We start from the raw sequence: 68,496 nt of genomic DNA, 5'->3' as shown, positions 1-68,496 counted from the left end.
GTACTAGGGCTCCCACAGCCTCACAGGTGAGGTCAGGCACAGCACACACATGTAGGAGAGCTGTTTGCAAGCCAGCAAGCTGTCAGCATCACAGCACTGAGTGCAGGGAGTGAGGAGCTGGCTGGAGGTGGGGCGGGCATCACCTCACCTGGCCCTTGAACTGCACCCAGGCACCGTGGGACATGTTGGACTGAGCCCCCCACCCTCCCCTCTGCATCCAGAGGGACAAATTGTGTTCCTCCTGCTCCATGCTCTCCATTCACACCTTGCTCTAAAGGATGCACCAGTCACTCTGTGCTCCCACACGCTGCTGTGGGGTGGCCACAGCCAAGGAAGGGTCCTTCCCCACCCCTCAGTTGCTTATTTCAGGGTCCATGAGGCAGCAGGCTGGCTGCACCCACAGCACAGAAGCAGCATGGGCTCCCTGCACCCCAAGCACCTCGCTGGATGCAGCAGCCAGCAGCTCACTGCAGGCAGCCTCTCCCACTCCACAGTTCCCTTCTGCACAGAAAAGGACCTGGTACAGACTCCACTGCAGTCTTTGAGGGTCTTTCTGCTGCCCTCAGTGCACACCAGAGGTCACAGCTGCCTGGGTTACGATCCAGCATCCAGCCACACAAGTCCCTGCACACAGAGCAGCCTGGTCCTGGCACTGCAGGTCCCTCCACAGCAACAAGCTCTTGATGGGCTTCAGCCCTTCTGCTCCCACCACGTCACTCACACACCAGCAGCTTTCTGCACCCCAGGGAAGAGGTCAGCCCTGCCACCCAAGCCCTTTTCACCACCAACAGTCCACAACCCTGGGCAGCACAGGCAGGCCTGGGCAGCCTGCCTGGAGCATCACCCAGCACCAGCCAGCTAGCTCAGCTCCAGCATCACAGCCCTCCCCACCAGTTGGGCTGGAGTGGTTATTCCTGCTTTTCCAGTCAGCGAGGTTCCCCTGCTGCACTCCAGCAGCCCCTCTCCAGCACACTTGCCTGCCAGAGGGATTTCATCCCTCCTCCACTGAGGCTCAGAGGGGCTGGGAGGTAAGGACCACCAGGACAACACGATTTGAGGCAGCCAGGTGCCAGCCCCCAGCTTGCCAGCCCTTCTGAGGCAGATGCCCCGCTGACACCCCCATCACCATCCCAGCGCAGGGTCACCCACCCAGCTATGGGTCTCACCGTGCACCCCAGCCACCCCACAGCAGGCAGGAGCTGCCAGGGGCTGGATGCTTCCCTGTCATCTCCCTCCAGGTCTGCACAAAGCTGTCTAGAGGTAGCTGCTGGCCAGGGGCCAGGCGAGCGGCGGTGCCTTTGATGTGGGTGTCTGCTGGGCACACGCCAGGGCCAGGCCAGGGTGTTTGGCTGGAGGCAACCGGGTGCCAGACTGAATTATGCCGGGGGAGGAAGAAATCTCCAGGTCACGGCTGTGCCATGAGAGAGCCACCTCACTGCCCACGGGGTCACTGCTCCGCGGCTCGTTATCCCCAGGGCTCACCAGCAGGGCTGTCTCCCCCTGCGAGGGAAACAGCCCTGGCCCCCGAATTGGTGCTGATTTGGTGCTGATTCGGTGCTGATTCGGCGCCGATTTGTTTTCCACGGCACGGCTTTTCAGCAGCTCCCGAGCACAGGATGCCGGGGTTGGGGGGTGGGGGGAAGGATGCTCCCCTGGAAGGGATGCTCAAACCAGAGCTGGTCCAGCACGGAGCACGCAGCCCTGCGGCGAGACAGGCCCATGGCCGCCGTGCCGCCCGGCTGCCGGTGCCCAGGCACCGAAGGGGTTACTGGGAGCGGGAGATGGCGTTAATAACCCAGGCCACGCCAGGGATTTTTATCTTTAAAAAGCCCACAGCCCAGGTTGCGCGGCTCGGCTAGGGAGCCGGCTCGGGCACAGCCACTGCTCCTTTAAGGTATTTAACAACAACGTGGGTGAACACGCTGGCTCCTCCCCGAGACTGCACATTCCCTCCGGGTCCCCCCGCCCCAGCCACGAGTGGCAGCGGGGACCCCCCCTTCCCTCCCTCCCCTCCTTTCCCCTCCCCTCCCTTCCCCACGCCGTGCCCGGACTACGAGTCCCGACATCCCCCCTGGGCACCCCCGGGGCTTTGCTCCCTTGCCGGGGATTGTAGTCCTCCTGCCCTCCGTCTGTCCGGCCGGGCACGGGGCACGGCTGGAAGGGCTCTGCCGGGGAAGGCTGCAGTTCCCCGCAGGCAGCTCGCATTAACCCTTTCATTGCCCCCTGGCAGCATTGACTGTGCCCCCCTCGGGTCACTTGTAGGGCAGAAGGGGACCCCCACCGCGCCCGGGAGCCCAGGAGGGTCCCAGTGATGGGCACTCCCCACCGGAGCCACAGCTCCAGCTTTGATGTATTTTTTGCCCTCACAGAATCACCAGGTTGGAAAAGACCTTTATGATCATCAAGTCCATCCTAAGCCAAACCAGATCCCTGAGTACCTCAGCTACCCCTTTTTTAAACACCCCAGGGATGGGGACTCAGCCCCTCCCTGGGCAGCCTGTGCCACAGCCCCACAACTCTGCCAGGGAAGAGCTTTTCCCTCACATCTGATCTGCCCCTGCCCTGGTGCAGCTTGAGCCCATTCCCCCTCGTCCCATCTCCTGTCCCCTGGCTGAAGAGACCATCGCCCACCTCTCTGCACCCTCCTGGCAGGGCAGGGGAGGTGGGGAGAAGGGCTCCCCTCAGCCTCCTCCTCTCCAGGCTGAACACCCCCAGCTCCCTCAGCTGCTCCTCAGAGGATTTGCCCTCCAGCCCCTTCCCCAGCCTGGTTGCCCTTCTCTGGACTCGATCCAGGACCTCAATGTCCTTGTGGTGAGGAGCCATAACATTGAGGTCCTCCCTCCTAACTTGGCACACACAAGGAACAGGGAAGGATCTGCCCCTTTGGATGCTCTCAACACCAAGTACCACTGCCTGGCACAGGAAGCCCTGGGAAGGGGGTCTCACTGGGCTGGAGGCTGGAATTCTGTTCACAGGAGTCACCCAAGGGTGTCCTGTGTGTCCCCCCCTCATCGTGCCAGGCACTGCCTGTGTGGTAAGACACTGCCCTGCACAGATTAGGATCTGGAAACCACAGGCCAGGGTGGGTGGGAGGGGAAACAGAGGCACGCCATTAGCCCTAGATCACAGGTGCCTGGTCTCCAGGTCCTCCCATCACCCAATTGCAGCTCTGAGAGCTCACTGGTCCCACTGCTGGCAGGGAGCATGGCTACAAATCTTGCTCCATCCCCAGGGGATGCCCTGCTCCACCTGGGACAAGGGGAAAGAGACCTGCAGGGAGCATCCCTTGTTCATGCTGGTGCTGGAGACTCTTTCCAGTTAGGGCAAGGGCTGTGCTCCATCCAGCACAGCCACATTTACAGCTCTTAACATGGGGTGAGACCAAGCCCAGGGATCAGGGTACACAGTGCTAGAGAGACTCTGTGGTATTTGACATGGCATTTAAATAGGGTCACTGTCAGATACCACAGCCCAGGAGACAGCCCTGGCTGCCCAGGGTGTCTCATCCCTCCCAGAAGTGATGCTTTGGGGTGGTGGCAGCAGTAAGACCCCAAAGCAGCTCCAGAGAGCCAGTCACCACCAGCTGCTGGGGAGCCCTCAGCACAGACCTGCTTTCTGCAGGGAGGTGGTGGGCACGTCCACAGCCTCCAACAAAACTCACACTGGGGACCTGGCACCAAATGCAGCAAACAGCTCTGGGGCCCTGCTCTTGGTTTCTCCCCAGGACAACCCACTGACATGCCAGACACCCAACAGAGAGGCAGCCTGACTGCTCAGCACACAGCCAGATCGTGGGGCAAACATTTCCCAGGCAGGGATGGAGCTCAGAGCTGTCCTTTAGCCTGGCATTCACCTCTCCAGGGGCTCTAAGTGATGCTCGTTCCCATCCCCAACCCAAGAGCCACCACAGATCAAAGCATCCTCCCAGGAGTCACCCCACAAGCCATGGTCACAAGACCTACCCCAGCACCCTGCAGCCCCAGCTCTGCCTAGATGACAGCGAGCGCTGAGCACAGCCAGGTTTCATGGACAGGAGACCCCCAGATTTTCTACCCCTTTAGCACAGCTCCTGCCTGTCGGCCAGGAGAGCACCCAGCTGAGCTCAGCCTGGAGCCTCACAGCCCTGCAGCCAAGCTGAGCCGTGGTGCCACCACCACTGCAAGCTGCTGGGCTCAGATCTCCTCAAGACACCAGGAGCAAGGCAGAGGTGGTGTGCTGGTTGTTCCCTGCAGCAGCTCTGAAACACTCAGGGGATCCCACTGATGCAAGGTCCCACTGCAAGCCCCCAAGGAACCACCACAGGGCTGTGCCTGCCCCGTGCAGGCAGCAGAGTAAGTTCCAGGATCCCTCTTGTTCCATGGCAAGTGACATGTCCATCCCTTGGAGCCCAGGGAGCACCCAGACCAAGGCAGGAAAACATTGGCTTGCTGGAGAGAGCAGACACCAGCATCACCCCCTGTTCTCAAGAGAGCTCCTAAGCTTGTTGCACCCAGCTTGTCTTGTAGCTTTATCACTCTGCAATGGTTTCTGTGGGAAATCCAGGTCCTCTGAGTGCCAGAAACAAGGAGACAAAGCTGCAGCAGAGACCAGCACAGTAGGACAGGTTGCCAGAGACCTGGGGAAGCACTTGTAGCCAGGAGCTTTACAATGCTGCCCATGCAGAGCATCACCCCAGCAGCTCTGGGTACCAGGCACGCCAAGCAAATCACACCAACACCAACTGGGACGCTGCAGCCTCCCCGTGCACACCCACAGCCCTGCTCACAGCGTCAGCAGCTCACTCCCCCCAGCTCTAGCAAGGAACAGATCTGCTACTGCAGCTCGAACTGTGGGCACAGCCAGCAGCAGAAGTATGCAGGGGCTACGAAGCATCAGTGCAGGCAGAGACCCCCCCCCTTCTCCTCTGGGTCACGTCACCAGCTGGCCAACGCAGCAGGATCAGCTGAGCCCCCCTTAGAAGCCATCAGCAGTGGGATCCTGGTAGCAATCACCTCCCCAACTCCACCCTCACAGAATTAGTCAAAGCAAGTCATGCAATTCCCAGCCAAAGGGACCTCCCAGTGCTGTGGTAGGAGCTCAGGAAGCACCAGGAACGTTTGGAAGCACCACCTCGGGCTCAGGGATGTCAGGATGTGTTTGGCCACGTGGCAGAGAGGGGCCACGAAGTGACAGCAAGGGAAGCTCACAGGTTGCACCCCAACCCCTGCACAGCAGCGCTCAGGGTACAAGAAATGCAGGAGAGGAGTTGGTGCAGTCAGGGAGGGACAGACCAGACCAAGGAACCGAGCACTGTGTCCATGCTCCATCCCACAGCAGTGGTTGGGAGGGGCTGTACAGCTCCCCAGCTAAAAGCAAGGGGGAACAGCAATTAAATGGAGGCTTTCTTGATATGGCATTGTCCCTGCTTTCACCAGGGGCTTATACAAAGCATTTGACTGTGGTAGCAGAGCTGTGGGAAAGCAGCCAACGGCTACAAGAGTGGGGTGAAGCTTTACCCATCACACAGTGGTCAGTACAGATGGATATGCTGCTCCAAGGGCTAGTGGCTTCTGGAACATGGACATGCCCTGTCCCCCACTCTCTGCAGCAGACCCCATGGGTCAATGTGACATGTTCCCCCCCCTCCAAATCCAGGAGCAGCTTGGGAGGGGGACAGACAACATTGTGCCTGCCTGGCACAAGGGAGGGGGTTGCAGAGCCAGCCCTGCTCCCAGAGCTCAGCCTGAAAACCTTGTCCTGGCTTGTTTTCCCACTAGCTTTGGGTGCCTGACTTGTAAGAAGCGAGCCTGAAAAGCAGGCTCCTTTCCAGACACGCCAGGCACCCACAGCCCCAGCTCACAGACGTGTCTCCAGGGAGGCAAGTTCCAGGTGCACCCAAAAAAAAAAAACCCCCAAAACCCCCCCTTCTGTTTCAACCAATCCCAAAATGCCTCTGCTTCCTAGCCTGGGAAGAGCTGGGCAATGCCCAGGCCCAGGCTGCAGCCAGTCTAACTGTGCTGAAATGATGAGCTCCAGCAGCAGACTCACATCTGTGGTCCCTGCACCGGGTGGCAAAGCTGCACCCACCAGCCTGAGCTCCCAGCCCTGCAGCTTCACCAGCCATTGGGAAGGGAAGGAGGGGGTTAAGGAAGGAGAAGCATTGCCAGTTGGTGCTACCTAAAAAGGGTTTCTCCTACTAGCTGAAGCAAAATGGTTTCTCTTGCCAGCTTGTTTACTCTGCAGCTGAGAGCAGCCCACAGCCAGGTTTTGCTGCTGGAGCCTGCTGCAGGGTTGAGGGCTGTGAGACCAGCTCTGGCACCGGGACATCAGCAGGGATGGAGTGACTGTGGTGCAGCTGCACCGTCCCCAGCCCAGGGCCAGCCCCACAGCACCCACACCACAGCCTGAGCCCCAAGACCCACGGCGTTTGCGCAGGGAAACGGGCGGCTCCAACCCTCCAGACAGCAAATCCCAGGCCCATCCTCTGTTCCTTTGGGGAAGGAGTGGTCCTCACCGTTTAATGGCCAGTTACAAGCTGCAATTACCTTTAACCCAGGTGGTTTCACACCAAACGTCCCCTCCAGCAGTAGGGTCCTCAGGGCCCTTTCCCACGAGAAGGGCGCGCAAACCCCAGCGGAGACCAGGGAATAGGGATGCTGGACAAGGCATGAAGATTTTCCTGGGAAAGGCAAGCACCAAACAAACCCATCCTGCCCCAGCTTGCTGCTGCAGAGCCAGAAAATGGACAGGACTTGTTATCCTCTCTTAGAAAAGCTCAGCTTAGAGTCACGTGCTAAGACAGGTATCAGCCAGACTCCCCTCGCTGGGAGATTTCAGGGGCCAAAACCTGAAGCAGGGCAGCTTTCACAGCCCAGCCCAGCTCCAGGATTAAAGCCTCTGTATCTGCAAACAGAACACTCACACCAGCCAGGAGAGCTGGTTGGGGAGGAGAGGCAGCTGCCCCCCGCCCCACGGTGCCCAGCGACCAGCGAGAGGATCGGGCCCATGGTTTATAGCCTTTATATTAATTACCCAGGGTCTCAATAAGATTAAAGTTTTAATTCCATCTTCATCTCCTAGAGGCTCCCGCTGTGCTCCTGGGGTTTTCCCGGTGCCACGAAGCTTCTCAGGAAGTTACAGCAGAGGGCACCTCCCTGACAGCATCTCCCTTATCAGGGGCCGATGTCCCCAGGATGCCCCAACGGCCCCAGGGGGTGCAACACCCTCTGCAAGGCCATCTGCACCCCCATAAACCCAGCACTGCTGCAGGCAGGGCCCTGTGAAAGTCCACCTGACCCTTCAGTTAAAGCCACGATCCGAGCCCACACCAGAGTTCAAAAGCAGAGGTCCAGTCCTGCAGCCACACTGCAAGTCCAAGCCAAGGTGGGATGATGAGCAGGAGCTCGAGGCAGAGGGTGTCTGCCAGGGGGATGCTCTGCAGCTGGCACCATCTTTGCTGCCCAAGCCACCGAGGCTGGAGTTGCACAGCTGGAGATGGGCCAGAGAGCAGCAAATGCCAAGGGAGCAAGAGGGGCAATCAATGCCTGCACTGGCTGGGTGGAAGATGTGGCACAGGGCTGGCAGCAGCCCTGGTTCCCCTGGGCCATGGAGACCACAGAAAACACTGAAGAGCTGCAGCTGGGGCTCAGTCCACGAGCACCAACACCCCAGAAGGGCCATGCCTTTGATCCCACTGAGCAGGAGCAGGGCCTGGCTCCAGCCACCAAAGCACTCAAAGCTCAGCACTGGTCTGTGCCACGCGCCCCAAGCCCCAGCTGCACCCCATGCTGTTTGTGCAGGCCAGCTCTGGGCATCACCTCCTGCATCTCCAGCTGCACAAGTCTTGGGAAAGCCAACCTGGAGCCAAGAAGACTGCAGGAGAGACCGGTGGAGGAGAGTATGGGCACAGAACAACCCCCCATCTCTGTGGTTATTTTTCCACCTTACAAACAAGGAAAGCGGGTCAAGAGCATCCTGCAAAGAGCTTGGGAACACACAGCAGGTCACTCACCCCAGCCTGTGCAGCTGAGGGCAGGTTGTGAAGAAGCTTGCTCCACGAGCAAGGCTGCACAAGGAAGGATAACTCAGCCAGCTGCCACTCAGGGGGCAAGGACCTGCCCCAGCCCAGCTGCTGTTTTGAGGTCTCTTCCACAGGGAGAAAGCCCTCTGTGGCACCAGGCCTGTCCCCATTCCCTTGGGTGGGGGGGGAACAGGTGAGATAAACCACCAGAGTCCAGCCAGGCCAGGAAGCAAGCAAAGCCCCCAGCCCTCCACACGTTGCCCCCATATCCCCCAGGCCTTGCACGCTGTCCCCAAAGCTGATGAGCCCAGTGACAACCTTGCACAACTGCCCCTGTGGTTTGGGGTTTGGGCCACACCAGCAGGACCAGGGGCTTTGGAGGTTTCCTATCCAGTGGGTGATCCACACACCCTGCGGATACAAGGCTGCCCATGGTCACCAGTAAAGCACACACACCAGCACAGCACCCAGAGCGGGCGCCCAGCATGGGGAACCCCCACAGTCAGTGGGGAACCCCCCTCACCTGCAGGAAGCAGAAGGCAGGGGAGGGGAGATGCTGTTTCAGAAGCGGCTCTGAGCCCCCCGGTTGCCCCAGCACTGTGGTCACTTCCCAGGCTCCACAGCCCACAAACCCTTCTCCCACCACAGCATCACAGCCCCCTGCCCCAAGACCCCTCCCCAGCCGTGCCTCAGGCTCTTACCTGCAGGTCAGGGGCTGCTCCTCTGGGACGCTGCTAACTTCTCCCAGCACCGCTGCTCCCCGGGCAGCCAGCTGCATCCTCGGGCGGCCACAGCCATAAAGCAACAAGCACAGGGATAGCCCTGAACCCCCTGCACCCCCAGCCACCCCGTGATGGCCCGCCAGGAGCTGCCTCCATCACCCACACCCCGTGATAAGCCCCCACCCACCCTCACTGCCCTGTGGATTCACAGCACCTGTGTGGGTGCAACGAGGTGGGAGGGGAACCCGTGATGAGCAACGACCTGGGCATGGTCCTGCTCCTGCTCGGGGAGGGGGGTGGAGGGGACACAGGTGCGATGAGGCACCCTCTGAGCAGCATCGGGACCCTGTTCCCGCAGGGGAGGGGAGGGGATGCCCGGCCCCGCGAAGCGCGGGGTGCAGGGGGAGGGGGGGGGGCTTGGGGGGAGCTTGCGGGGTGCCGCTCGCTGCCGGGGCCGCCGGCCCTTCGTGTCCTTCAGCGCCGCGGGGCTGAGGCAGCCCAAAGCCGAGCGGGGCCGCGCACTGGGGGCTGAGCACAGCCGGGAGGAGGCAGCGCCCGGGGGAGAGCCCCCGGAGGATGCTGTGTGGGGGGTGCCGGTACCCCTGGGGATGCCGGGGTGGGTGTTGTTGTTGCCAGACACACACATATATACACCTGCCCGGTGCGGGAGGCAGGGAGCGGAGCGGGGCAGCCCGCGGGGCGTCCCACGCCGCATCCCCGGGGGGCATCCCCGCCTTCACGGCTGCTCGGGGCCGCCCCCCGGGCCGGGAGCCGCCCCCCGCTCACCTGGGCGAGGGGAGGCGGCGCGGGGGAGGCTCCGCCGCCGGGCTCGGCCCCGCCGGGTACCCCCTTCCCTCCCTGCCCCGCACACCCAGCCGGCCCCAAGCCCCGGCCGAGCCCCCGCCGCCCTCCCGGCCCCCGCCGCGCCCGTCGGCGTTTGAACAGCGCGAGGAGCCCGCCTCGCTCCCATTGGCCGCCGCGCCCGCCCGTCAAGGAGCCCGGCGCCGCCCCGTTGGCCGCGCGCGCGGAGGGGGGCGGGGCGGAGGAGGCGGGGGCGTGGCTCAGCCGGCGCCGCGCTATAAAAGGCGGGGGCTGGGCGGGCGCGCACTCAGTGCCGCTGCGCGACAGGTACCGGCCGGCGGGGCGGGGCGGGGAGGGGGTGGGTTGGGCTGGGGCAAGGGGCGGGGCTGGGAAGGAGAGAGTGGGCGGGGCAGGCGCGCGCGCCCGCGCAGGGAGGGGAAAGGGGTGGGAGGGGAGGTTGGGGGGGGGGGGGGGCGGTGCCGCGCGGGGAGGGCGGGGGCGCGCGCGGCGCTGGTGGCGCTGCCTGCACGCGCCGTGCGAGCACCGAGCGCGGCGGCGGCAGCAGCAGCAGCGGCAGCCGGAGCCACCGGCGCGCACGGCGATGCCCGCTCAGCTCCCGCCGCTGGCCGCCCCCTGAAGACACCCCTCTCTGATCCCCCCTCTCCCCCCCCACCCCGTACCCCCATCCTCCAGCCACCTCAGGCTCGTTTCCCCCCTTCTCCCTTTCCCCTTCCCCCTCCCCCCCACCCCCTATTTCTGGTTCCCTCCCCCCCCCTTCCCCTCTCCTTCTTTATCCTCCTTTTTTTTTGTTGTTGTTGTTTTGTTTTGTTTCGTGTTTGGATTTGCTTTTCGCGACCCTCCCGCACCCTCCCGGCCGCCGTGTGGATGCGGGCCGGGGTGCCTGGCTGCGCGGGCGGCGAGAGCAGATGCTGAGGGGCCGGAGGAGGATGGAGTGCACCCTCGATGCGCAGAGTTTGATCAGTATTTCCCTGCGGAAGATCCACAGCTCCCGCACGCAGCGAGGCGGCATCAAGCTCCACAAGAACCTGCTCGTCTCCTATGTGCTCCGCAACGCCCGGCAGCTCTACCTGAGCGAGCGCTACGCCGAGCTCTACCGCCGCCAGCAGCACTACCCCGACGGCGGCGGCCCGCTCCTCGCCATGCCCGCCTGCCCGCCGCCCCCCGCCGCCGCCGCCGCCGCCCCGCCGGAGCTGGCGGCTCTCCCGCTGCCCGCCGATGCGCAGGACCGCGAAGCGCGGAGCTGCGCGGTAGCGCGGGGTGGCGCGGAGCTACTGGAGGTGCCGGGCTGCGCGGCACCCCCGGAGCTGCAGCGAGCGCCTTGCAGAGACTCATCCCCGGGCTTTTACCGGGCCGCCGGTAGCGCCGGTCCCGGTGGCGGCGGTGGAGCGCCCCCGGGGCTGCTCTACGCCGCCGGCTGTGACTTCGGGAGCGGCGGGGCGCCGCACTGTAGCAGCCGCACCACCGTGCTGGATTTGGACACTCACGTCGTGACCACGGTGGAGAACGGGTACTTGCACCAGGACTGCTGCTCGCAGTGCCCCTGCTGCTGCCAGCCGGCACCGGGGCTCGCCTCCCCGCCGCCCACGCCGGGCACCAAGCGCAAGTATTACCCGGGGCAGGAGGAGGAAGAAGAGGAGGGGGTGGAGGAAGGGGAGCCGGGGGGAGGCGGGGTGGCGGGCGGCCCCCCCTTCGCCCCGTGCACCAAACGCGCCCGTTTCGAGGAGTACAGCGCCGAGCACCCCCAGGACTCTTCCAACATCTCCAACTTGATCTCCATCTTCGGCTCCGGTTTCACGGGGCTGGTGAGCCGGCAGCAGGCGGACTCGGAGCAGCCCCTCAACGGGCAGCTGTGCAGCAAGCAGGCGCTGGCGAGCCTGGGAGCCTGGACTCGGGCCATCGTCGCGTTTTAGAGAGGAGCGGGGGAGCAAAGCGAGGAAGAGGAGGGGGGCGGGGAGGGGAGGGGGGGGTTGGTGGTTGTTTGCAAAACGGGGGTGCGATCCGAGGGACAGCGGCTCCGGAGGGGGGGACCCTGAAACAAAGGAGGGGATGAGGGGGGTGGGTGGGGGGTGGGGGGGGATGAAGAGGTTGGGGCGAGGGAAGGGGAGGGTTGGGGGGTGCCGAGGGGTGCGCAGGGGAGGTGGGAGGGCAGAGCCACGCTAGTGTTTTATAAATTGTACAATAAAGAGAAAAAAATCTAAGATCTCGGGACTTTATTTTTGCAGAGATGAGAGAGAAAGGGGGAGAGAGAGAGAGAGAAAGAAAAAGCCCAACAACAACAAAAAATAAACCCCCAACAAACCCAAAAAGCGATCAAACCCGAAAACAAAAACAAACACCCCCCACAACCACCAGCACCAAAACAACCGGCAAGGAAGCACCTATTTAAATAATCCTCTTTGTGTCCGCTCGGGTTCTCTCCGCGGCGGGTTTCCCGGGGCCGGTGCTGGCGGTGGGCAGCGCCACGTGAGAGCCGGGCCCCACCGCACCGGCCCCGGGACCCCACGGCGGGGGAGCACCCCCACCCCCTCGGGTCCCCTTCTTCCCCCCGGGCTGCCCCAGCGGGGTCCCTCTGCCCTGGGCTCCTTGAGAGGGGTGGTTTTTTTTGGGGGGGAGGTGTGGGGAGGGGAGAAGCGGGCGCTGCCCGGTGGCTTTTGTGCGTTTCTTTATGTATTTAAAAAGGAGAAAAAAACCCAAGAAACAAACACAAAAAGAGAGGCAGAAATGGGAACATCGCAACTTTCCTCCCCAAAGCAACGCGCGCTGGGACTTCTCCTGCCCACCGCTCCTGCCGGGGCAACGCCGGAGGGTTGAGAGAGCTGGGGTTATTTTTTAGGGGGGGGTGGTTGGGTTTGGGGATGGGTGGGAGGGGGTTAAAGCAAGAACCGGGGGAGGGGGGGTCCCTCCGGGTTGCCCCCTGCCACCTCGGGGAGGGGGACGAGCCGCCCCCGGCAGCCCGGAGCCTCCGGCTCGGTGTGTGTTTGTGATGCCGCAGGTAACCGTGTGACACTCCTCACGTCGCCGGTGTTCTCTGTCCGGTCTCGTACTCTTTTTCCCATTCCTTATTATTGTTTTTTTTTTTTTTCTTTTCCCCTTTTTCTCCTCCTTTCCTTAAGTTCAACCGTTCTGCTCTCAGCCTTCCAAACCATAAACCAGCATTGTTCGCTCTTGTGAAGAGATCTGTCTCCTGTAAAGTGTCCTGATTTTTATATATATATATATATATTTTTTTTTTCTTTAAAAGAAAAACCTTTTGTTGTAAAAAGGTGGGTTTTCTGGTCTTGTCCCCCCTCCTTGTTTGGGATTTTTGTTGTTGTTGTTTTGCTGGGGGGGGGGGGGTTATGCAGCCTGCCCACTCCCAACTTCACGGTACCAGCACTCTGTGGAACTGAGGATGCTTTTGCCAAACAGGCTGGTGGGGAGGGGGGTGTCTCTTTCTCCCCCCCCCCCCCCTTGTTTTTTGGTTCTTTTTTTTGGTTCCTCCTTTCCCCTTTGTTTGTAAGCCTGTATTCTTGTGCGTATGGAATTGTATATCGCCGGGTGAAACTGTTCAGACTTGTTTAAATTTATAATCTTAATAAAAAGTCGATTCTAAAGTTGCTGTGCCCTGGCTTTCCTGCCCACCGCAGCCCGCGGAAGCCCCGAAGCCCCTCTCCGGAGCCGCCGCTTCCCCTCTGCACCGGGCAGCCTTTGCGGAGGCTCCGGCATCCCCCCCACGCCCCCCCCCCCCCTTCCCCACACACTCCCCCTCCCCGGCAAACCCCCTTTGTCCCCTCCCCAGCACCCTCCAGCTTCACCCTCTCCCCGCAGCACCCCCCCGCCCCCCGGCTGGCGGAAGGCAACAAAAGCCCCCCCCACCCCGCCGCCCCCCTCCCCAACTCCGTGGGGCTGGAGGTGCCACGCACGGCGGGTCCCAGGTGGGGAAGGGGACGGGGTTTGTATCCCTACGGCTGAGGAGGGTGGGGGGGGGGGGGGAGGCGGCAGAACCCCCCGGGTCCTGCCCCTACCTGGTGCCGCCCCCCGCACCTGGGCGGCAGCGCCGCCGCCTGCGCGCTCCTTGCGCGCTCCTTGCGCGTCCCCCCGATGCGCTCGGGAAGTTTTTTAAGTTGGAGTTTGTTATCACCGCGCGGGGCCGCTCGGCCGTGCGTCAGGGGCTGCTTTTTCTTCCTTTTCCCTTCCCTTTTCCTGTATCCCCCCCCCCCCCCCCAAATGAATGAAGCCGGGGCCGCTCCTCCCCCCCCCCCCCCCCCCCCCCGGCCCATCTCAAGAGAGATTTTAATTTTATAGATATATATATATATTTTAAATCCCGTGCCGACCTCTCCGTCTCCAGCACCCAGCTCAAACCCCTCCCCTGGAGCCGCTCCCCTGCCCCCCACCCCCGCACCCCGCCACCCCTCCCGCCCAGAGCACCGCACGGGCAGAACCCCTTCCCCAGCCCCGCGCATCACCGCGGGAGCGCAGCCTTCCCCCCTCCCGGATAGAGACCCCCCCCCCCAAAAACCAGGGATTGCGCAGCCGGGGAGGGGGGGGCTGGGGGCTCCGCAAGCGCGTTACAGCCGCAGACGAGCCGAAGCGCGGAGCGCTCCCCCCACCCCCCCCCCCCCGAGCTCCGCACCCGCGGCCCGCTCCGCGCCCGCAGCGCCCCCTGGCGCCGGCAGAGGGACCCGCAGCCCCCGCCGGGGCTGGGAGGGGGAGGTGGGGGGGTCGGTCCCGACCCCGCTGCGGGGCAGGGGGCGGCCGCGCTGCGCACACCCCCCGCACACCCCCGCCCCGCCCCCGGGGCAGACACATCCCGCTCCGGATGCCGGACCCGGCAGCGGGGGCTGAGCCCCGCTCCCCCTCCCCCCCACCTCCTTCTGCCCCTCCAAACAGCCCCAGGGCACAAACCCCACGCGTGAAGCCCGCAGCTCACCCCCCCCTCAGGTGCGGGACCACCCTCCGGAGCGCTGCTGCTCCCGCAAGCCCCGGCGCTGGGTGCTGTGGCCGGGGAGGTTCCCCCCGGGGAGAAGCCCCATCCCCACTCAGGGCACCCCCCGGGGCATCCCCAGCCCGGCTCCCCCCGGCACCGTGCGGCGGGGAAGCGGCGGCTGCAGGCAGGGGTTGGGCGAAGTTTGGCAAAGCCGGTGCCCCGGCGGGTGCCTGCGGGTCGGTACCACCGGGCACCGAAGCCCCATCACCCCACCCCGCCCCGCAGCCCCCGCTGCGGGCAGCCTGGCTGGATGGGGCCGGGGGTCGCTTGAGCCGAGCAGCCGCACACACACGCACTCAGCAGCCCCCCCCCAACCGCTCCCCATCCCCTCCTCCGAGAGATCGGGCTTTCCAGAGGAAAGGAGACCACACCAGAGGGACCCCCCCCCCATCCCTGCAAGACTCCATCCCCCCTCCCAGACACGTTCATCTGCCCAAACCTCCCCTATCCCGGGGGGGGGTGTGGGGTGGGGGGGTGCCCAGCGCTCCCCCCTGCTCACACTGGAAGTTTCTGGGGCTTCAGCCAAGGGGTTCCAAGGGCTGGAACTGGCAAAGCCGCCTCTGCATCACAGGTAACCACACAGGGTGGGGGATACGGCTTCATGTGCCGTGGGGAGACTCATAAACCCCCCAGCCGCGATGCTGAGGGACCCCCCGCGCCCCCGCGGAGCCGCTGAGCCCCAGAGCGCTCCGGGCTGCGCGGTTATTTCTTTCTTTCAAGCCCCCGGTACATGACATTTCCCTGCCCAGGAAGGCGGCGGCGGCAGAAAGCCCATCACACAGCCTCCCTCCTGAAAGCGGAGCCTGGAAACCGGAGCCTCATCTGCATATTCATAAGTACCTGATAAATTAATCATGATGGCAGAAGCATTCAGGCTGGAAGGGAGGTGACAGGGGAAGGTTGCACCCCCCTCCCCATCCCCAGCACAAGCCCGTCCTCACTCGCACACGCTCCTCATGTTCCCGGCACAAAGTGTTTTGATTCCTTTGCAACTCGGGCGAACCCCCCCCCTTACCCCCCACCCCGGGTCCTCGTAGGGAAAGGAGGGGGGGTCCTGCACACCCTGAGAGGCACCTGCCGCCTCGGCTCCCCCCCCCTTCCCCGCTGCTCCGGTCCTTATCTCCAGGGAGAGATGCTGAACAGATGGGCTGGGGCAGGGTGGGGGGTCCCACAGTCCGGGGGAGTTTAGCTGACACCGCCAGACCCCCCCCTTCCAGCCCCACCACGAGCTCTGCTCTCACGCCAGCACCTCCCCAGCCCAGACCTGCCCCCCAGCGCGGTTCAACACGCCCAGCACCACCCACCCCAGACGCTGATGCCAAAGAGTTTGCCCGAAAATATCTCCCCACGTCCTGTGGGTGCCCCTTGGCCAGGGCTGAAGGGGCATCACCAGGATTTCGTGCCCAGCAGCTTGGGAACGAAGCACAGGGGGGGTCCTGTGGGTGGGATAAGGGGGGGGTTTGGCTGACACAGAGCTGTGGGAGGTGGGGGGAGAGCGATGGGAGCCGGGGGGTCCCGCATCACGCCATGGCAGGGGGAGCTGCCTCCCTGCGCACACGGCTTCCTGCGCCAGCTGCGAGCCAGCTGCGCCTTCCCCTCAGCATGCAAACACCCCCTGCAAGCAGAGCCAGCCCGGGGGGGTCCTTACACCGCCCTGCTGAACCCCCAGGTTTGGGAAGAGTCCCCCAGCCCCAGGGACAGATGCCACCTCCAGTAACACCACCACACTCATCCTGACACCGGAGCAGCGCCCCAGCCCTCCCTGCTCTGCCCAGCAGCCGCCTTTGAGGCTGCCTGGGGAGCCCAGGAGGGTCGGGCACGGATGGGAGGTGGGGATGGAGGTGGCTGCTGGGCTGCCCCACAGCAGAGGGTCAGCACCATCCCCAGCACCCATCAGTCACAGGGCTCTGCCCAGCACCAGCAGCACCCCACAGGGGTTTGGAGGGCTGGGATCCAGCACTGGGCTCTCTCAGGCTAGGAGGGGGGGCATTGCTGCACACACAACAGGTCCCCCCGCACCAGGGGAGACACAGCAATGGGCAACCAACACCTCCCAGCTCCCAGGCTGCCAGCCCAGCTCTGCCCCCAGCAACCCAGCTCCCTGGGAGGGGTTTGACACCCACCCTTGCACCACAAACCAGGCACCATTTCCCACCTGCTGACCCACACATGGAGCTTCTCCACATCCTCCTATGCCACGAGGACCAGGGACAAGCCTGTCCCCAGCCCCAGCAGCGCATCCCTCAGAGAGCAACCCCACACCCTGCTGACCCCAGCCCAGGATCCATCCCTCCTTCAGCCTGTGGGCTGCAAGGGGGATCCCTCCCAGCTCAGACACACAAGTTGATTTGGAGGAGATGCTGGGAGGAGCCCCCTGCAGAGATGGGGTAGGAGAGCTATGGGTGGGGGGACACACACAGCAACGTGGTCCAGAGGCTGCTCCCATTAGTGGTGTGTTGGGTTTGCTCTGGGCCTGGGTAATTAGCATCTGAGCAGTAATTATTCACACTTGGCCTTTCGATATCCTGCTCATAGATTGGATGATTAATGTTGCTCCTTGAGTGGAGCCCACCCTGGATTTACCAGCGTGTGGAGGGAAAGGTGAGAGGGGGCTGTTGTGTGGCAGAAGACACTGTCCCCTCACACCCCACAGCAAAAGCACCACGACAGGAGAAGGAGGGGGGAGAGCACGGTGCACAGAAGCAGCAGGGGCTGAGCACAAAGCAGCCACCTCAGCAACACACCATCAGCACCACTGACACACCAGCACCTCGGGTGGGTAGTAGGAGAAGCAAAAAGCTCCCCCAGCCCTCAGAAGATGCTGATGCTGGATGATTTGGGGGTTCATTGGCACCACAGAGACACGAGCAGGGCAGATCCCTGCAGCAAAGGGGGATGCACAGACCTCCTCATCCGTGTTTCCACCACAGAAACCCAACATGGGGTGTCCAGAGAAGGACCTGCTGCTCCCACAGACTGAGAAATAAGGAGACCCAGCTGCTAACACCTCCATGCTGGGACTAACACAGCTCAGCCAAGTAAAATCCAGTGAGCTCACCTTCTTTCCTGGGCACCAACCTCCCTGGCATCACCACTGGCCCCAGGTGAGGGGGCTGTGCTGCCCACGATGGTCCTGGCTCCCCCCTCAGAGGGACCTGGGGCAGGTTCTCAGGGCTGCTGGCTGAGCCCCTTGCAGACCCAGCACTTCTCCAGCTGCTCCTCGGGGCAAAAGGTGTTTTTCCAGAGGAGCTGCTCTCCAGGGCTTCTGTGCCAGGCAGGGAGAGCGCCCCGAGCTTCAGCCAGGCTCCTGCCCAGCACTGAATTCATCACATGCAGAGGAGCCAGCCAAGCCCAGGGGCAGAGCTGCTCCTCTTCCTCAGCACCGACAGACTGCAGGTCCTCCAGAGGAAGGAGAGGAGCAGAGAAGAGGAGGAAACCCCCCAAGCCCTGCTCTTATCCTCCCTTCTGGCCCCATGATTGGGCCAGGTGAGCAGAGGCACCTGCCTCACACCTGTGGGGGTGAGGTGGAACGTTAAGCCTGGGTGAGGAAGGGAAAGGGCTTTCCCTGGAGTGATGAAACCCCTGGGAACTGCTCAGGACGCTGCTGTGGACCATCCCTGCCCCTCACTACCCTCCTCCAAAGCTGCCCCTGGCTGGCAGGTCCCGCTCTGCTCAAACCCAAGGCTGGGATGGGAACGTTTGTCCCCTGTTCCTGCCCTGCCAGACTCACAGGGACCTCAGCCTGTGCCCCAGGCTCCTGCTGGTGTGGGGAGCAGGGGTGGTGTCTGCAGTGCCAAGGCAGAGACCCTTCTCAGGTCCACCCCAACCAAATCCACCTTCATTCTCCTCAAGCAGGGTAAAGGCTCACATCTCTTAGGGCTGGACCCCAGCAGCTGTTCCCTGGCCCCATTCCAGCTCAGCCCACACAGGTAGCAGCACCCCAGGGTTTGGGGCAACCCCATGGACCTGGAGTCCCAAGTATTCACTTTCAGGGGCTTGGCTTTTTTATAAACAGCCCCAAAAGCAGTGAACCCCCCCCCCCCCCCTCACCTCAACGAGGCTTTTCCATGGCAGTGTGTGAAGCTGCTTTGCTGTTTTGCCTCCTTCCCCCTTCTCCCCAGGTTTTACAACATGAAAGTGGATGTTGATGTGAATGGAATTTTGAAACTGGAGACGGGGAAGTTCTGCTCCGGGAGGCAACTATTTGCTCACCAAATTGCCTCTTTTCAAGCTCCCTGATGAAATTCTGCACAATTATTATTATTTCCCCCCCTCCTCCTCCTCGCCCAGCCAGCCCCGTGCCCTGTGCTGCTCCAGCTTTTGTTTCTCCTCTGCTCCCTAGTGAGGATCAACAAAACACCAGTGTGTGGTGCTGTGCCTGTGCCATGCTGTGCTGTGCCCATGCCATGCTGTGCCACGCTCTGCTGTGCCATGCTCTGCTGTGCCATGCCCATGCCATGCTGTGCCATACTGTGCTGTGCCCATGCCATGCTGTGCCATGCCGTGCCGTGCTGTGCCATGCCCATGTCTGTTCCATGCTATGCTGTGCCATGCTGTGCCATGCTGTGCCATTCCCATGTCTGTGCCATGCCATGCTGTGCCATACTGTGCTGTGCCATGCCCATGTCTGTTCCATGCTGTGCTGTGCCATGCTGTGCTGTGCCATGCTGTGCCATGCTGTGCCATCCCATGCCATGCCATGCTGTGCTGTGCCCATGCCATGCTGTGCCATGCTGTGCCATGCCCATGTCTGTTCCATGCTGTGCCGTGCCATGCTGTGCCATGCCATGCCATGCTGTGCTGTGCCATGCTGTGCCATGCCCATGTCTATGCCATGCCATGCTGTGCCATGCCATGCTGTGCTGTGCCATGCCCATGCTGTGCCCATGCCATGCCGTGCCATGCTGTGCCACACTGTGCCATGCCAGCCTGTTCCATGCCCATGCCCATGCTGTGCCCATGCCATGCCGTGCCATGCTGTGCCACACTGTGCCATGCCATGCCTGTTCCGTGCCCATGCCCGTGCCCACTTCTCCTCCCTGTGGTGGTTGCCACACGCAGCCCGGTGCTGCCCGCACCCCACGTGCCGCTGCTGGTGTTACCACAACACACTGAGCAGCTCCTGGGGCTGCACAACCCAAGTAGGAACCTGCTCCTGGTCCTAAACCCTTTGTAAATGGGGATGTCGGGGTGCTCAGGGTTCAGGGATGGTTCCTGGGAACCTCCCCAGGGCTCGTGGGATGCCCAGCTCAGGGAATGGTGTTGGAGACTCGCTGTTTGGTTTGGTGCTGGGGAGCAAACACCAGCCTGAAGTTTGGGTGTGAAGTGATGGGGGCAAAGGAGAAAGGGGCAGAGATAAGGGTTTGTTCCCCCCTCCTCCCCCGGGAGCTACTGTGGGATTGACTCAGCCCAGGAGCATTTACATCCAGAGCTCCTTCAGCTTGGTCCTTGGTCGCCTGCTGGGTCAGGGGCTGCCTCTGTCTTCCACCTTGGCTGGGGATCTGCTGCCTCTGGAAAGCACCCAGGCTTTGGAGCACATCTATTAAAACAGGCAGCACGTGGGCTGCGTGTGGCACATCCCAGCTCTTCCCCTTCTCCCACGGAGACCACACGCTCTGGCTCAGCACAAGGAACGGTGGAGCCAAGTGCCAGCTGGAGTGGGTCAGTGTCTCCCAGTGTGCCACCTCCAAGGGACACCGTCCCCACAGCCCTGCTGCTGCCTTGTGCCCCCCCCAGTCCCCCAGCACCAACGGGCAGCGAGCGGAGCGTCCCAGAGCTGCGTGCTGGGGACAGGCAGGATGAGGGGCTGGCAGCTCGCAGGAGCAACAACGGGTGGGAACTGCAAGATGGAGCCAACCTGGTGCCTCTGAGCCCGACTTTGAACTCATCTCACTTACCTCTGTGCCTTAGCTTGCAGTTCACAGGACCACAGCACCAGGCTGGGCTGAGCAGGAGCACGGGGAGCTGCTGGAAGCTGGGAGATGCTCCAGTTGGGCAGCACAAGGTGCTGAGAAGCCAATTGCCACCCCAGCTCCTGGGATTTCACGTTACTGGTGTTATTTACGTCACCTCATGCCCAGATTGACTGGGTTTATAAAGCAGGACAGTGCTTTTGCTCCTGGTCTCCAGGTGGGAGACCGAGGCGATGTCCTTCTCTAAGCTTACAGCGGGGTCTGGGCTGGGAGTGGGGCTCTGAACCCAGACCTGAGCCCACCCAAACCAGTGGGCAGCTCCCTCATGTAAATGCAATTTACATTTGACTCTCTCCAGGGACTCATCTCCCATCTTCCCCCTTTAATTCTAAAAATTAGTAGGGCTGAGATGTATTTGAGGGGTTTTCTTCCCCTGGGTGGACACAGCACAGGACGTGATGACTCTAACCCCAAATTCTCTGTGACACAGCTACCCCAGCAATTACAAAACCCTTCCAAGCTCGCTCCATAAACCCCTTTGCTGTTGCTATTAGTATGCATTAGCATTTTATTGGTGTTACAGGATGAAACATCCAGTCTTGCAGCTCCAGTGGGCTTGGGGATTTCCAGCATCCTGCAATATGTATCCGTGCAGAGGAAATTAAAATGTGGATGGATCAGCAAGATACAGTCAAATCCTCTACAGTAATTTGGAGAAGACTAAACTGGGGTGCCAGCAGAGCATATTCCGAGCGATCTAATGGAGAGCTGATGATCTCTGTAACAGCCTTTTTGTAAGTTTGATTCTTGCCTACAAGGGAATTTTTTCAGAGGGGGATATGAGAGACCTAAAGTAACGTTTTTAAAGGTACAGGCTCCGAACACAGCGAGGTTCATGCCTTTGTAACCAGTGAGTACCCACTGGAATATGCTCTGGTATCTCCCAATCCAGCCTGGGATCCCTTTCCAAGCACCACCCTGGGCAAAGTCCCATCGTTGGTGGCTGTTACAGGAGGTAGTGGCTCAGGGATGCAGGGATGCTCTGCTCTTTCAGTGACAGCATCACCCCTGGAGCCCCAGCCCGTGGTGCTGGTACTTATCTTCCAATCCAGCCTGGGATCCCTTTCCAAGCACCACCCTGGTCAAAGTCACATCATCTGTGGCTGTTACAGGAGGTAGTGGCTCAGGGATGCAGGGATACTCTGCTCTTTCAGTGACAGCATCACCCCTGGAGCCCCAGCCCGCAGTGCTGGTACCTAACTGCACACACAGAGCTCTACGTAACTATGCACCAGGCTGGGGGCTGTAGAGCTCTCCATCCCCAAACCCCTGCTGCCACACATGAAACTGGGAGGGATTCATGTCAGAATAGGGGTTTTGGGTACTGAGAGGGGTGCAGTGCAGGCTGCTTGGGATCCTCTCTGCTGGGTGACTCAAGAACAGGTCAGGAGCCGCTCCCCTGGTTTTTCTCAGCACATCCTCAGCCTGGGTTACAAAGGGCAGCTGGGCTGTGCTCAGGAACTGGCCAGGGGGGGTTACACACACCGAACACCAAGGAGCCCAGACTCTAGGGAGAGATTTGGATGCTGTTTATTGTCTGTGTTACAGCTGCACCTGGGAACACGGGGAGCGGCTCCTCCCACTTCTGGCACCAGCTCTACTCACCCCCCAGCCCATGGAGACATTCCCAAGCCCAGGCTTTTTATAGCAAGCAGAAGCACCCACTCCACCCCCTCCAAAAGCCTTTTCTAACCTCCCAGAGCCTGTTCACAGCCTCGTGCTCTCCAGAGCCAGCGTTATCTCCAAGCTGAAGATACCCGTCACGGCGCAGCCCTCGCTCCAGCTGACGTGGAGGCAGCTCACAGCCCCTTCTTTTTCTTCCACTTGGCTCATCCTAGTTTGGAGTTTGGCACAATTCGTAGAGGATGAGTCCAGGGAAAGATGTGCCTGTCCCAAGGACGCTCAAGGAGTTTGTTCTGATGTCAATGGGAAGAGCGCTCAGCCACTGAAGGGGAAGCAACGTTAAAGGATGAAGATCTCTCCTCTTGGCTATTAGAGCATGAAACAACCTCCAAAAAGCCCTGTTAAGCTCTACATCTGAGCCAGGAGAGTCCTTCTTGGAGATCCCTGTGAGCTCCTCAAGTAGAAGGTTCCCACCTTGGCAGCCAGACAGCTCAGGTCAGGTTAGCAGGTAGTTAACCACCAATTCCACCTTCTCCCACCCGTTTCTGCCTCCCTCCCTCTCTGGAACTCACACCGTCTCAGGGACGCAGCGCAGCACCCAGGGCTCTCCTGTGGTCCAACACCAGCTCCTTGGGGTACCAAGCACAGCTTCATCCTGAAAGCTCCCAGCTCCACCGTGGCTGCTCAGTGATCACTGGTCCCACAGCAGGAAACTCCTCTGTTCACTGAGCAGCAGGACCCCAGCGCTCTGTGGTGGACCTGAGCTGCACACCAGGACAGGTTACCACGGTGAACACAGCACCAAACTGCTCTGGGCTTTGCTCTATCTGCTGCTGTCACTGCAGGAGGCTGCTCCTCTCAGCTCTTCAGCTCTTGCCAGCTGCCATGGATGCTGGTCTATGGGTGGAGAAAGGGATGGGGTGCCCCACGTCAAGGCCACAGCTGCTCACCAGGAACACGGACCGGCCTCCGTCCTGCAACCCCAAAGGGCCCAGTCCTGAAAAAAGGAGCTTAAACCCCTGGCTGGGTCAGGGGGCTGAGCAGGGAGAGGGGGAGAAACCAAAACTACTTCTGCTTCCCCTTCGCCGTGCGTCACGTTCACCCAGGGACACGTTGGAGACGGATTCGAGCGCCTTCAAAGAAAACATCTGTGATCCAAGCTGACACTTCTGCTCCCCATCCCTCCCTCCTCCCTCCCTCCCTCCCTCCCTCCCTCCCTCTGCCTCCGCTTTTAGCAACATGCTCTTGCACAGTTGGCCTGTGATGATGGAGAAGAGAGAACCCAGCAACAAGCAAACCAGTTTGGCTCAGCACATCTCCACCAGCTCCAGCCGCTCCTGAGAAGGTCCAGGCATCATTTCCCACAGAAATCCCAACCAAGCTGCTGGGCTAAACTGCTGCTGGAAGTCCTGAGTCAGCCCCTACAGCAGCACAGGAAAAACAGCAGAAGGGAAAAGGTTCTGGGCTCTCAAAGAGGCTCCAAACACCCTTTGGTTGTGAAAGGCTCTGGTCTTCCAGAGGGATCTGCTGGGCTTCCACCAGGCTCTGCACAGCTCTGACCTGATCCAGGCTGGGAGAGGGGAGGGGAGGGCAGGGCAAAGGAGTTAAATAGATCTACCAAACATTCTACAGGACAGAAAGACACCTAAGGAAGGACACAAAGACAGCCCAGAGGGATTTGCTCCGTGCCACTGGATGAGGAGTCAGTTTTGGTGCAAGAGATCAAGGGCCGGTGTGACAGGCACCTGCACACAGCCCTTCCCAGGGCTGAAGGCTCCAGCCATCAGCTTCACTGGCTCCACTCCCAAGGGGCAGCCAAGCCCCATCCCAGAGACACCCAGACAGGCAGCAGTGCAAACCAGAGAGACTTTAATTAAAACCACGACGAGGGGCAGGGTGGGGAGCGCTGCCACGGGCACCCAGCAGCCCGGGGTGCTGCCACGGGCACCCAGCAGCCCGGGGTGCTGCCACGGGCACCCAGCAGCCCGGGGTGCTGCCACGGGCACCCAGCAGCCCGGGGTGCTGCCATGTGTGTGGACCCAGCAGGAGAGGAGCAGAGCCCCAAGAAGCAGCGCTGGGTGGTGGTGGGAGCTGACAGCCACGGGAGGAGGGCACAGCCCAGGCTGGCTGGTAAGACTCAAGCTTGGCCACTTCCAGTCCCCAAGTCAGACGCGGAGACCCGGGCAGGTGAGGAAGGGCTCTGCCCACGCCTCCTCCCTCACCCTCAGCGGGGCCCAGGGACACTGTCCCCAGGTAGCTGTGGCTCCCAGGGAAGGAAGCACCTCCCCACCCTGTTGTGGAGCTGTGTTTTGCTCCCTGCCACACACAGGTGCCAACATTTCCACCCATCCTTTTGTGTGGAAGCCCCATGTCCATAAGATGAGCAGGAGAGATGAGTTCCCAGCAGCTTTGGGAAACCACAGCTGGCCAGATGCTGCACAGCCACTCAAAGCATGGCAATGCTTGCCTAAAGCCAAGCAGCAAGGAGAGGGGACAAAGGGGGCATCACTGGGGTCTCTGCTCCAGGCACTGGCTGCTCTGTGAGACAGACTCCCCAAGACCCAACAAGCTGACACATCTCCAGCACCACTCCCAGCCTGGATCCCTTTGGAAAGCCAAGACAAAACACACAGCCCTGCTCAGGAGTGAAACAAGACTTAACTCTGGTCTTCTGTTCTCATTGACAACACAAGTTCTTTGAGCTGTTTTGGGCAGGTCCAAAGCCCCTTCCCACCTCCCACCCAGGGCTGAGGAGGAGCAGAAGGGCAGCAGCAGGGCTGGAAAGCATTTCAGCACCTCCTGATTTAGACTCTTCTCTTGCTCTCCCTCCCCATAGCACCCACAAGAACCTCTACAAGATAGAAACAGTAGGTCTGGCAAAAAGGAAAATGCAAATAAAGTCACAAGCTGGCATTCCTCTTTCCCTCCCCCCCCCCCCAAACAGTAAAGCAGAGCAGCAGCAAAAGCTGAGCAGCCCAGTTGGGAGCAGCCCCACCAACCCCTCCAAACACCAAACCAGAGCCACGTGTCCCCCCCCCCTCAAACCCCAGCCTGGGAACCTTGAGAAGAACCATTCCTACTCCTACTGCAAAGTTGTGAACCACCTCAGGCAAGAGCTGTGGAGATGACAGCTCATCCCAACCCCAGCACCAGCTGCTTCCACCCTCCTTGAGATGCTGCTGGTACCACCCAGACCCATCCCCTGTTCATCCACCTGCCTTGGAGCCACTGCTGCTGGTGGCACTGGAAGCGTGGTCCCTCTGTCCACAGCCCAGCATGGCCACACCAGCAGGGAATGAGAGGGGGAAAGGGCTTTCTCCAGGTACAGCTGGCTGTCCCAGGCTATTCATGCTGCTTGTCTCCAGCACAGCTACATAAAGCTGCACACTTGGGCCCCACACGCTGCCTTCACCTCCCTATAGAGCTGGGGAACACGCTGCTCAGGGGGGAAACCCCTTCACTGTGGGGCTGTGACTGTGACTTATGACCAAGCAGTGGCACCCACGATCACCCTGTGCCCCTGAGGCCAGCCCAGCCCCAGGACAGCAAAGCACAGAGGAGGAAAGGGGAGTGAGGAGGGTGGGTTGGACCCAGCGATGAACCTGTGTGAACACCAGAGGTTTGGTGCCCGTGGAGGAGCCTGAGCAGGCACCACTGGAACAGTGTCTTTGCATAGCTGTTCCCACAGAGCTGGATCCCTCCAGGGACCTTATCTCCAGCTCCAGAGTCAGCTCAGACACCCCCAGCCCAGAAGGTTCCCAGCTCCACCCAAAAGAAGAGGCGGCGGTGGGAAAGGAAGACCCAGGGAACGGTGCAGAAGAGATGGTGGGAGGAGGGAGGGGGCTTCCCTTACCCAAAATAAAGGAGAGACAGCACACCTTGGGCTTCCAGCAACCCACACACCTTCCTTACAACTTCCTTTGCCCATTCCAGACCCCTTGTCCAAGTGGAGGGGGCTGCCTCCAGGCACGTGCAGACTCACACCTCGCTCCTCGCGGCGGCTTCCCAAACCAAACAGGAACCTTCCATGACATTCCACAGGGAAATTGCAGTCCCCACTGCCCAACACATACACAAGTGCCTTCCTCCCCCTCCTCACCTCCCTCCTCCTCCTCCCAGGAAGGGAAGCAGAAGGCTTTAACTGCCAGGCAGTCCCTGCTGAAACCCCAGAGCTGCACACAGCCATCGTGTTGGCTGCGGCAGAGCTGAGAGGCACAGCCCCAGCCTGATCACTGGTGACACGTCCCCACGTCTGGGGTCCTGTCTCCTGTGCAAGGCCCTCGAGTGCTTTGGATCTGTGGCTGCTGATGAGGATGTGCAGGGATGGGTGGGCTGTGTGGAACGGGCAAGGTGATGAGGAAGGGGGGAGGGAAGGAGGAAGAGCGTCGTCGTCGTCGTGCTACGTCTCCGCTGCCTCAACTCCTCCCACGGCCTCCTTAGGACACCACAGGCTGGATGGGCAGCAGGCTGCCAAACTTAAAGTGCTGGATCACAGGAAACTTCTCCAGGCACTGCAGGAGGAGAGAGAGAGAGAGAGGAGTGAATTCAGGAGGCAGTTTCCACCTCACACACACACACAGAGCCAGAGCTACATCCTGCCCTGGGTGCAGGATCCAGCCAGCTTGAGGCCACTGGGCTCAGACCCCCATCTTCCCCTCCCCTCCCTTTACTCCCCTCCAGCCCAGTAACATCTCTCCATAGGAAGGAGCCTTGTGCCCTGCCTGGGGCTGAGCCCAAGTCCTGCAGCAGGGAGACGGGGATGCAGGGCTGTGCCACAGCCAGGTCCTCGCTCCGAGGCACGGGCAGAGCCTGTGCCTGCCCCCCATGCTGCTGCTGTGAGCAAGCAGGAGGGGTTGTGCCCAGAAGCCCAGGCCAATGGCCATCCCTTTGGAGACAGAGCTCTGGGAACTGGTTCCAGCACAACTGAAGTGCTCACAAAGCCCTGGAGCCAAAGGCAGTTTGGGGCTGGTGGGGGTACAGCGTGGCTGTACCCACTCCTGGGGAACAACAGCCATGTGGAAAGCCTCAAGCCTCGTGGCACAGGAGAAAGAAGTCCTATGAGCAGCCTGGCACATCACCTTTGAAGCTCCCCAAGGCATGGGGTGCTCAGAGCTGCTGCCATCTCCCAGCACAGCCACTTAAAGGAACCCCTGTGAGGATGCAGCGCTGGGGGCACTGGTGACACCAGGGAAGGACAGAGAGACATGAGTACTGCAGGTCTGACAGCTACAGCATCAGCCCAACCAGCCCCCAGGAGCCCCACAGAAAGCCAGGCTGGTGTGGGCTCCTTGCCACCAGTGGGAAGAACAGGCATCCATTCCACCCCACACCCTGACAGCCCAAGAAACAACCAGAGAAACTTCTCCTCTACCCAGCAGGACACAAATTGACTGGGTTAGGAGAGGTGCCAGGAGGCAGGAGCCCCCTTCCATGGCTTGTGGGTGCAACCAGTGCAGCCCACAGCAGCTCAGTGGAGGGGACAGATGCATTTCCTTCTCAGCATCATCTTGATCACACCACAGGCCCGCTCAGGGCTCAGCCAGGGAGCAGAAACATGCTTCAGGTCCAACCTTTAAAGATGGAACTAGGACTAGATTAGTTACAATGGAAAGTATTTCCTGACTGACTGCAGCAGAGAAGGAAAGGTCAGGAGACTCAAAAGCAGCTCAGGGGAAAAACATCAAGGCTGCTGCTTTAACCACACTCTATTCTGTCGACTTCTTCACTCGCCTTTGATGGGGAGAATAAGAAAAGCCCTTGTGCTTCCAAGCAAACACGTCTTCACCCATTATATTTGTATTAAAATAGACACATCTGAGACTTCACAAACACAGGGAGCTGAAGACATGTTGCCTTCAGCCTACTGCCCATCAGCAAGCACCCTGGAGTGTCAGGATGCAGAGCAGGGGCTCCCAGCCACGCTGGAGCTCTCTGTGGGCTGGTTAAAGTCGCCCTGCAGAGGGGACAGAGAGGAGACAAAGCACCCAGAGTGCTCCTGAAATGAAAGAGGTCTGGGGACCACCCCACTCCCACCACTCCAGAGCAGGTTGAGGTGGTTTGACTCTTCCTGGTCTGGAGCCCTTTGCTGTGCTGCCACCTCCAGCAGTGCCACACAGAGCACAGCTCAGCCTCCCCAGGCCTGGTATGGAGCTGGAGTCTCCATCCAGTGCCTGATTTCACCTGCTCTCCTTGCACAGGTGATCAAAGGGGCAGGGAGGAGGAGAAGGGAGCCTTGGCCTCACCTCAACCAGCCAGCCAAAAAGCACCACCCCAAGCCCAAACCTTCCCTTCCACTCCTGTCACGCTCTGGGCTCTGCTGCAGAAGCTGCTGGAACTGGACAGAGACCAGTGTCAGCACTGGGGGGCTGCTGGCTCATGGTAATGTTGAGCCAGACTTCAGTGGTGATGGCAACAGAGCTGAAACCTGCTGCAGGAGCCAGCAGCAAGGGCACAGAACCCTCAGCAGGGACCCTGGGAGCCCAGCCTGAAACACCCAGAGGGATCTGGGTTTCAATCCAGTGACTCCCAAGCACTGTGTCCTCCCCAGAGGGTCAGTCAGAGATCCCCTCTGGTTGCACATGGTGGTAGGAGCTGCACAGCCAGGGCACCACAACCAAAAGCTCTCCCCAGCCACGCTGCTGTGTCCATGCTTGTCTCCCAAGCCAGGCAGGAATGGGCTAAGCCCAGGGGTGGGGTGGGAGAATCCCCACACCAGACATAGGGAGCTGTCAGGGGCTCCTCAGATGGAATCCCCCCTCCTCTCCTCTGCCCATCCTGGTGAACACAGGCACCGTGGGGTGCACCAGGAGAAGACTTTGCTGCATGAGGATCCTGAGCTTGGGAACACTCACTTAAACCCCAAAAGTGTTCTTTGAGGGAAGAAAAAATAATCAATCAAGTTTCAAGTGCTGTGGTTGACTTAATGTTTTCTACACCTCAGCCTAAATTTGTGTCCTTACCCTTCCTGGCAGTTATCACATTCCCCCCCTGACACCCCCTACAGCTCTGGGTTATTTCTAGGAACCCACCAGTACCAGATCCAGCCCTTCCACACAGAACATCACCTGCTATCCAAAACAGACCCAGGCCCCCAGAAAAGATCACGTCTTGGGTAGAACTAAGAGGTTTTAGGAGACTCATAGTTTCACTTTAACAGCACTCCCTGTGCTGGGGTCTGGATCCAGACCCCCTTAGTTCCCACACCAGAGCCTCCAGCTCAGGGTTTCCCAGCCAGACACATCTCCAGACCCCGTGACAGAGCTGTGAGCTGGGGAAGTCCCAGAGGGGCACCCAAGGGCACCCCTCTGAGGAGCAGCCAGCCAAGAGGGGGTCGACCCCCCAGCCTCTCTCTTCCCCTCTTTGGAGGCTGGGAGGAAAGCTGAGCTGGGGGCGGAAGGAGCCAGCGGGCCTGGGAGTGACACCTCACAGATTAGAGAGGTATGTGGCCTGGAACCTAAACACAGGATGTGCAGTGCAGAGGAAGGGCTGGGGGAGGGAGCTGGCTCAGTTCAGCACAATTAACCCCTTTGTGCACTGGGCCTGAGCGGAGCCTCCTGCCAGCCTCTGCCCTGCCAGCCTCTGCCCTGCCCCAGCAACAGCAGCCTGGGGTAGAGACCACAGGGTATGGGATTAACTCCTCCAAACCCCACTGACCACCCCCCCAGGCAGCTGTGCCATCCCTCTCCTCCAGAGCCAGCACGGTCCCATCCTTCCCAGCAAGGGATGTTCCCTCTGGAGGCCCAGATGCTGCAGTTCCTGTCCCACTTCCTCAAGCTCAGGGTTAGCTGGAGCAGGAAGGAGAGATAAGGGAGAGCCAAAACTGCCCAGTTCCCCAGGTCAGGGTTCGCCAGGAAAGCTGGCTGGGGCAGGGCCAGCACAGCCCTAGCTGGTGAGGGCTGCCAAGCCAGGGAGGTGGCTGCGACCTCAGCGCTCTGGCACACCACACAGCCAGGAGGGGAGATCAGTAGGAAGTGTTCAGCCTGCTCTGGGGCTCCTGAAACACAGGATGATAATTTAGACTCAGGGCAGCTGGTAGAATAGCAGTGTGGGGACCAGAAGGACATGCAGGTCAAGACACCAGCCTGAATTTGGAGACCTGCAGCTTGCACCGTGGGAGGACAACCAGCAAAAGTCATGTCTGCAAGGAAAGGCTGTGTGGGGACTGGTTTTGGGGCAAGCACTGGGCAGGCAGGAGTCTCCTCCTAACCAGCAGCACCTGAACTGCCAAGGGCTGCAAACCACATTTAGTGGGGGGGGGAGAGGGGGGCATGAAGCAGCTGTGATGGGGCCACGGAGCAACAGAAGAGGAGAGCTGTTCCCCAGTGGAGTGGAAGGGAGGAGCTGTGGCCACACAGCCTGCCCAGGGTGCTCACCTCTGCCTTGTACATGCGGATGAGACCCTGGTTGACCTTGGACCAGGAGGGCACGGCACTGATGTTCCAGAGCTGGTTGGAGTGCTCGGCGAAGGGGCCCGTCTTCATCTGCAAGAGACCCAGAGAGCAGCAGGGCTGAGGCAGCTGGGCCAGCCAGGAAGCTCGTGCACCAGCAGTGACTCACCCTCACACTCTCTCCAAGCAAACATTCCCACCGAGCCCTGTGACCCACGCACCAGCCACCTCGCTGCGCCTTCCCCTCCCTCCCGCTGCGGCCGCAGCGCACGGAGCTGCAGCAATCCAGCTCCCTCCTCCCTTCCACCTTCCTGATAAAAATTAAAGCTTTTCCAGCCACTCTTTCCTAATCAGCCCCCACCCCCCCTACCCCCTGCATACCTCCCTTTTAACGGCTGCATGAAAAGAGCCCCACATCAGTCCCGCTCTCCCCCCAGTAGAGCTCAGCTCAACGCCCGTTCCTATTCTACCCAGAAAGCTCCCAGTGCAACGCTGCTGGGCTTTCCAAGAAAATGACTCATTCCCCATTCAGATCAACAACAAGCAACAGCAACAGCCGCTGCCTCCCCTGAATACAGAGGGCAGCGCAGGTTGGCAGCGGCTCCGGTGTCCGCAGCCCCGCTCCACACCTGCCCCTGGCAGAGGGGGGCAGAGCCCTCAGGCTCCAATCCCGCTCTCCAAACCAGTTCCAGAGCTGCAAGTTGCTATCTTGTGGCAGATGCTTTAAATACTTTTAATTTTATTTCATTTAGGGTTTTGTTTTCCTCCTCCTCTTCTTTTTTTTTTTATACTCCAGTGTTTCTCCTCCCCAGGGCAAAAAGGGGTTTGGAGGAGGGAGGGAGGGAGGGAGGGAGGGCAGGGGGGGAAGCTGCAGTCAGGGACAGTTGCATGTGGATTCCCTGGGTAGTCATCTCTCCTTCTCCTCTGTGAACAAAACCAGACCCTCGGGGAGAAAAAGCAAGACAAGGCAGCCACTCTGACTGAGGGAAGTTCCCATGACATCAGAAACCGCAGGGCCGAGGCTCACGCTAGAGAGGAGCGTGGGGAGAGAGGAATCTCTTGGACTCCTGTTCTCAGCTCGGGGCTCCAACAACTAACCCCTTCCCTCCACACACGCACAGGCCCCTGAGTGAGGGTGGGAAAAGAGCCTCCAAACCACCCCTCTGCCTGCTCTAGAAGCCAGCAAGGCTGGTCAGGGTGCTTGGGGAAACTGCTGCTGCCCTTCTGTGTGGCATCAGCCTGCAATGGAGGAAGGAAGAGGGAAAGAAGGGGAGACACCCCTCCCAAAACCCACCCCTGCTGCTTGGAGAGTGTGTTTCAAACCCATTGACCCCGGGAGCTGGAGCGCAGAGGGAAATGGGGCTGCAGTTTTGCTCCCTGCCAGGAGAGTGCAGACACATCCCCACTTCCCCCTCGGTGGTTCCTGCGAGCTGGGGAATGAGGGATGAGCCACTCGAGTCACTCCCACTCCCCCCTGCCCAGCGCCTTCCCTCACAGACCCAAGATGAAAGGGGCAGATACACAAAGCCCAACGTTCCCCCACGGAGCTGGCACGTTCCTAAAGCACTGAGGATGTGGCAGCACCTGAGTGCAGGGCTGCTGGGGAGCAGCTCAGCAGCACCAGGCAGATCGCTCTGCGCAGGAGCTTCTCCTGCCTGCATTTCCATGCCAAACCTTCCTCCAGCATCGCTGCCCTTTGCAGGGGCTCAGCTTGCATCAGCCACTGCTGCTGTGCTTTGCTTCTCCCCCCTTCCCAAGCTGGAAGGAGCGTGCTGGAGAGCACAGGAGGCGATGAGCACGGCTGGCTGGCCCTCCTCACCCAGCCAAGGGCGGCACGGCTAGGCTTCTACACTGAAGAGGGAGAAATAAGGGTAACAAGGAAGGAAAAAAAAAACAAACCCCAAACAACCCCCACACACCCCAAAATAAATCTCCTTCCAGCCACAAAAGGGCGAAGAGGGAGAGCGGAGGGGGGGGAGAGCAAGAGGCAGCGAGCGCGCTGCAGTCCCGCAGTGACCCCAGGGGAACGGAGTGAGTCAGAGCAGCCATATTGAGCAGGAAATTACTCACAGCCGCGGCGTTCCTGCCTCTCAGTTCCCAAGAGAATCGGCCTTTTGTAAATGGTTCCTCTGTCAGTGCCGGGGGGAGGGGGGACGGCTGAGGCCGTGCTTTCCTGTCAGCTCCTTCCCTTCCAGCAGAAACCCGAGCCCTCCCTTCCCAAACCTCCAAATTTAGAAGCCAGATTGAAGGCGAAATTCCTCCTGCCCTTTGGAGGAGCATCTGCAGCGCTCCACTGCAACAGCCAGGGTGGACCCAGCACCCTCCTTCTGCAGGAACACAGGCTGCCCCTGCCATCGCTGCCCTCCGCTGAAGAGATGCTCTCAAACCCTCCTCACACCTATGGGTACCACGCACAGCCCGTGGAACACTTGGGCAGGCAGGGTGGGCAGCAGAGGAGCAGCTCTGGCTCTGTAAACCTCACCCTACTCAAAACCCCACAGGTTCAGGTCTAAAAGCACCCTGAGGATTGCCCAAGAGCGGGCCAGCTTACGCAAGGCTGGCTGCTGGAAGGAGGATGCTTTGGTGGGTTGAGCCTGGACATCAACTCGCTGCTGCTTGGAGCCTGTGGTTTAAATATACACGTGGCAAACACCATGACAGCGAATATTTGTCCCTGAAACAGCACCCAGGGGCTGAGAAGAGTATCTGCTCCAGAGAATAGTCTCTCTGCTAGAAGAAAAACCCCTGGCTCAGTTGTAGCCAGCAGAAACAAACCCACTCTCAAGCGGGAAGGGGCACCAGCCCCGCTGTGGGAACCGGCACGGTGCTCACTACGTGTTTGATACCTCCAGAGGCAGAGCTGTTTGTGGATGGAAAGTGCTGAAGAACACGATATCGGTCATTAGTTGATGTCTCCCATCCTCCCCAGCTTTCTCCCAGCGATTTTGTTTTGTTGGTGGTTTTGGAGAGAAGCATTTGGAGGCAGCGGGGCTGTTTCAGCCCCCCCTAGTGCCTAGCGGCAGGTACAGCCTGCCCGGGCTTTGAGGGGAGGAAGCACGGGTTTGAAAAGCGAGAAAAGAAGGAGAAAAGAAGGAGAAAAGAAGGAGAAAAGAAGGAGAAAAGAAGGAGAAAAGAAGGAGAAAAGAAGGAGAAAAGAAGGAGAAAAGAAGGAGAAAAGAAGGAGAAAAGAAGGAGAAAAGAAGGAGAAAAGAAGGAGAAAAGAAGGAGAAAAGAAGGAGAAAAGAAGGAGAAAAGAAGGAGAAAAGAAGGAGAAAAGAAGGAGAAAAGAAGGAGAAAAGAAGGAGAAAAGAAGGAGAAAAGAAGGAGAAAAGAAGGAGAAAAGAAGGAGAAAAGAAGGAGAAAAGAAGGAGAAAAGAAGGAGAAAAGAAGGAGAAAAGAAGGAGAAAAGAAGGAGAAAAGAAGGAGAAAAGAAGGAGAAAAGAAGGAGAAAAGAAGGAGAAAAGAAGGAGAAAAGAAGGAGAAAAGAAGGAGAAAAGAAGGAGAAAAGAAGGAGAAAAGAAGGAGAAAAGAAGGAGAAAAGAAGGAGAAAAGAAGGAGAAAAGAAGGAGAAAAGAAGGAGAAAAGAAGGAGAAAAGAAGGAGAAAAGAAGGAGAAAAGAAGGAGAAAAGAAGGAGAAAAGAAGGAGAAAAGAAGGAGAAAAGAAGGAGAAAAGAAGGAGAAAAGAAGGAGAAAAGAAGGAGAAAAGAAGGAGAAAAGAAGGAGAAAAGAAGGAGAAAAGAAGGAGAAAAGAAGGAGAAAAGAAGGAGAAAAGAAGGAGAAAAGAAGGAGAAAAGAAGGAGAAAAGAAGGAGAAAAGAAGGAGAAAAGAAGGAGAAAAGAAGGAGAAAAGAAAAAACTAAAAATAAAATTTTAAAATTAAAAAAATAAATAAAATAAAAATAATAAAAATAAAGATACAAATAAAATAGAAATAAAAAAACAAAATAAAATGAATCGTTAAAATAGTAAGAGGAAAGAAAAGCCTGAACTCTTTCCGCAGGAGGCTGGCCCGCCGGTGCGTCCGGCACCCCGAGCTGCTGTCCCCGCTCCGGGCAGCGCGCAGCAGAGGGCTCGTTGCCACCAGGTGGCACTGGGGAACCCAGCAGAGCTCCCAGGGCTCAGCGAGCCGTGGGGAAGCAGCAGCGAATCCCCCTGCTCCGAACGCCCGGCCGAGCGCGCACTGTCCGCGGGCAGAGCGCCCCGAGCAGCAGCTCCGCGCAGCGCTCAGCTCCCCGCGCACTCCGGCGGGGCGGGCAGAGGCGTTCGGGGGGTTACTGCGCTGTGCGGGTGCTACAGAGGAGACAAGTCAAACCCCAGAGCACCACGGCTCCAGCTTTCCTGTCCTCACCCCAGTGTCCTTCCCCAGGAGAAGGAACGTCCGACTTCTGCTGGGGCTGGAGTGAAGCTGGAGGAGGGAAGGGTGAGAGGAGATATCAGGGGGAAGGTCTGTCCAGAGAGAGTGGTGAGGGACTTGAACAGGCTGCCCAGAGAGGGGGTGGGTGCCCCATCCCTGGGGGTGTTCCAGCCCAGGTTGGATGGGGCCCTGGGCACCCTTGTGTAGCTCCAGGCCTGGAGGTTGGTGTCCCTGCCTGTGGCAGGGGGTTGGAGCTCTGTGATCCTTGGGGTCCCTCCCAACCCAGCCCAGCCTGGGATTCTATGATTCCAGTGCCTCTTTACCACCTGTGGCTCGATTCATCTCTGCATGAAGGGTTAACCCCCACCAGACTGAGCAGGACACAGCACCTCCCAGGCTTTGGGCTCCTATGAAAATACTCAGCTGCAAAGGGCAAGTTTCTATTCCATGACCTGCCCTCTCATCTCACCACTAAATTAGGGAGGGAAGGAAGGTGGAGGGGAAGCAGAACCACACTCTGTCCTTCAAAATTAATCCCATCAACTCTCTCCCACCAGAGACAAGAAATCCCTCACCACAAAGCACATTGTTCTCACTCTCCACAGTGGCTGAGGGCACAAAGCCATGAGCTCCCTCACTGAGAAACACTGCCCATGGCAGGAGCACACTGAGAGTCAAGAGTCCCCCAACCCTGAGCAGAAACCTGGTCCTGCAAACAGGGAGCATCTGATGGGCAACTCGTTTGGTAGAATCAAGAGGAGACTGAGTTGCACAGAGAATTGGGAGGCTGCCCAAAGCAAGGGGAGCCCCAGGGCCTGCCAGGCAGCACCCTATGGCTGGAGGGAAGGGAGGTTATCTTGGCAAGCCCAGCCACCTTGCAGCTCCTACTTCATCTCCTAGCATACTTGCAGGCACCAGTCTTCTCCATCCAAGTTCCCACCGACTGATCCAAGTGATCGCCCAAGGTTACTGGGTTGCTTTCAGCCCCCTTCAACTCCAATCCACAGCCCACCTTGCTTAATTACACTTGGGAGCATCCCCATCCCAACTCATTCAAAGAGAGCACCTCACACATGCAACCACAGTTCCACGAGAGCAACCAACCCAGCAAAGGAGGAAGAGAAAACCACAGCCAGGGTCAAGTATCTAACAGCAAGAGAGCTTCCCTGTGGGACAAACCTGCCAGTCCTCACCTCTGTAATGAAGAGGATACACTCCAGGAACATGAAGTCCTTATGGTTCTCATTTACCACCTTCTCATCAACAAAGTGTCGAGGCTCCAAGTTGGGATGGTCTGAAGAAAAGAGACAAGGGGAAGTAACCTGTGTGGTACCCATCTTCTGGGACCTAGCTCAATCAGGTCTTGCCTTGCCCCTCTTCCAAAACAAACAATCCTCCCATCAAAGCCCTTCAGAAGTCAGAACAGAGCTTCTCCCCTTCCATCTCCTCTCCCACTCCGGTGCCTCAGCAGTGAGGGCACCTGGTAAACTCCCCAGGGCAGAAAAATAGCTTTTCTAGCACCAAACCCAAAACCCTCCCTTTAAGAAGCTTGCAGTCACTGCAGCACAGACAGATGCCTTGCACAAGGAAGCCTTCCCTCTCCCAACCCAAAGAAACCAGTTTCATTTGGAAAGCTGAGAGGAAAACCAAATAAAAACCCAAGCCCCAGAGCAAACTTCTGCTGCATTACAGACAAGCCTGACACATCTGAATTCAAAAGCCAGTCCCAAGCCCCATCATCTCTGCAAGCCAGACAGATGGGGCAGGTTGGGACATGAGAAGAGGGTTTTTTATTAGTACCTATCAGCTGGGAGCTGCCCCATATGAAAGGCAGGAACTGGAAGTCATCCAAGCCCCACACGCCCTGGCTGCCAGCAGGCTCCATCCTGTAAGTCTTCTGAAGCTTTCGCATCACTTCCAGGTACCTGAGAGCAGAGAGAGGAGGAGGGGTCAAGACAAGGCCATCTTCTGTCTTCCTTCACTTACACAAGGACAGGAATAGCCAGTCTGGAGAAGGACACAACCTTTGTGACTCACAAGCAGGACCCCCACGTGCACCACAGGACACAGACTATGTATTCAGCTCCTGTGCCTGAGGGTGTGTACAGGAGCAAACACCAGCACCCCTTAAAAACTGGGGGAAGGGGCTTTACACCCAATTCCCTTTAAAAAAATAAAAATCAAGTGGCAAGGGTTTCTCTTTTATCTGCAGTCTCTTGTGTTGGTGTAGATCTTCCCCCCTCATCACTATTTGAGAACATTGATACTTCATCCTCCTTCAACAACGTCCAAAAGAGCCCAGAAAGCTTCTCCACCTCACAGCAACCACTACTTCCACTTTCCAGGTGAAAAATTAAAGCTGGAAGTGCTACTGAAGGAAATTGTTCCCATGCCACCAGACAGTGGCACAGCTGGGATTAGATCTCCAGACCCCAAACACCCATTCCACCAGTTTCAGCACTACCCACTCCACCTCCTGGGCTGCAAACTCATCTAGAGGAGCAGCCTGTTGGCTCCTCTTACAGTTCCTTATTCCCAGATGGGTAGGGATGAGTGGAAGAAAGGGGATACAATCAGTCCAGGCTGCAGGCAGTAAACTCTACCCTTCTCAGACAGCTGGAGGAGGTTGCTGCCAGGGAGCTGCCCCCAAGCAGGCTGGTGCTTTCAGAACTTCTCCTTCCATTCCTCACCTGTTGAATACTTTAAAGACAATGGCCATCTGGTCGTCCACACGGAGCACACCGATTTTGCAGAGGCAGCAGAGAAAGGCTGCAAATGCAGCCTCATGCCCTGGAGACAGAAGACATCAAGAGACATGAAGAGATGTGACATGGGTGTCTCTGGACAACCTTTCCATGGGCACCACAACAGGTCTTCAGCAATCAGAGCAGGTCCTGGCCCATCTCAAGAGCCCCCAACCCTATCAGTGCCACCAGCTCTCAGTATTTCACCCTGTGCAGCACCCACCCCAACCACACCTTCTAGACATTCATAAAGGGATTATTAACTTGGAGAAAACCAGCTCCAACACTGGGCACGCTGGCAGCAAGGCAGTGCCTTCCCCAGGAGCTTGGTACAGCAGGGGAAGTGGAGCACCACAGTGTCACCTGCTCTGGGGATGTGAGAGAACCTCACATCTGCAAGTAGACAGGTTTCCTCCTGCCTCAAATACATCTGTGCTGGAAGGATGCAGATCCCAGGAGGCTGCTGTGGGAACAGTCTGTCCCAGAAGGTACTGGGACCTCAGGCTGGGCCCCTGCAGCTTGGTCCTCCAGCTAACAGCAAGGAGAAGAAACAACCAGCAAGCCCAGGAATGTCTTTTAGGGGAAGGGACCACGTGTAGGAGATCAGCAGCTCCACACTAGGAAGAAACACAGCTCCCAGTGTAGGAACAAGCACACCCGTGCTCCAGCTCTGGCTTGGGACACCCAGGAGGGGAGGAAAGGCTGAATTCCCATCCCTGAGCTGACAAAACCCCAGCCAGCAGGTCCCTTTCCAAAGACAACATCTCCCCCTGGTGCTGGCGAGCCGCAGCTCTCCTGGCAAGCGCTGCAGAGGCTCCAGCTCTTCATCCTTTTACCCACCTCTTCCTCTTCCTCTCCCTGCCCAGGTCCAAAGTCTGTTTCCCTGCACCCACAGGCTCCCATTCTCCTGCCCTTCGGTGAGGACACACCCGTCCTCCAGCTGGAGAGGCAGAGCATGCTGATGGCTCTGGGTGCCAGTGGTGGTTACTCCAACCTGCAGCTCAGTCCCTCCTCTGGGGCAGAACACTTCTACCTTCAGATTTACAGTCCCTCTGCAAGCAGTGATGTCACTACCAGGGAGCACCAGACCTCAGGACACCTGAGGTGGTTCCCACTCCAGTTCCAATTCAAGCAATTGGATTTTATCCCTCTAAACTGCCTACTGCAGACCCATGGGTGCTGCTGAGTGAGGTGAAGCAGCTCCTACAGCTTATCCCAGAGTAGCCTGTGCCACTCAGGTCACACTTCCAGCTGGGTGTCACAGCTCCAGCACAGCCCTGCCACCAGCCCCAGGCCTCTCAGTCATGGCCCACAAGGGACACAGGGGTGAGGATGCCCCATGAGGAAAGTGTTTGCAGCAGGCTGGAGCTAAAACCCACTGACAAGACCCTGTTTCAGTGAACACAGCCCCAGGCTGTGGCTACAAGGGGACACCAAGCCCGGGGGTACCTGTGCCATAGTCGATGCGGGTGCTGTTCCCCACGGCTTCCTTCAGGTACACGGCCACTTCTGGTGCAGCATCAGCCAGATGCTTGGGGATCACTGTTGCCACCAACTTTTCTGCTTCCTGAAAGACACAGAAGACTCCCTGGAGTGAGTGCAGCCCTCTCACAGTCCCCAGGAGCCAATCACTCCCACAAGAGCCAGAGCCAGCAGGACAGAAGAAGAAATTCTCCTGTTGAAGAAGCCATCCCATCTCCAGAGGTGGAACTGTTCAGGGAGAGGTTGTCCTGACACATTCCCAGGCCACACACATGCTGAAGGAAAAAGAAACTTCACCATCTAATTACAACAACCCAGCTAACCCACTGAGTCATCTCCAGGACAAAAGCTCTAAGAGCAGCAGACTGCAGACCTCCTGCAAGCTCACTGCTGGTGGGAATGTGTCACCTCCAGAGCTCAGTGCAGGGCAAGTGCTCTGAGCTGAAGAAAGTTGGGCAGTTTCACAATCATCCTCTGGGTTTGTGTGTCACTCATCAGCACACACAGTGGGTAGTTACAAAGCAAAGATGCTCCTTGGGCTTGGAGGGCTCTCGTGGCTCATCCAGGACTTGGGAGACCCAACCAAGAGCCCTGGGCAACCTTGTGTAGCTCCAGGGCTGGAGGTTGGTGGCCCTGCCTGTGGCAGGGGGTTGGAGCTCTGTGATCCTTGGGGTCCCTTCCAACCCAGACCAACCTGTGATTCTATGGTTTACATGGACTGTTACCCTCTCAGAAGAGGAGAGGGGAGCACCAAAGTAAGTGATGCATATCAAGAGGTAGATCCTTCACAGTTTCTCTGAGCAACTCCTCTGTAGGCTGCTTGGCTGCCTTTCTGCTGTCCCTGCTGGGCACACTGCCCTTCTGCAGGACCTGCACACAACACCACACACCAAAGCCATGCTCACCTGGTCTAGTTTGGCATACCAGGTCCTGAAGGCTTTATTCCCAAAGCGAGAAGGCTGGTCCACTGGTGGGGTCTCATCAATCCATCTGTCAAGGGTGTTCAGAAGAGCCACCAGCTTTTCAATGGGCTACAGAGACAGAGAGGATGAGGGGGTCACAGTGACATAAAGCAGAGCAGCCCCTCAGGCTCTGACATCTCTGCCTTGGCACCATTAAAGCCTACACCACCCTTCCCAAGGGTGGCAAGCAGAAATCAGATGTGCCAACCCTGCCCAAAATGCAGAGGGGCTGGGAAAACCACCCCTCCTCCCCCAGTAAGATCAGTCCAGTACAAAGCCCAGCCTGAGGCAGGATCTCCAGCTGCCCACGCAGCCTTTCATGAGCTCTAACAGCACCGTGCTCCAAAGCCTCTGGGAGAAGAGCTCCTGCAAGCTCCTAGCTGTAGGACACACAGGACTGAGATGCAGGGGAGTGCCACACAATTCAGGGATCTCCAGCACAGGGGTACAGCACAGCACTCAGTGTGCACCCTCAGCACCAGTGTGATTCAGAGGCCCTTCTCAAGGCATCACCTCATCCTTGTCCTGAAGTGCCCATCAGGAGCCAGGATTAGCAGTGATGGTGTTTGCACAGCACCCAGCCCAGAGAGGAACCTTCTGCAACCATAAGAGAAGAGGGGTACAACAGGCAATACAGCATGGTGTGAAGGACCTGGGGGTCCTGGTTGATGACAGGGTGGCCATGAGCCAGCAGTGTGCCCTGGGGGCTGAGAGAGACAATGGGATCCTGGGGGGCATCTGGAGGAGTGTGGCCAGCAGGTCACAGGAGGGGATCCTCCCCCTCTGCTCTGCCCTGGTCAGGTCCCACCTGGAGTGTTGTGTCCAGTTCTGGGCTCCCTGGGATAAAAAGGACAGGGATCTCCTGGAGAGAGTCCAGAGGAGGCTATGGAGATGATGAAGGGCCTGGAGCAACTCCCCTGTGAGGAAAGACTGAGGGAGCTGGGACTGTTCAGCCTGGAGAGAAGAAGACTAAGGGGGGATCTTTTTAATGTTTACAAATATCTTAAGCATGGGATGCAGGGGGAAATGGGCAGCCCCTTTTCAGTGTCTGTGGGGACAGGACAAGGGGCAATGGCTGCAAGTTGGAGCACAGGAAGTTCCACACCAACATGGGGAAGAACTTTTACCCCGTGAGGGTGATGGAGCCCTGGGACAGGCTGCCCAGGGGGTGTGGAGTCTCCTTCTCTGGAGAGATTCCAGCCCCATCTGGACACCGCCCTGTGTGACCTGTCCTGGGGAGCTGCTTTGGCAGGGGGGTTGGACCCCATGAGCTCTCGAGGTCCCTTCCAGACCCTGGGATTCTATGATTCTATGTCTTAAGCTGTTCTGCTAGGATGAGGGCTGGCCAACACCTCCTCCCTGCCTTGTCCATCCAGCCAGGGAACAACTACACCCCATGCACCAAGAGACAACACCCCAGGCACCACCTGAAGCCGCTCAGAACATCTGAGGAGGCTCTGCTGACAACTGGTCAAGCCTGCCAGAGGCTCTGGGATTCTCCCCACCTGCCTGCGAGCAGCCCGAGAGCCGTCAGCAGCCACAGCAGCTGGCCAGGCCCCGGGCAACGGAGGCTCCTCTGGCTCCAGAGGGGATTCCTCCTTCAAGGGGACAAAGAGGACAGCAGAGGCTGGTTTGACTTTGCTGGAGGCACGGGGCGTGTGAAGCCGGCTGGTCTCCTGGGCTGTGGTTCAATCCTTCACGCTGCCTGCCGGGAGGACGAGGAAACAGCCGAGCCCAGCAAGTTTCCAGCCCTTGAAGTGCCTCTCCAAGAGGGAGGGTGAAGAGGCAGCCATGGCAGGGCCGTGCTGCTGCTGAGCCAGCTGCAGGTCGCTCCCCATGGCCTCTGCTCCCAGGAGGAAGGGGCTCACGGCAGCCACGGCATCCCAGCGACAGCCCGGGATGCGGCGGGATGGGGATGGGCAGGGGAGGGATCCAGCCACCCCATAACAACTTGATGCTTGGCTGCTGGGGCAGGGGAAGGGGTAGGGGATGGGGATGGAGCAGGGGTACGGGATGGGGCAGGGGGATGGGGCAGGGGATGGGGCAGGGGTACAGGATGGGGAAGGGGCAGGGGTACGGGATGGGGAAGGGGATGGGGATGGGGCAGGGGATGGGGATGGGGCAGGGGATGGGGATGGGGATGGGGCAGGGGCGGGCAAGACCTGAGCACATGAGGACCACGAAAGACCCATGTGCTGAGGAACACAGGGGCCAGGAGGGCTGGGTGAGGCTGCCAGCCCGACCCACCAACAGACAGATTGAGGCAGCACAACCCACTCTGCTTCAACCCTCTGCTGCCCAAAAAACCCCCCACAGGAACCAGCATCTCCCCACTGCACCGGGCCAGGTTTGGACTCAGCTCTACTCCTTCCCAGCTATTACATTCCCCTCCAATTAAGCAGCAGCGTCCCCAGCACTGGGTTGCATTAAATAATTAAGTGGTGCTGGTGATTTATCCACCAGCAGCTCATTAGGAGCAGCCACCCTATTTCAAACCCCCTCTCAGTGAGCTGCCTGGATAAATGGCTGGCAAAGAGGAGCAGCTCCTTCCCCCCCCCCACCCAGATCTGCCCCCAGGCCTTGGGGAGCAGGAGAGTTGAACCTCCCCTTCCCCACTGGCTTGCTTTAAAGGGATTAAAAAGCCCCAGCCCCGCTGAACAGGGAGAGCAGGACCCAGCTGCTGGCTCAGCCAAGCCAATAAATAATTAAAGGGATGAGGCTCATTTTGGGCTCAAGGCCCTTTGAAAAAGAAGAGGGAAAAAAAAAAAAAGGGGGGGGGGTTTACTGAAAGAAGCAGCTTCCTATTGTCCAGCAGAGGAAAACTTGTACATCCAGGGCTGACCCCAGAGGCGGGAGAGGGAGGGGGGAGAGCAGAGCTTACGGGAACACAGCCCCCATCAGCACTGCTGCAGCCTTGTTTTGCCTGGCTGGGTTTTTCAGCTCTATTTTTTGCTTTACCTTTCTCAGTGATCAAAGCAAGGGCAGCCTCCCCCCCCCCCCTCCCCTGGCTCTCCTCGTTGTGCTGATTTCGCATCCCCTTGACCCTGAGCCTGCCACCGGTCCCAAAGGCAAAGGCAGAGCCTCCTCCAGAGCACAGACCTGTCAGCATCTCTCCAGAGCAGAGGCCAAGCAGGAGGAGGTGCTGAGGAGGCACTGCAGCAGCCAGAGCTGCCCATGGGGACCCAAACCCACCCCTCTGGGCTCCATCAAAGGGGGGAGCTGCTGAAAACGGGGCATTTGCTGCTTCTCCCATTTCCCACCAGCCTGGCCAGTTGCCCCCAGTGCAGAGGGCTGTTAGAAGGGAAGGTCTGCTCCTCACACAGCAGTGTTTAACCCCCTCCTCACTGCACAGCACACAACCTTCCACCAGACACAGCGTCTAGGCTGGAGCCCTGAACAGCAGCTCAGCTATGCTGCTTGTCAGATGCCTCCAGCAAAAGCCCAGACAGCTCCTTGAAACCTTTCAGCACGAGCAGAGCAAGCTCAGCAACTCTCAGAAGGGGCTCCAGCCCCCAAAGGATGCAGCAGACAGTTTGGTATCGACACGTGCTACTCCAGAAGCCATTAGGCTGTCTCTTTTGAAGCAGAGCAGAACAGACTTTCTCCTCTTTAACCCCCCCCAAAGCAATACTGGGAAGTGGAGGAAGGGGTGGACTCTCTGGAGGAAGGATTCCAGGAGGTCACCTGCCAAGGGAAGGTGTCCCCAGCATTTGACCAGGGAGGAAGAAGGGGTGGCACAAAAGCACGTCAGCAGCAGGTACAGCAGAGGAGAAGAAAGCAGAGCAGAGATGCAAGCAGAGGCCACGAGGGGCTGAGCCTTTAAAAGCACAGATAAGGAGTTTGATCTACAAAGGAACCCACACCAACAGGCAGCCTCATCAACAAGGCGACCCTGGGGATGCTCCACCCGTGCTGGGAGTCACAGGCTCTGGTTCCCCTCAGCAAAGAGGGGAAGGAGACACATTCCCTGCCACTTCCAAAGCAGGATCATGCCTCTTGTTTGTTCACCTGAACCTGGGGCTGTGGATGGAAAACATTCACTCCAAGAAGGATCTGCTGCACACACAGCCCTAACACTGCTTCTCCCAGACAGCTGACAGCTCAAAGAGCTGGGAGGAAGGGGGTTTCCTCCCCTCCCCAGCTTTGTTTTGCTCATTTTCAATGCCTGGCTTCCCCAGAGCTGCTCTGTGAATGGTTGGGAAGCAGCAAGATCATGACAAAGGCAAAACTCAAAGGTGAAATGGAAGCAGCAGCAAGCCAGAGCAGCACTTGGCAGCAGTTTCCACTGAACAAAAGGTGGACACAAAGCCTGTTAGGGAGGGATTCGTTATCCCTGATCCCCCCCATGAGCTGTAAGCAAGTTGCTCTTTCACACACCAGCTCCTAGAAGGGAAGGTTGGACTTAATGTGCCAGTTTCAAACCTTAATGACCAGGTTAAAGATCATTCCAGGCTGCACCCCCCACCCCCACCTGTGAACACACAGTGCCCAGTCTGCTTCCCATTCTGCCTGGACCTTTTTAACCTATTCCCAGCTTTTCACACAGCCTGAACAGCAAAAATGTACCCCAGAAGCTTCTCCTTGCAATGCAGACCAAGGGAGAGGGATCAGCACCCACCACAGACCCCAAGCTGGTGGCCAGTGGATGCTCTGAGGATCACAGCAGCACCCAGAGACCTCAGGCCAGCAGTGACTGCAGCTGAAGCCACGCCAGTGAGGATGCCTGCCCCTTCCCTCTGGCCCCAAACCCTCTCACCACACCCTGATGAGGTGACCAGGCATTCAAACTGGCCACAGCAGCAGAGCCAGAAACAGTCACGTTAATCCAAGGGTTAAAATAGGTCCCTTCTGCCATCCTGCCCCCCCTGAGCCAAACACACCTCCCAGCACAGCCCTCCTGTGAGCTATGCAGCCCCCCCAAAACCCTCAGCACCCCCCTGGGCCACTCAGTGACACACCTGGAGCCCACTTGCTGTCAAACCATGCCTTGGAAGCTGCACTGAGGCACAGGCTGTGGAGATGGGTGCTGTTAACCCCATCTGAGCCCAGGGACAGGGAGACACGTGTCTCACCCAGAAAGGTGTGGGGCGGGGGCAGCAGGAGCAGAACAGATCCCTGGAACCAGGAGGGAACAGCACATCTTCAAGACATCACTGGTGAGAACAGGGTCAAAACACCTTTTCCCCCACCAGCTCCTGTCCACCTGAAGCTTGCTTGGTTTCCCATCCAGCCTCTGCATGCTGGGGGGGAGGATCACAGGGCTCACGTTTACATTCCCCAGCACAATCCAGCCAACACTTACCCTCCCTGGCTCCCAGATAAGCTGCCAACTCCCTTCCTCACCTAGGAAATATTCACTACAGAGCCAAACCCAGAATAAGCAAACCAGAAAAAGGCAGAAAAGGAGACCCAAGAGGATTCAAACCCTTCTCCTACCTCTGAGACTTTGTATTCACAGGTCAGCTTCTTCCCCCTGACGCCTTCGTTCAGCGTGAGGATGAAGCCCATGTAGTCTGCATATGCCTGCAAACACAGCCCAGAGAGGAGGGTGTTAGTGGGTACCCAAGGTCTGTTTGAACAAGCAAAGCAGCAGGGAGCACCCCCCCACAGCAAGGAAGCCTTCCCCAACACACACCACTGGCTTTCCTGGAGGCAGCCAGGGCACAGGGCTTGCTGAGAGGTGACTGCTATTTTTGGCAGCCCTCAAAAGACAGATGGTGATTGCACTGAGAACTCTGCTTCACTGTTAAAACTGCAGAGAGAAGAGCTCATATGGCCCCTAAAATCCTTCCCTCAGCTCCCTGCTGCCTGTCAGGCCAAAGCTGAACTCCCTGGCTCTGCGGTCTGAGCTGTGCCTGGGCATCCTGCTCGGCACTGCTCCTCCCAGACCTGCACCCTTGTCTCTGCTTTCCCTCTCCTGCTCTGCTCCCATCCTCACACACCCCATCCCAGCTGAAACCAGGGCAGGGAGACAGCCCAGGTTCCTCACTGCTCCTCTCTTGAAGCATCACACCCAGCACAGCAGCTCCAAGACTCTGCAGACACCAGACTAGCACGGTGCCACCTCCCCATCCTGGGGCCTTTCTGGGGCAGAAATCTGGACCAGGAGCAAGTCCCCAAACCCAGGAGATTTACCACCAGCAGCACCACTCAGAGGTTTGTGTGAGACCTGGCTAGATCTTAAGCTTCTCCTAAGACACCCCAGCTCAGTTGTCAAGCAAGAACTTGCTCCTAAGTGGTGGGACGAGCCTGGCTTAGCACACCAAGTCCTCAAAGGCAGAGAGTGGAGAACCTGCCTGTTCCACCAGCTCCACGCATCCCATAAACAAAAATCATCCAGGCAATTGAAGGCTTTGGCTCTAAAGCCCTACTGGATGGTGGGAGGGTCCCAGGAACCACCCCAGCCTGGTGGGCTCAGAGGGCTGGGCAGCAGGACAGTGCTCAAGCTGGGTTAGCCCAGTTCTGGCCCAGGCAGGATGAAGGAATCACCAGCTGCCTGTCTAACTGCTTGGGACAGGGCAGTAATAATTCCTCAGCATCTCTGGTGTCCCTCAATCTCTGGGCTCTCCTTGGCTCACTCCTTTGTCAGAGGATTTGGCTGCCAGGCACCACACCTCAGCCCCAGAGTCATTTGCCTACAAACAGGCAGCGACTCTTCTGCTTCAGAACACAAACCAGTTCATTTCCCATGGCCTGCCCAACCCTGCTGGCACCTCCTGGCTGCTCCCAGACCAGACCTGGCTGCCACTGAAGCCTAATTAAGCACTTACCAGCTCTTCCCCCTGGCCCCAGAGCCATACCTGAGAGCGCTTCCACTTGGCCATGTCAGAAACCATGTTTATCTCCTTTTTGGGGATCATGAAGTTCTGCTGGAGGGGAGGAGCCTCCTCCTCAGAGGTGCCTGGGACATGCAAAAAATAAAAGAAGAGGTAAAATAGAGGCAGTGGAGAAGAAGAAATCCTCTGTCTTCCTGTCTTGCAACACAGCATTCACTTCCCAGGAGACAGACAGCAAACAGCTCCATCCCACCAAGTCCTCCTTGGCAAACAATATCCCCTCAATCCCTGGCTAACACACTCCTGAGGATGCTGCAAGGCTCCAGAAAGTGGCATTATGTTTGTTTTCACTTCTAAAGGTGCTTTTCCCACCCAGACAGAGCAGGGCCAGCTTGTTTAATTAATTCTGTGTAGGAGACCAGCCTCAGGCTGTGCTGAAACACTGAGCTCTCCTAACAGACTCGCTGTGCCTGGGTTTTAAGGTGTTAAGCCTGAACTACACTCCCCTAAAAAGGGGCAACACCTGCAAAGAGAAAGCTGGAGCAGTTCAGTAGATGGCAGTCCAGAGCTGCATCTGTCTGTCCAGGCAGCGCAGGGGCTTGGAGGGTGCCAGGACACAGCCTCTTCCAGGTGAGGATCACCTGCTTCCAAGCTCTCTCAGAGCCCAGGGTGTGACATTTAATGCAAATGCAAGGTCGTTAACACATGAGAAGGGCTCTTTTCCCTGGCATGGGGGAACCAAGCTCCCAGCCCTGCCCCAGGCTCTCCTCTCAGCCACCAGCCCTGTGCCAGGAGCTGCAGAGCCAGAAACACCCCATGAAATTAAGAGGCAATTTGCATGGTGCCCCTGTCAGTGTGAGTTCTGTGAGGGGCTGTGCAGCAGGGTGCTGGGGAGGGAGCTGGGTGCTGATGTGTTTAGGAACTCTCTTTGGAGACACCCAGTTCACCTCTCAGATCCCAGGGGAGCTGAAGGCACCTTCAGCAGCTGCTCTCCACACTACAGCAAGCTCAGGCACCAGCTCCCCACCAGGCAGGGCCAAACCCCCAACTCCTTAGAGCATTATTAGCTGCATTTGCATAGAAAACACGAGGCAGCAGCCTCAGCAGCCTCCTCCACACCTGGGGAGCACCGTCCCAGCAGGCAGAGCAGGGAGAAAGGAGCCCCAAGCCCCAGGAACCCCGTGCAGAGGACCTGTCCCAGGTCACCTGAGACAGTCCTTTCACTTCCCTGCCTTTCAGGGTGCCAAACGTGGCCCCTCTCATCACCTCCTGGGGCCCTCTGGGGTTCGGTCCATTGCTCTGTGTGAGCTGCAGGCAGAGGGATGGGAGGGTGTCCAGGCACAAGGGGGCTGAGGTGACAGAGACCTGCACCTCCCTTCTGAAAACAAACCCCACCGCCCTCAGCTGTAACGACACAGCCCCCGGGTTCAACACCCTGCGACAGGAAAACGGTGCCCAGCTCCAGCACAGCAGCAGGAGGAGGGACTCAGGGGCTTGTCCTTCAATCCCCATGGCAACATGAAGAGGGGGGCTGGGGCCAGGGCCGTGTCCTGGCCTGGGGGGTGCAGCCACCAGCCCCTCCGCTGCCTCCACGCAGCGTCTCCAGGAGCCGGGTGCCTTTGCTCCCGGGGAGGAGGCGGCTGTAAACAGCCCCGGAAGGAAACACGGCGGCTCTGCAGGGGGGGCAGGGCTGGGGAGCGGGCGGGGAAGCCCCGACCCAGCGGCGTGAGGGGGAAAGGGGCAGTTTTGAGATGAGAACCCGGGGATAGGTGATGCTGCGGGGAGAGGGGAACCCAGCCCAGCCCAGCCCTGCTGAGACACGGCCTCCCCCCGCGGGAAACACCAGCCAGCTCAGAAGCCGGGCTGCGGATGGCGGAGCCGCCCCTGCACACCCCTGAGCCCCCCGACCCAGCCCGGCACCCGCCAGCCCCGAGCCCCACCCGGAGCGGGGCTGGGAGGGGGGAGGGGGGGGCTGCTGGGCCCCCAAGGTCCCTCGGCGACCCCAGCACAGCCGCCTCCTCCTCCTCCTCACCCCGCCGCAGGCCCGGGCGCTCGCTGCTGCTGCCGCTGCTGCTGCCGCTGCTGCCGCCGCCCCCCTCGCCCCGCAGCTCAGGGCCCGGCGCCCGCCCACCCCTCGCAGCCCAACCCTGCGGACACCCCCCACCCCCCCCAAGGGCCTCCAGCGCGGCCCCCGGACCAGGAGGCCGCGCAGCTGCCCCCGGCCGCCCCTCACCTGCCCGCCGCTCGCTCTCTGCCATCTTCCCGGAGCCCGGCCGCTGCCGCCACCACCCCTCACCTCTCACCCCCGGACACACTGAAGCCGCCCGCGGCCATCTTTAAGCAGGGCAGGCTGCCCGGCCCTGTCACTCCCGCGGCTGTTAGCCAGAGGCGTGGCCCCTCCCGGCCACCGTTGCGGCGCACGCCGCCATGTTGGTGTTGGGCACAGGCCTCCTCCGCACACACAGGGGAGCGGGGCGGCCATGTTTGTGCGGGGCGCGCTCTGAGCAGCAGCATCATAGAACCACCGGATCACAGGGATGGGAAGGGACCCCCAGAGCCCATCGGGTCCAACCCCCTTGCCAGAGCAGCTCCCTGGGACATATCACTCAGAGAGGCGTCCAGACGGGGCTGGAATCTCTCCCGAGAAGGAGACTCCACACACCCTGGGCAGCCTGTCCCAGGGCTCCCTCACCCTCACGGGGTAAAAGTTCTTCCCCATGTTGGTGTGGAACTCCCTGTGCTCCAATTTGCAGCCATTGCCCCTTGTCCTGTCCCCACAGACACTGAGAAGGGGCTGCCCATTTCCCTCTGCATCCCATGCTTAAGATAATTATAAACTTTAATTAGATCCCCCCTTAGTCTTCTTCTCTCCAGGCTGAACAGCCCCAGCTCACTCAGCCTTTCCTCACAGGGGAGATGCTCCAGGCCCTTCAGCATCTCCGTAGCCTTCTCTGGACTCTCTCCAGGAGATCCCTGCCTGTTTGATCCCAGGGAGCCCAGCACTGGACACAACACTCCAGGTGGGGCCTGACCAGGGCAGAGCACAGGGGGAGGATCCCCTCCTGTCACCTGCTGCCCACACTCCTCCTGATGCCCCCCAGGATCCCATTGTCTCTCTCAGCCCCCAGGGCACACTGCTGGCTCATGGCCACCCTCAGCCTCCCCTCACCGGCCCTGGGAGACAGGCGCCCAACAGAGAAACCGCACCCCCCGCGCCCAAAACCGCCCGTAGCGCGCCCTCTTCCCTCCCCCCCCCTCCCCGAGCGGTTGTGCCCTTCCTAAAGATGGCGGCGCGAGCGTCGCCCCGCTCCAAGATGGCTGCGGGGCGGCCACGCCCCCTGGCGGCCGACGCGGGGAGGGGGGGGGTGGCGGCAGCGGCGGCAGCCGGTGTGTCCGGTGTCCTTGCGGCGGGCGGCGGCCGGAGCCGGGCGCGGAGCCATGCTGGCCTTGGCGGCGAGGGCTGCGGTAAGCGCCAGCCGGGCCGCGGGCCGGGACGGTGACACGGGGCGGCCGGGCAGCGCCGGGCCTCGGCTACGGGCAGGAGCCGCCGGTTGCCAGCAGCGGCGGCCCCGCAGGGGGTGGCGGGGGCGCCGGGTCCGCTCAGGAAGGTCCAGCCGGGCCCCGTCCGCGGCGTTGGAGCCGCCGGGGACCCTCAGCGCCCCTTAACCCCGGCGGGGGAGGGACGGGCGGCGCTTCTCCCTCCCGGCGGGGTGGAAGGAGCCCGGGCGGGGCCGCGGCTGAGGCTGCTGAGCGAACCCTCGGAGCTCTGGTCCCTCAGGGCCCGGAGGCAGAGCGCGGGGGGCCGGGGGGAGAAGCCCCAGCAGCCGCAGCCCCGGCCTGGAACGGCAGCGGGGCAGCTGCCAGCGCCGCGAGGGATCCCGGGCTGCAGGAGGCGAGAGCGGGGTGACGGGATGGGTCAGGGGGCTGGAAGGGCCCTCGGGAGCTCATCCAGTCCAACCCTCTGCCAGGGCAGGGTCGCCCAGACTCAATCCCGCAGGGATCTGCCTGGTGGATTCGCTCCCAGACGGTTTCAGAGGGGCCAGGCCGGGCTGGTCGGCTCTGGGGGTGAGGAGGAGGGGTGTGTGTGTGTGTGTGTGTGTCTAATTTAAAAATAACAGACAACCCCCTGTCATCCGACACTAAACACTGTGGCCACGCTGGGAATCAGACACGGCTCTGACCTGCCCCCCCCCCCCCTCCCCTGCTTCCAGCTTGCAGGTGGATTTCCCACCGGCTTTACAGGCTCTGGCAAAAGGTCATCTGCAGCGTTGGGACGTGGCTGGGGAGCAGTGCCAGCCCAGGAGCTGGCCCTCTGCTCATGTTCCTTTTCCCCTCTTGCTTGTTGGGGACGGGGGACACTTGCTCTGTCTGCTGCCAGCTGCCTCCCTGTTCCTCCTCCCACCAAACGCTGAGTTTGACCTCAGACCAGGCAGAGGACATGAGAGAGGGAAGAGATCAACGTGCTCCGTGGTCAGCCACGCAGGGTCTTCATTGAATTGGGTTTGGGTTTCTTCACTGTTACCCCAGAGAAAACCTGAAACCCTTTGGAATCTTGATCCCAGCCACGCAGAACACCCTGTTCAGCTGCCCCTCGATCAGACAGACACGAAGGAGGGGATGATAGTCCTTTAGGGATGCACAGGTCTGTTATCCTGTTGTTTGGGGGTTTTTTTTTAAGGGTTGACAACCCAGAACTCCCCAAAGTCTCAGCTTGCACAAACCCCCACACAAGCAGCTGTGATCCCACCTTTAGCCACCACCTGAATTTGCTGCCATCTCCAATTAATCCCGCTCACCTACCACGATGCTGGGGCAGCTCCTGGCAGAGAGCTGGCCTCATCTGCCACCCTCTGACTGAGCAAAGGGAATAAACACCCCCAGAACTGCTCCCTGCAGCTTGTTCCACCTGGTGACAGCCCATGGGGACACGAATTGGGGTCTCTCCTGCCTGGCTTCTCTCACAGTGGCTGCTGTAGTTTCGCGGTCCAGGCAAAGGCCAAGGCAACGAGTTCCCCAGCACCTTCACTCCTGCCATGGTGGGAGGCCCAGAGCTATTGACCAGAGAGACACTCTGCCCAGGTGGTATTGATCAGGAAGCAGGTGGTATTGATCAGGAAGCAGGGAGAGGTGGTGCAGGGCGCAGGGTCAGCGGCTGCGGGAGGGCTTCCCCGAAAGGCACTGTGCTGGCTGTTGGTGCAGCCCTGTGGCCTGATCACCCCTGTCCTCTCCCTGGCCCGTGTCTGGCCTTGAGCCCTCTGATCAGAGCAGTCATGTGGCAGTTTGCTAACGAGGTGACGCCCTGCCTGGGCAGGACATTGTCAGGTGGAAGAGGAAACGGAGACAGGCCGAGGGAGAGCTTTACGATCTTTTCTGTCCTCCCAGCCATGGATAGGAAGCAGAAGCAAACAGAGAAGGTACAGTATGCCCACGCTGCCATGATTAACACCCTCTGTTTCTTCCCAGTCTTTTTTCATGCTTCAGTCATTCCCCCATCTCTTCTTAACATTTCTTCTCCAAATCTCCATCCTCTAGCTCCTGCCAGGTCCTGTGAAGAGCATAGAGCATTTTCTCTGGGCACCCAGCATCATGCAGAAGCTTTATCACCTTGAGATTTAGCCTTTTCTTCCCCCTTCTCTCTGCTTGACTCCTGGGAGGAGGGGTGTGTGGGGGGCAGCTCTTTTCCCATTGCCTTGGAAAGCAAAGGGCATGTTCCCGCTGGGTTTGCATCCTCAGCACACTGTGGACACAAAGTCCAGAGTCCTGCTGGAGAGTGTCTGATTCCAGAGATGTCACAGAGGGGGAGGAACAGAGGGAACTGAAAACCTTTAGGGTCCAATTTAAACATCTTCAGGCTGAAGGATGTACAGCCCTGCTCACCCAAGAGGATGCTGTTACTCTTCCTGGGGAGAAGAGTAATGGGAATGTTGGTATGTTTGTTTCCCAGTTAGCAGTTGGGGTTGTTCCCTTTCATTTCTGGACCTGGGGACACAGTACAGTGCTTTTGGTGGAGGTCTCCTCCCCAGAGCCTGCAGGCATCCCCCACTGCTTTCCCAAACAGGTCTCACTGTTCCCTCTCCAAAGGCTCTCATAATTTGGCCAGTCCCACACTGGTACAACTGGACAGAGGTTCTCTTAGTACAGCCAAGTCCTCCAGTGAGTGGAAGGTTCACTGGAGTAACTACAGGTCACAGCTGGTCCTTCCCTGACCATTGCTGGTGATGCACCATCCCTGGCCAGTCAGAGAAAAGGCATTTTCATCTTGCTTGCTTAAATTCTGGCTCCTCAAAGCCCAGAGAGTGGTTTGATTTGGCACAAAGGTTCTGCTTAACTTTATACCTGGGACAAGCAGCAGCAGTTCCTGACAGCACCTGAGATGAGTCTTCCCTTCCCAACTTATTTTCTTCCCGCTTCCCAAGGGGGTGGAAGGATTTGGGTTTGTCCAGCACCAGGATACTCTCAGCTGGGAGGTGCACAGAGATGTATCATTATCCCAGCAGCGTTTTTCTCTGATGAGCTGAGAGTTGGTATCTGGTGAGACCAAGTTTTCTCTTGCAGCTTCTCCAGGTGTCCCACACCAGCCTGTAGTGTGCGGTCAGGACCACACTGAGCATCCCTGCTCCTGAGCTGGGACACCTCTGTGTCCTCAGAGCTTGGGATGGAGACCATCCCCCTTCCCAGATCCAGGTGATTCACAGCTTCGTTGCAGGGGGAAAGGTTTTGTCTGGAGCTTTGCTCTGTGCTTTGCAGGCCAGGCCCTACGGGCTGCTGAAGCCGGTGGCGTTGGGGAAGCTCCCGGGCAGGTTCCAGCTTCACCAGGAGGCGCTGCCCCACCTCCCCGTGCCGCCGCTGCAGCAGACGCTGGACCGGTACCTGCTGGCTCTGCAGCCCATCATCAGCCAGGAGGAGCTGAGCCACACGCAGGAGCTGGTGGCCGAGTTCCGCAGGCCGGGAGGAGTCGGGGAGAGGCTGCAGAAAGGCCTGGAGAGGAGAGCCAGGAAAACAGAGAACTGGGTAGGTCTGGGCTCCGACCCCAGGCTCTGGTTTGGGAGGGTGGGGGGCTGGCACACACACACACCTCTCTCTGATGTTCTGGGTTGGGTCCACGTGTGGTTTTATGGCATGGCCCTGGTGACCAGCCTGCTGCTCCTGACAGACACTTACATTTCAGCAGTTTCATGCATTTGAAAGAAAAAAAAAACAGACATGAAAGATGTGGAACTGTTGGAGAGGGGTCAGAGGAGCCACCAAGATGATTAGAGGGCTGGAGCACCTCCCCTACAAAGAGAGACTGGGGGAGCTGGGCTTGTTCAGCCTGGAGAAGAGAAGGATGCAGGGGGACCTAACTGCAGCCTTCCAGTACCTGCAGGGAACACACAAACAGGAGGGGAATCAACTTATTAAAAGGGTAGACAACGGCAGGACAAGGGGGAATGAATTGAAGCTAAAAGAGGGAAAGTTTAGATTAGATATTAGGGGGAAACCCTGAGCTGTGAGAGCTCCTCACCAGGGCTTGGGTGAGCTGAGATTTACAGTGGGAGTCACAGACCCTGCCTGTGGCTGCTGAAGCCTCTAAGCTGTTGGCATCACACAGCTACCTTGAGAAGTTGAAGGAAACCCTCTGCTCAAGCCCTGCAGCAAGACACCCCCCCCCCCCCACACACACACACACTGCCTTTCTCAAATCCCCCTCTACCCAAGCAGTTGGTTTGCAAAGTGTGGGACAGAGCTGGGGGCAGGATGCTGAGACTCTTGAGCCAGGTTTGGGTCAACCAGCAGCAGCTGCTGTGTCTGCATGTTGCCTTTCTCCATCCCAGCTCTCAGACTGGTGGCTGAAGACAGCTTACCTGGAGTATCGCCTCCCAGTTGTGGTCCACTCCAGCCCAGGTGTGGTTTTACCTAAGCAGGATTTTCTGGATCGACAAGGTCAGCTCAGGTAAAGTCCTTTTCTGCCTTCCCCTGGGGGTCAGAGGGGATGAGCTGTTGCTGCTGGACAGGGAGGAGGGCGTTTAGGCTGATTGGGAAAGAGTAATTACCATGTGATGCCCAAGTTTAGCAGCTCTCTGTGCTGTGCAAGGGGGCTGTATGGGTAAGGACAGGCTGCCAGGCTGTATGGAGACTCCTGCTTGCACCTCACTAAATATTTCACACCAGAGTCTGGTGGTTCAGGTACTAAACTGGGACTAAAATCCCAGGGTTTGCTCTTTGCCTTAGGCCAGGTCTTTGTTGCAAGGTGGCTGGAGGCACTGTGAGGATGTGTCTGACACAGGAGGCACTGAGACTGCCTGTGCAGTTAAGGGGGGCACAAAACCTAGCCCAGGCATGTAGGGGAGACAGGGCCACCAGAGTTTGTTAGTCTAGAGGGACAGGGAGCCTGCTGCAGGGACTGTCCTTCTGTCCCTTCTGTCATTCCACTTGGGATTTGTGGTTTGGGGAACAAGAGTGACCAGCCCCTCTGCTCCAGGCTTTTTCTTGCTATCAAACCCCATTGTGTCCTCTCTGCCCTTTAACTTTTAGCCCCAGCCATGGCAGTGTTCAATCCCCTGCAAAACTGCAGCATTGACCTTTATACAGAGTGATCTTGGCCACAGTTCCCAGTCATTGCTGCTGTGGCAGATCCAAAGTACCAGCCAGGCTGGGAACAAATCCTCCCTTCCCCTCCCTCAGAGACACCTGAGCAGGGGTGCAGAGCAGGAGCCTTACAGGGACGCTGCAGGGAGAGAGAGAGATGTCTCTGAGAGCTCATCCTTGTGTTCCTCACACTTAGGCTATGCAAACAGGAGATCTGGAGCACTACCAGTGCCCCACCAGTGGAACTGGAACCGAGCAGCTGGATGACAAGCTGGGCTCATGCACCAAATACAATCTCAATGCACGTTTGTGGCTGCAGAAAGGAGTTTGCCACGTGACTTGAGATTAAAGCTTCAGAAACCAGAAGTTTAGAGAGTGGAGAGCTCCATTTCTTAACACTGCTGCTGAGAAGCAGCCAGCTCAGCTCTCCCCCTCGAGCTCTAGCCCTGCTCCCAGCCTGCTTGCTCTCTGGAAAGGAACCTAGGCTCTCCCATTGCTGCCTACCAGGGGTTTTATTTCCTCAGGTTGTGCACTAAGGCTGGTTAATTTTCACTGAAAACTACTTTGCAGGCTGCTGTATTAGTTGTTTAACAACCCTTAGGATCTTGAAGTTACATCCTTTGATCCACACTGGGGATGGGGAGGCTGAGCAAGTCACTCTAAAGCTCAGCTGACGCTGACTTCTTGTCAGAGTGACCTCCTGCCTCCCTCCTCCCATGCAGGGGTAGGAGCTCCCAGGTCAGAGCAGGCCAGCTTGTCACTCCCAAGCTAAGCAGTGTGATGTGGCTTGTCACAGCCTCCCTGCTGGGAGCTGGCACTGGGAGAGCTGAGCCTGGTAAATACAGCACCTCAGTGCCAGAGCAGTGCTCTTCACAGCTGTGTTAGCAGCAGAACACACACTGGGTGGGAACTAAGGCAGCAGTGGCAAGTCCTGGATGCAGGGAGATAGAGCTGCTCCTTGGCTTCCAACTCTGAGGTGGCCCCAGGACAGGGAAGGGCAGAGTCCCCTTGTTCCAGTGCTACAGCTCAGAACTAGGATGGGATAAAATCACAACTCTTCAGGAAAAGATGCTGCATTAGAGGGTCACCTACACATCCAGCCTTGAAAGCTGCCCAGAATCCCTGGGTTACAGGAGTTACACACAAGTGCCACAGGGTAGGACTGTCCAGCAATCTCAAACCACAGCTGTGGAGCAGCAGCTGCATCAGCTGAGCCAGAGATGGGCACAAGGGGGGCTTGGCAGGAAGGGTGACCTTTCTGAGGGGCAGAGAGAAGCTCTGCTCACCCTCCCCAGCTGGTCCTCAGCCCACATGCTCTGTGTTTGAATCTCAACCTGTTCCCTTTGGGTTTTCCCAGGTTTGCTGCCAGGCTGATCGAGGGCATCCTGGATTTCAAGGCCATGATTGACAAGTGAGTTGGTGACCCTCCTGACTACTACTCATGTTCTTTGCTGTCACAGAGGCTGAGCCTAGTCACTAAATCTCTCTTCCAAATAGAAAAGCAGCAGAAGACAGAATGTATTTGAAGAGAGATACTGTTACTGGCATCACTGCTCACTGCCAGGGTCCCCACCACCAAAAGAAAAGCAAATTTACTCTTTTTCAATGTTCTCTGTTTACCTTAATCCTTTCCTTGGCACGTGTAGTGCTTAGGAGTGAGCCCAGCTGATGGTCCTGTGGAGCTCTGCACTTCTGTTTGTGCACAGAAGGAGTTACAGCTCAGGCAACAGGAATTTGTTTCTCTCCTCCTGTGGTTCTGGTGTTTCTCATCTCCAAGCCAGATGGGATGAGCTGTAAGCAACTTGTTCCTCCCTACCCCTCTCCTCCTGATCACCAGCAAGCCTCTGCTGAGCACACCATACTTCTATTCCAAAAATACATTTCCCAACATCACACCTTTACATCCAAATTCAAGACAAGGTCAGGGCCCACAATGAGAAGGGGTGTTGGAACATGATTGAGGTCAATGACTGAGTCCCAGTCTAGCCCACGAGAGGCACCACTCAGAACTACAGCCCCCAACCCCCTTTCTGCCATTTCACAAGACTTCTCCCTGGGTATTGTGCCCCACGTTCTCCTCCACAGACACTGTGGTGCACACTAAACTATGTAGCAGGTCCAGAGATCTGTTTTCTCTGGTGTTACAGAGAGGCTGAAGTGAAAAGCCAGCAAACAGACATTTCCCCAGCCCCTACTAAGAAATCTGGTAGGAGTGAGGAAGGACACTGTGAATAGCACCAGTGCCAGCATGTTTCAGTCTTGCTGGAGTGAGTGAGAGCAGCTGTGGCTGTGCCTGTTGTGAGAGGAGCACAGGCTGCCCCACTGATGGGTTTTTCTCTCCCCCTCCCTCCTTCCCTTGTCTCCAGTGAGACCCTCCCAGTGGAGTACATGGGTGGGAAGCCCCTCTGCATGAACCAGTACTACCAGATCCTCTCCTCCTGCCGCATCCCCGGGCCCAAGCGCGACTCCATCGTCAACTATGCCAAAGGCAAGAAGCAGTCCAGACACATCACAGTGGTTCACAACTTCCAGGTATGGCAGCTCCAGAGGGTTCAGGAGGTTTGTTTAGATGCAGGAGTCCCTGTCCTGGTGTTACAGAGCTGTGGTCCAGAGGAGAGGGAACAAAGTCCCTGCCCACAGGGTTAGCCTCACCAGGGATTCCTTCCTGCTTCCTCTATCCCCGTTGGCTTTAGTTGGCCAGCAGCCAGGACAGAAGAATGCTCTTCTCATTTCTTGTCCCTGCAATTCCTGTCTCTCAAAGCCCAGAGATCAATGCCTGGATTTGGAAATTGCAGATGGAAACTGGTAACAAGCCTGAGTCTCAGATACAGGAATTCCTCATGTGTTTTGGCCCTCCTTACCATTGTTTCTGAGCTTCTTAAAACCTGGACTATCTATGCCCTACCTGGGTCTCTCAGTTCTAAGCATCCTTCACAGGTCTGCTTACAAGCTGAGTAAGATCTTAGGTCAGCTCTTACCTCCTCAAAGTGTCTGTTCCCTGTTTCTAGGGCTGGACAGTAATTATGTTCTCTCCTATTTTTGTCTCTGTCCTTGTCCACTCTTCTCACCCTCAGTTCTTTGAGCTGGATGTTTACAACAGTGATGGCAGTCCCCTCACCACTGACCAGCTCTTCATTCAGCTGGAGAAGATTTGGAACACCTCCCTCCAAACAAACAAAGAACCTATTGGGATTCTCACCACCAACCACCGGAACAGCTGGGCAAAAGCCTACAACAACCTTCTGAAAGGTCTGTAGAGCCCCCAACACACCAGTGGTAACAAACCCCATGAATCCTTCAACCACCAACCTCACCACTGTGCCTGGCTCGTTCCTTTGGAAGCTTGTTCTGTACAGATAACATGAGCTTTCCACCTCTAAGGCAGCAACTTGATTTCACTGCAGAGTTATTTCTGGTTTGGAAGGTACCCAGGTGAAGGCTGGAGCTTGGTTTGTTAGACCTGAAATCCTACAGTTTGTTGCCTTGCAAATCTGGGTGGGATGTAAGAACCTTGGAGAAAAGGAGGGTGAAGGCAGCATGCTCACCTCTGTGACAAGCCAGCTGGCTACAACTTTAACAACTAAACACCCCTAACTGACCAGAATTACACCGACTTCCAGTGGGAACCCAGCAGTGCGTCCTCCAAACCCCAGTCTCCCTCCACAGGGAGTTTTTCATCTCCCTGACCTTATTTGCTGTGTGTTTCTCTCCCAGATAAGACCAACAAGGAATCTGTACGCAGCATTGAGAAGAGCATCTGCACAGTGTGCCTGGATGCCCCCATGCCACGGGTGTCTGACGACATCTACAAGAGCCGCGTGGCCGCGCAGATGCTGCACGGCGGAGGCAGCCGCTGGAACAGCGGCAACCGCTGGTTTGACAAAACCCTTCAGGTAAGTGCCAGTGGTCTGAAGACCCTGGGGATACAGGTCTGGAGGAGATGCTTTTTTTTTTTTTTCCCCTGAGACAATGGAAAGGTTGAGAAATTCCAGAAAGGTTTTTGGCTGGAAAATTTTCCTCCTAGCAAGAGAGCGGAGGAATAAAGGAGAGGAGGTGTGGTGGCTGGCACCAAGGGTCACAGGATCACAGGGTTGGAAAAGACCTTTAAGATCATCAAGTCCAACCATTCCCATCCTAAGACAATCCATATCCCTAAGTACCTCAGCTACCCTTTTTTTAAATACATCCAGAGATGGTGACTCAGCCCCTCCCTGGGCAGCCTGTTCCAGCCCTGACAACTCTGCCAGGGAAGAACTTTTCCCTCACATCTGCTCTGACCCTGCCCTGGTGCAGCTTGAGCCCATTGCCCCTTGTCCCATCTCCTGTCCCCTGGCTGAAGAGACCATCGCCCACCTCTCTAAAACCTCCCTTAAGGTAGTTGTAGGTGGTGAGAAGGTCTCCCCTCAGCCTCCTCTTCTTCAGGCTGAACACCCCCAGCTCCCTCAGCTGCTCCTCAGAGGATCTGCCCTCCAGCCCCTTCCTCAGCCTGGTTGCCCTTCTCTGGACTCACTCCAGGACCTCAATGTCCTTCTTATGGTGAGAAGCCCAGAACTGGACCCAGCACTTGAGGTGCAGCCTCACCAATGCCCAGTACAGGGGCACATTCCCCTCCCTAGACCTACTGGCCACACTATTTTTGATAGAATCCCGTGGTTCCCCTTGCAGTCACCACAGGCACTCGTTCCTGCCTCAGGGACTTTTGTCTCTTTTGCTGCTCATGCCCATGCTCATTCAGTGCAGCACTTCTTTGTGTTCCTTGGAAATCAGTTTTCTGCCTGTGCTGAACAATGCCTTGTCTGCTTGGAGGCAGCCCAAACGTAGGGAGGTCTGTTCCTTCCGTCTCCCCATGGTTTGTCGCTTCTGTTTCTGCCAAAGATGCCCAATGGCTTCTTTGTTTTGCTTTTTCAAACATCAGCTGCCAGCCTATAGCATCTCTCTGATCTCTTCTCTATTCAGTCTTGTCAAGAGCCTTCAGCAGCAGCTCCTATTCAAGCTTCTCCTTCATTAGCTGGTATATCCTGGCTTGTGGATGGGAGCAGCGGTGCTTTAAAAGATTCCTCTCATATCTGCTGAGCTCTTCGTAATGTTTTCAACTATTTTTGTTCCTATTTGAAACTCCTCATTGATGGGCTGAAGCTTAGATGTTCCAGCTAATTGAAAAGTAAGGGTAAGCCAGCACACAGTGATGTTATTCCTGTTATGTGTGCATCTAAGTAAATCAAACCCATGGAGCTGCTCTGTGTTGCCAGGGTGCTGAGCACTCTATCTCACACCGTTAACAGTGCAGAACTCTTAAGTTGTATCAGATCTGGACCTGCTGAAAGGTTTCCACTGGTGTTCTGCCAAACAAGACCCTCGTGGCACCTTCCCTGGTATAAGAGACCAGGGAGGTACTGAGATCTTCCCTTGCTTCCCTCTCAGTTCATCATTGCTGAGGACGGCTCCTGTGGCCTCGTATACGAACACGCTCCCTCGGAGGGGCCACCCATCGTCGCTCTCCTGGACCACATTGTGGAGTACACGTGAGTTCTGTCTCCTTTCTGGTGTTCCTCAGCTTTAGAGAGAGAGGTTTTAAATCTTCCACTCCCCAGGATCACTCCTCTCCACAGCTCACCCCCCAGGAATCTGTTCTGGAAGAAGGGCAGTGGTATGCTCATTAGGTGTGGCAGTTCTTAATGAGAATTGCATGGCCAACCTATTCTGCTAAGTTTTGCTACAGAAAACATTTAATTGATACCCTTTGAAAACACTCTAAAGGCACTGCAAAGAGCTTTTCAGCCTGCAACTAGCATCACAAGGTGCCAGGGAAGATCCCCTGGGCGTTTCTACACAGGCTGTGGCGTGCTCTGCTCAGCCTCACATTAAAGGTCTGCTTAAACACCATCATTTCTCTTGCAGGAAGAGACCTGAGCTGGTAAGATCACCCATGATTCCTCTGCCCATGCCCAAAAAGCTGAGGTTTAACATCACCCCAGAAATCAAGAATGACATAGAGAAGGCAAAGCAGAACCTCAACATGTAAGTATGAAGCAGTGGACAGGTCTGGTGAGTGACTAATCTACATTCCCTTTTGGAATGTGTCAGTGGTTGAAGTGAGGCTTCCCCTGCTGCAGCCAGGGAGTTTTCCCAGTGACTTCTTAGGTCAGGAACAGGGAACCTGGCTGAAAATAAAGCCACCTGCCAGGAATCAAGTCAAAGGAGCCAGAAGGGGGTAACTGCATCCCATTCCACTGCAAAAGAGCAAGGAGAGCCTGGATCTAACTAGGGATACAAGAGCACACACAAACCCATCTAACCTGGTGAAGATTCTCAGTAGTGGCCAGAAAGGTTTATCTCCATAACACTGCCCAAACAAGTCTGGTGTAGATCACATCCAAATAGCCTGTTCTTTCTGAGCCTCATGAAAGCAAAGTCCATACCTTTACGTTACAAGAACAAGCAGCAGGCAGAGGAACACTTCCTCTTTTCTTTCCTTGCAGAATGGTTGAAGACCTGGATGTCAAAGTCAGTGTCTTTCATCAGTTTGGGAAAACCTTCCCTAAGTCAGAGAAGATAAGCCCAGATGCCTTTATCCAGCTGGCCTTGCAGCTAGCCTATTACAGGTAAGACCACCAATAGGGAGCTTCTCTGCATCTTCACCACCTGACTCAAATATTTGAGCTCAAAGGTGGCACAGACCAGGCCCTGTCAGGCTGCTGTGGCCTGTTTGCCAAGTCCTGTGTTTGCCCCATGCTGTGGGGTTGAACAGCAACTCTCACTTGTGAGCAGCCAACCAACAAGTGAGATTAACTCCTCCGTGCGTGTACAGTTGTAGTAAGGAACCATCAGAGATCAGCCATCATGGGACTTAAAAAGTCTTGTGCTTCTCAAGAGGCTGTTCCTCTCTGGATAACCTCCCTTCTGTGACTTTATCCCCACTTTTCCAGGATGTATGGCCACGCCTGTGCCACATACGAGAGCGCATCGCTACGCATGTTCCGCCTGGGCCGCACCGACACCATCCGCTCCACTTCTGTGGACTCCCTCAAGTTTGTGCAGTCAATGGACAACCCTGACACATCGGTGAGGATCCTGGAGACCTGGAGTGAGGGGGAACTCCACTCCCAGAACAAGAGAAAAGCTGCTGTTTTGGCTAACCCTGCATCAGCTGCTTCCAGCTAAGCAGAACTGCGCCCGATGCTGAAGCTGAGCTAAAACACAGCTTGGGGTGCCCAGTTGCACCCCTGGGGTTTCATGTGGCTTTCCTTTCACATGGATTGAAAGCCCGGGAAACCACATGGCTTCCCCCATGAAAAGATCTGTATCCCTTTTCAAAGTCAGTTTAGCTACTCAAACTAAGCACTGCTCCTGAGGGATGAGAATTTCATTCCAAACGAAGGCAGCCAAGCCCTAGGATTTGAAAATTAAATCTATTAAAATAATCTAAAATTGAGTCTAGTATAGGCACACAAGGCAGAAATGCCCTCCCATTCTAGAGGAACAGCCAAAATGAGCTTTTCCCTTCTGCAGAAAAAGTCTTACAGACAGCTCTGTGTGTTCTCAGGACCAGGAGAAAGTGGACTTGCTGAGGAGAGCCACCCAGGCCCACAGGGAATACACTGACATGGTGAGTGCTCTCTCTGCAGCTGGACTTGGGGTTTCACATAGCAAATGAAGGTTCTGGTGAAAGACAAGACCCTAAGAGCTTTCTCTGCAGGCCCAGCGATGTGGCTGCTGTTGTGTAGGTCTAACACCCACGTGACAGTGCTCCAGCCCATGGACTGAGTGCTTTGTCTCTAGCTGGTGGTTTAAGTGTCCCTTGTGACTGACCTAGAGGAGAGAATCGAATGGGAAAACAGCTTCAGTTCTCACTGTCATTGTTGCTGACAAACACCAAAGTTGCATGAGGACCCCTTAAACCAGAGGGAGCCCAGAAGCAGGAACTGTGTCCCTCAGTTCCACTGGTGTTTGAAGTTCACAGTCCTTACAGACAGGACCGACTGTTGGTCCTAAAGGCAAGATCTAGTTTCCTTCTAACTTTACACACGTAGATATTTTCTAGAAGCATTTTTTTTTTAAACCCAAAGTAACTGATGGCTTTGCTAGACAAAGGCTTTCACCACCTCCTGCTGCCTCCTCACAGGCAATACGGGGCAACGCCATAGACCGTCACCTCCTGGGCTTGAAGCTCCAAGCCATCGAGGACCTCGTGAGCATGCCCGAGCTCTTCATGGACACAGCCTACGCCGTCGCAATGCACTTCAACCTCTCCACCAGCCAGGTAGGACTTACCTGAGCAAGGACAGATGTGCTGTCTGTCTGTCTCTCTCTTTTCATTGCCTTTCTTCTTGTTTCCCCTTCATTCCCTTCTGCTAGAAGCTAGTCTTCACTGGGGGGAGTTTTTAAGCCTGCTCCCAACACCTTAAAGCTGCAGATCTGGTCTCAGAGCTGCCACAGTCCTTCTCAAACCTGTAAAACACTAGTACAGCCAAAGCCAAGATCAGCAGAAGCACGTGGTGTCTGAACCCAAGTGGTGTCAGTTAAGTTAGCTGCCAGAATAGCTTTATGTTCATCTGCTGGTGAACATCTGTCATCTTACAGATAAGAGTTCTGCTTGGGAGCTATCAGCTTATCCTGGGGGAAAGTACTCCTTTGCAAACATTGCTGCTGAATGGTTGGATCCAGCACATGTTTGGCAATAGGTGGGTCTGACCAGAAAGGCCCTCTTCTACAGCACACTCAGGAGATGGTAGCTCTTTCTCCTATTGTCAGAGCCGTTTGTATTTGATGGCTGCATTTCATACAGATGTGGAACTGTTGGAGAGGGTCCAGAGGAGCCATGAAGATGCTCAGAGGGCTGGAGCAACTCCCCTACAAAGAGAGGCTGAGGGAGCTGGGTTGGTTCACCCTGGAGAAGAGAAGGCTGTGGGGGGACCTCATTGCAGCCTTCCAGTCCCTGAAGGGAGCAGAGAAACAAGAGGGGAATCAGCTTGTGAAAAGGGCAGAGACTGGCAGGACAAGGGGATGGAGTGAAGCTGAAGGAGGGAAGGGGTAGATGAGATATTAGGGGGAAGTTTTTTTCCAGAGAGAGTGGTGAGGGGCTGGAACAGGCTGCCCAGAGAGGGGGTGGGTGCTCCATCCCTGGGGGTGTCCAGGCCAGGTTGGATGAGGCCCTGGGCAACCTTGTGTAGCTCTAGGCCTGGAGGTTGGTGTCCCTGCCTGTGGCAGGGGGTTGGAGCTCTGTGACCCTTGGGGTCCCTCCCAACCCAGACCAGTCTGTGATTCTATTTCTCTCTGGTTAGAGGTTTTTAATCACACTGTCTCTACAGGTCCCAGCAAAGACAGACTGTGTGATGTGTTTCGGGCCCGTGGTCCCGGATGGGTATGGGATCTGCTACAACCCCATGGATGAACACATCAACTTTGCCATTTCAGCGTTCAACAGCTGCGCGGACACCAACGCAGCCCGCATGGCACACTACCTGGAGAAGGCACTGCTCGACATGAGGAGCTTGCTCCAGTCCACCCCCAAATCCAAACTCTAAGAGGTAAACCTTGAGACAGAGCCCCCAACTAAAGGGACTGTCCCTCATGCACTGAAGTTCCCAGTTCCTCAGAAAATGATTGATGGGACAACTTCCCCTGACTGGAACCTAAGAGGGCATCTATGGAATGGGCACCTGCAGATCCTAGACTCTGTGGTGAGAGGAACCATTGTCTTAAGCCAAAGGAGGAGTGACTGGTCCTCTCCCATCAATGCAAAGTGCACCTTCCTGTCCTCAGAGAGGACAGAAACATGATTTGTATTCCTTTACAGTGAATTCCATACAGAAAGCACAGTCCTTGTCAGTATCTCAAGCCAGTTGGTGAGGAAGGCAGTTCTTCTCCAGGAAGAGCATAAAGTGTTTGTTATAGGACAAAACTACTCTAAAAGACCAAGTCCTTTTGCTGGTTTTTCTGAAGAGTGCAGCAGCTTTTGAAGTGGACTGAAGATTTTTCTGCTGCTCCAGCAAAATGTCACCACTGAACTTTGGCAAGGGGAGAAAGAAGCTGTTAAGTCAGAGGAGCTCCAGTCTTGTTAGAGTGCACTGCACTCATCCCAGGCACTCTGACACGCTTTACAGGCCTGGGAACGTTCCCTTCCCCTCGTTTTAGGATGCTGGGATCTCCTTTCTGTTGCACTGACCCTATTAACAAGAGAGTATCATTTGCTACAGACAAAGGTGTTTGTTGTTGCTCTGGGCTTTTCGTTAAGCTTGCTCTTGTGGTCATAGCTGTGGCTCTTTAGGCTCAGCAGAAAGATTTCCCCCACCAAACTTCTCTCACCCAGGTTTTGCCAGCTTTGGCTTTATGTACCTTGACATTTGTGGATTGAGAAGGGCGTTTAGCAGGACTCTTTGCTTCACTGTACCTTTCTTTGGAGCTAAGGAAAAGAAAAGAGATGCTGTTTACTAGCCACATGCCTCATCTCCTTCAGGACACATGTTGACCCAGTCTGGTTTTATACATTGCTTTCAGAAACAGCCTCTTTGTACCTAACGTGCTCTGCTTAAGTTGTGGGCAGGTAAGAGTGTTTCTGATCATCAACTCCAGAACATACTTCAGTTTCTGGCCCACAAAGTTCAAATCTGTTGGAGCAAAAGGAAAACCAGCTGCAGAATCACCCTTCCTTCACACTGCTCTGCTTGAAAAGCTGGAAGAAAGCTGAGAACAACAGGGGCACTGTAGATGTTTGTGCACTGTGGCAGTCAGTGTTCCTGCAGTAACAGTGCAGCACCTTCCCTTTCCTTACTAAGATTTGTGCCAGCTCTATTCTGTGAGGATGATGTCACAGAGTTATGTTGAGTTGACACACTTGAGACAGCAAAAGAGATTATATATAAACATTAAAACTGTAGCACAGGAGCTGTTCTAAGCACTGAATTGGCCAGAATTCAGGCTCCTGCCTATACTTTTATTTAATAAAACCAGGTGGTTATGAAGAATTCTAGTGCTATTCCTGCAAGGGGAGTTTGATATTTAAATTGCACACCCTGCAAGATGTGGCTGCTGGGACGTTGCCATACACAAGAAGCATTAAGAGTCTGGTGGCCAGCAAAGTGTTTGATCCTAACTGCTATTCTTCTGGTGATAGAAAGCAAGGGATGTGATCAAAGTGCCTTGGTGAACACCTATGAAAGGATTTGCACTAAAGCTTTTAAAAGGAAAACTAAAAAAATTACTCTGATTTGCTTGTTGAGTGACACAAGCCAACACTACTGCATCTTCTCCTAAAGGATGGTATTTCAGAGCTTCTCTCTTCTACCTATATAAACCTTAAAAAGGAAAATTTAACTGAAACTCACCTGCACAGCCAGTGATTGTATGAACTGCCACTTTCACATCATCTACATGGATTTAGTTGATCTTTTTGAAGAATCCTGAATGGAGTGAGAAAGTCTAACTGAAAGCCAACAGGAGCACTGCAGACCTGCAAGCACGTGGCCCTGCTCTCAACTCCTCAGCATGAATTGGGCTGCAATCTGCAAGAGGATACTCAGTATTGTAAAGTGCAAGTACTACATAAAAGACCAGACCTTGCTGGAAAAAGATCTGGATTTATGGAGCCTTTTATGTTGAAAAAAAATACTCCTTTTGCCAAAGTAATGCTCCCCTTGTACTGAATCGACCTCTGTTGCTAGAGGACAAGTTATTTCTCCCATTTCTGCAATGCCTTCAACCACTGATGCTCCAGTGTTGCCACTGAAGTATTTGAGACTGACCCATTTTCTCCTCCTCTCTCTCATGAAAGGGGAAGGCTCCCACAGGAAAGTGCCTATTAAAGATTAAGCAGAAGTACCCACTGCTGTGACTGTATCTCAGAAGATGGGATTGATCTGTCCTGGCTCTAAATCTGGATAACCCAACCAGCTTCAGCAGAGTACAGCTGCAAGCAGCACATCATCCCACTGAAAGAGATACAAAGGGTCATAAACCACTTAATGCATCCTTAACGACAGAGCTGAAATTCAGATGAATGAAGCCCAGTTCTGAAGTGCTTGAAAGGACACTAAAATAATTAACAAGTTATTTCCTTCAGTCTTTTCTTACTGTACAAGCTCTAGAATGTGATGTCCTTTAGCTTCATACCTTCTTGGATTTTTCTTTCCAGTGGCAACTAAATAGTTTTGTCCTTCCTGTTTCTTACTGTCTGCTTGTTTCATCAAGAGACAACCACTGTCTTAAAGGCACAAGAAACTTAAGTTCCAGAAAAACTACTGATTTGGAACAAGTAATTAAAGAACTTCAGAGACTGAAGAGTATTCAGCTAACTCTTGGGATATGAGTGCAATTTCTGACACAGCCTGGTGGTGTTGCATGCTTTGCTGGTTAGCTGTGTTAAATACTGTTTCAGTAGTGTAATCCATGTCATGCAGAGTTTTGAAATGTTCTTTGAATAAAACAAACCACAATAAACAGATAAATGCTATAAAAAGGCTTAACTCTCTCTTTAGACACTGTGAAAGGTCTGTAACTACCTTTAGGGGAGGCTGTTTGCGTGGGGACAGCAAGAATAGGGAACCACAGCATTCTGTCACCTTCCTTTTATTGTCTTATCTCCATCCAGCCCCCTTGAGTACAGGGGAGGAACAGAAAGCATCTGCTTGCAAAGCCACATATTCCAAAGAAAATATTCCATTTCAGAAAACTAGTGGCAGGAGACTTCATACAAGTGTAGGACAATAAGGCAGAGCTCAAATCTTTTTCCTGCACAGCACCATTTAGTTAGAAAAATCCATGGGATCACTAAGGAATTTCCACTAGATCAAGTATTGCAAAGGTTTCTGGAAAGGTACAGCAAAAAGTAGGCAGAAGATGCAGATACAAACAAGTCACAGAGAACAGAGGAGAGTTTATTACAGTGTCTTACAAGAGCTCTTCTTCCTTTCCCTTTCTCCTAAGAATTACTGTAGGAAGCTTGGGTTTGAAGGCAACATGAAGTGGAACAGCTTTTTACTCCAGGAGGAGGTGAAACCCTGTGCTCTAGTTCAGTAGGTGCTTCCACACATAGTTTTTCCAGCTCTAACAGCTTGGGAAGCCAGGGAAGCACTAGCCACTCCCAAAACCCACTCCTTCAAGCCTTATCCTTCAGCAAGAG

General features: G+C 57.1%; 3 protein-coding genes across 4 annotated transcripts; 2 read left to right on the top strand and 1 right to left on the bottom strand.

Annotated features, from left to right (window-relative positions):
- Positions 1-9,919: 9,919 nt before the first annotated feature.
- Positions 9,920-11,484, top strand: IER5L (immediate early response 5 like). The gene has a single exon (XM_084272465.1). It carries the CDS (start codon positions 10,449-10,451, stop codon positions 11,451-11,453), a length of 1,005 nt encoding a protein of 334 aa, XP_084128591.1. The 5' UTR covers positions 9,920-10,448; the 3' UTR covers positions 11,454-11,484.
- Positions 11,485-25,221: 13,737 nt separating this feature from the next.
- PTPA (protein phosphatase 2 phosphatase activator) lies at positions 25,222-49,091 on the bottom strand. The gene is made up of 10 exons (XM_084272507.1): positions 49,045-49,091; positions 46,836-46,936; positions 45,472-45,558; positions 39,979-40,104; positions 39,041-39,158; positions 37,538-37,637; positions 36,648-36,772; positions 36,041-36,141; positions 30,480-30,587; positions 25,222-26,618 (listed from the first exon to the last, which is right to left on the bottom strand). The coding sequence occupies exons 1-10, from the start codon at positions 49,067-49,069 to the stop codon at positions 26,544-26,546; spliced, it is 966 nt and encodes a 321-aa protein (XP_084128633.1). The 5' UTR covers positions 49,070-49,091; the 3' UTR covers positions 25,222-26,543.
- Positions 49,092-50,175: 1,084 nt separating this feature from the next.
- On the top strand, positions 50,176-67,826 carry CRAT (carnitine O-acetyltransferase). Of its 2 annotated transcripts, none has more exons than XM_084272356.1 (14): positions 50,176-50,276; positions 53,559-53,822; positions 54,626-54,744; positions 56,737-56,790; positions 57,746-57,911; positions 58,454-58,628; positions 59,094-59,272; positions 60,801-60,901; positions 61,278-61,397; positions 61,859-61,981; positions 62,306-62,441; positions 62,923-62,985; positions 63,502-63,639; positions 64,688-67,826. In XM_084272356.1, the coding sequence occupies exons 1-14, from the start codon at positions 50,250-50,252 to the stop codon at positions 64,901-64,903; spliced, it is 1,881 nt and encodes a 626-aa protein (XP_084128482.1). In that variant the 5' UTR covers positions 50,176-50,249; the 3' UTR covers positions 64,904-67,826. The 2 variants fall into 2 exon arrangements, with proteins under 2 accessions (XP_084128482.1, XP_084128481.1); XM_084272355.1 differs by lacking the exon at positions 50,176-50,276 and adding an exon at positions 52,148-52,225.
- The last annotated feature ends 670 nt before the right edge of the window (positions 67,827-68,496 follow it).

This window comes from Gallinula chloropus, assembly GCF_964237585.1.
Source record: "Gallinula chloropus genome assembly, chromosome: 18".
In the NCBI taxonomy this organism is placed as follows: domain Eukaryota; kingdom Metazoa; phylum Chordata; class Aves; order Gruiformes; family Rallidae; genus Gallinula; species Gallinula chloropus.
The sequence above is the reverse complement of the archived record's forward strand: the minus strand, read 5'-3'. Positions and strand labels throughout refer to the sequence as shown.

Bases quoted from the DNA above. Each gene is read 5' to 3' on its own strand.
- IER5L (XM_084272465.1), top strand. From the start codon at position 10,449: ATGCTGAGGGGCCGGAGGAGGATGGAGTGCACCCTCGATGCGCAGAGT.
- PTPA (XM_084272507.1), bottom strand. From the start codon at position 49,069: ATGGCAGAGAGCGAGCGGCGGGCAG. The intron at 36,773-37,537 runs GTGAGGAATGGA...CTCTGCTCTCAG, and splicing joins GTCTTTAAAGTATTCAACAG to GTACCTGGAAGTGATGCGAA. The intron at 36,142-36,647 runs GTACTAATAAAA...TCTTTTCTTCAG, and splicing joins GGGCAGCTCCCAGCTGATAG to ACCATCCCAACTTGGAGCCT.
- CRAT (XM_084272355.1), top strand. From the start codon at position 52,196: ATGGATAGGAAGCAGAAGCAAACAGAGAAG. The intron at 52,226-53,558 runs GTACAGTATGCC...TGTGCTTTGCAG, and splicing joins AGCAGAAGCAAACAGAGAAG to GCCAGGCCCTACGGGCTGCT. The intron at 54,745-56,736 runs GTAAAGTCCTTT...GGGTTTTCCCAG, and splicing joins GATCGACAAGGTCAGCTCAG to GTTTGCTGCCAGGCTGATCG.